The 72089-nt window shown below is 36.8% G+C and overlaps 3 protein-coding genes across 3 annotated transcripts in view; 1 reads left to right on the plus strand and 2 right to left on the minus strand.

Moving 5' to 3' along the window:
• Positions 1-793: 793 nt before the first annotated feature.
• LOC115967309 (probable LRR receptor-like serine/threonine-protein kinase At1g07650) lies at positions 794-16545 on the minus strand. Its single transcript, XM_031086385.1, has 24 exons — positions 16469-16545; positions 15062-15245; positions 12794-12865; positions 12636-12704; positions 12488-12559; positions 12328-12399; positions 12142-12213; positions 10759-10830; positions 10595-10666; positions 10351-10422; positions 10187-10258; positions 9323-9391; positions 8415-8480; positions 7993-8055; positions 7877-7912; positions 7729-7769; positions 7119-7495; positions 6855-7050; positions 6384-6524; positions 5678-5796; positions 5323-5533; positions 4983-5220; positions 4077-4227; positions 794-1231 (listed from the first exon to the last, which is right to left on the minus strand). Exons 1-24 carry the CDS (start codon positions 16509-16511, stop codon positions 857-859), a joined length of 2955 nt encoding a protein of 984 aa, XP_030942245.1. The 5' UTR covers positions 16512-16545; the 3' UTR covers positions 794-856.
• Positions 16546-48963: 32418 nt separating this feature from the next.
• LOC115967116 (elongation factor Ts-like) lies at positions 48964-51455 on the minus strand. Its single transcript, XM_031086196.1, has 4 exons — positions 51364-51455; positions 50456-50533; positions 49480-49560; positions 48964-49438 (listed from the first exon to the last, which is right to left on the minus strand). Exons 1-4 carry the CDS (start codon positions 51453-51455, stop codon positions 48964-48966), a joined length of 726 nt encoding a protein of 241 aa, XP_030942056.1.
• Positions 51456-60194: 8739 nt separating this feature from the next.
• Positions 60195-72089, plus strand: part of LOC115968072 (cullin-4-like) — a 14856-nt gene continuing 2961 nt past the window's right edge. Inside the window, exons 1-9 of the mRNA XM_031087270.1 lie at positions 60195-60693; positions 64605-64720; positions 64832-65178; positions 67839-68019; positions 68260-68382; positions 68499-68786; positions 71338-71463; positions 71594-71695; positions 71784-71837. Coding sequence (XP_030943130.1) covers positions 60321-60693; positions 64605-64720; positions 64832-65178; positions 67839-68019; positions 68260-68382; positions 68499-68786; positions 71338-71463; positions 71594-71695; positions 71784-71837 — 1710 coding nt within the window. The 5' untranslated portion in view covers positions 60195-60320. The remainder of the gene's footprint in view (positions 60694-64604; positions 64721-64831; positions 65179-67838; positions 68020-68259; positions 68383-68498; positions 68787-71337; positions 71464-71593; positions 71696-71783; positions 71838-72089) is intronic.

Consider the following 72089-nt stretch of genomic DNA (forward strand, 5'->3'; position numbering starts at 1 on the left):
CTAACACTCGATTTCCACGTGGCCAAACTGCCACCTCAAACCCGATCAAAACATAAAAACCAACTCTCAAAGACTCGATTTATAGTCCAAAATCGACCCTCTTAGTCTCGAGATGCTAGTAAAAAATATAGTTTGAAAACTTAGCCTACTAATTATAATGTTTGAAAATTAAGGTTAATTTCCTATTTTAGCCTGCGTGGTCCAAAAAGCACATGTTTGGATTTTGTCATTTTCTTCTCTTTCTTCCCTTTGTCTCTCTTTTTTCTTTGTCCTATTCTGATATCCATTTGTTTCATTTTTTTTTTCTTCGGTTTTCTTCTTTGGATTTTGTCATTTTCTGGTACTTTTCATTCGGATTTTATAATTTTTTATATTTTTTTTTTGGTTTTTTTGGTTCATCATTTTTTTCACTAATTTGTTATTTTTTTATATAATAAGGGCATGAGAGTAAATTTAAATCAACTATATTTTTCATCCTCTTATTTCTCTTCTCAACTAAATAAAAAAGTTTTTCATCCCTCCATTTTTCTACCCTCAACCAGACAGACAAAAGCTAATTAACATCTCTTCTATTTCCCACTTTTTCATCACTACTCCATTTTTTATCCTCCTACTTTTTAATATCCTCAATCAAGTGAACCTAATTGTAAGCAATTTTAGACTATATTGTCTAATGTAAAGTTTTCAATCATCAAAAGGGAACAATTTTAGAAAATACCTTTAGCTTCATCTTAAATAAAATATTTGTCCATTCAAAGTATTATCTTGGAAGTAAATCCACAAAGCTCATAGTTTCTTATCATTAAACTTGCACAATGCTTGTCACATAAGCTGGAGGCTTAGTTGCTTATATATATTACCTAGAGTCTAGATTGATGGAATAGAGATCCTGGGCTGATGAAGAAGAGCTATTCCGTGTTGTATTTGATAACTGAATTAGGCTATGAGTTTCCATTGAGCTTGGTCGTGGGTTCTGACCAAATTGGTCTCTGAAGGCTCCAAAACTCCATTCATGACCATAAATACTTGGATCCCAAGCCAATTCATCAACAACTCTTTTGCCTTCAAGCATGCTCACTACGGAAGTCATAGTTGGCCTAAGCGCTGGTGATGGATTAGTGCATAATAAAGCTACTTTAATCATTCTAAGTACCTCTTCCTTATCGAACTCTAAACCCAATTCTGCATCTACCAGCTCCATCAAATTTCCTTTCTGTTGTAAAACGAAGGCCTGAAGTGAAAAGAAGAGAGAATTAGGAAGGGAAAAGGTAATTCATATTAAAAAAGAAAACGTAAGCAAACAATAGAATACCAATTTAAATGATGAAAAAAAAAAAAAACAGTTAGTAAATTAATAAAAGAGTTTTTTTAATCTATATATACTATAAAATCAAAACTTTTGACTGTTTTTTGAACTACTCATGATTTTTCACATCAGTATTATTTTTAAAAAGATAAAAAAATAAAAAACCACTTTCTCCCCAAAAATAATACCCGATACCACTAAAAAGAAAAATTAAAATACGATTATAAAAAAAGAAGCTCTCAAACACTCTGCTCCATTGATTTCAATTTCCAACAGTAGCTTGATCTCATAAGGCCCATAAGGCTCCTTCAACACTGGGTCTTGATATTCCCCAGTTTCAGGTTGATGGCAATCAAAATTTTCAGGAATTGAAGAAGCAGCTACCTGCTTCATCAATCCAAGCAATGGATTCCTATAAGGTTGTTTGCAAGTCCACTCGAAACATATGCAGAAAATCAAGCATAAAGCATATGCAGAATATTGTGGCTCACGCAATCATGCTTAACAAATTTGGATCTTCATCAGCGAGAGAGAGAGAGAGAGAGAGAGAGAGAGAGAATAGAATGGAGGAGAGACTAAAGACTTGAGAGGAAACTGAGATAAGTTGCTGTGAGTAAAAAAATAAAAAGAAAGATGAAAAGTTAAGATTGTGTGTCAGCTAATGTGTGCATAAAGATGAGATGAAATTCAAAAGGAGGAAGACGTGTGTGGATGAGAAAAAAAATTAAAAATAAGAAGAAAGTAAAATATGGCTAGTGAGGAAAATAGTATAATAAAAAATAATAAAATGTTGTAAAAAGAGTTGGGTTGGGCAGCGAGCTTTAGCCAAATTATGAAGGCCCATTGAGTTCAAAAATTACTGTTTAAAAAGATGTGAAAATTATAGTTTAAAAAGTATTGTTGAAATACATGTTTTTAAGTGTTTATAAAACAAAAAAAATGTGTTTGGTATCATGGTTTAAATAACATATTTCAGTGTTCAAAAATATAAAATATGTGTTTGATATGTGTATTAGATTGTAAAAAAAGCAGAAGAAAGTACAAAATAAATATTTTTTAATCAGGACAGATGAAGATTTGGTACCGACTGTGTGGATTCGGCGTTAATCTTCAGAAGAGAGGAGACAAGATGGGAAAAAAAGCTGACCAGGTGGGCCCATTTCATTGTTCAGATAATTACTCAAATGCCACTCAAAACTAGTGTTTATTGTTTAAAAAGAGGTTGGAGGTGATTTCAAAACAGGCATTTCAAAACATGGGTTTTTGAAACACGTATTTCCAAATACTGAGAACAAAGATGGTCCACCAAACATTGTGTTTAAGCCACTATCTAGCCTTATTTTTGAATTTACCTTTGTTGAATTAAAAAAATTAATTAGTATTTTAATTAAAGTAATAGTAGTTTAAGTGAATTGGTTAGATTAATTTTAAAATAACAAATTTTATATAAATTTTATGTTTTTTTTTAATAAAAAAGTAATAGGATAAGAAATTATATATATTATTCTTTTAGGAACTCTGAAACAATATGTCAAAATTGGCCGGTACCGAAATATTCTGTTTCACTAAACAAACCGAAACAGTATTCCTAACATTTATATATATGCTCTGTTCTTGCCGTAACATATAGTCTATAGCCGGTCAAGCTTGAGGTCCTTAAATTTCTTTCTTCTATAATTTTAAGGATTCTTTTCTTCAAAAACAATAAAATATAAAATACCACAAAAATATTCTATTTTTTCAACCTTTTTCTCATAAACAAAACAAGAAAATAAATTAATAAATGTCAATACAATTAAATTCCAAATAAGTATCAAACACAAGTCTAAAATTTATTTCTTTTCCTCCACTTACCAAGCAAACAAATATGTATGGGATTTATATATGTTGTTAATGTGTTATCTAAGCTTCTGATGATAACTATTTTTATTTTTATTACCCATTTTTATTGGAAAACACAGTATTCTCGAATTTGTAACCTATTTACTTTTCTTTGTATTGTTGTGGTTGGTGACAGTGGGGTAAGAACTATATTTTATATCAATTATATTCTATTTTATATCAAGAAATACATGATAGTCACACTATCTCTATTTTTTTTTTTAATTTGATAACATTTAAACATTACTACTATTTTTAAATCTCTTTAAGTATTTTTAAATGTCTTTAATTTGATAACATGACAATAAAAAAATCTTTTGAAAATATTACTACTATATTTTTAAAACTCTTTAAATATTTTTTCGTGCATCGGTCGGGTTAGCGACTAGTTATAAATTTAATGCAATCAACTAAATCATTCTTTTTGTAAATTCATCCCTTTTATTTATTTTCCAAATAAAATAGACTTTTTCAATATTTTTAAAAAAATTTACACAATATTTTCTTTTTGTGCTTAAAACAAATGGAGGATGGGAGATTCGAACCCAAGTTCTTCTCGTGAAGAGAATCAAGCAATGTTACTCAACCACAAAATGTTAAGATTTCATTAACACATCATTTTGATTCCAATGAAAAAAAATTACTTATGCAGCTTGAACCATAAAGATGCAAGGAAAAAAAAAAAAAAAAAAACTGCATGTTGGCCAAACTCTGCCTCAATTACATGTTTATTTTCCTACTTGAGCCCAATGAAACATAAAATTGACATAGTCAAATGGAATAGTTCCAAAGAAGCTACTCAAGTTCATACTGTCTACTAAAAAAAAAAATGTTCATATAGAACTTTTAGTTGTAACTTTCAAAACAAAATGAGAAGGAAGTTTCTTACCCAATCTAGAAGGGATACAAAGTTCTCATTTGGTCGATATTTTATGTTGTTCTTCCTTGCAACAATTTCCAATGCAACAACACCAAAACTATAAACGTCAGCTTTGTAGGTTAAATAGCCCCATAATGCATATTCTGGCGCCATGTAGCCTCTGCAAGACATAAACTTACTATGATATTTGGTTCACTAGTATGATCTTATGAACTTTTAAATCTAACAAGGTCAACATCAATCCATTTCAAACTACCAAATTGTCCAATCAACTGTTACACATTTAATAATGTAATTAATACGACCACCATATAAGTGCATTTAGTCATATTGAACTAGAAGCGATTATGTTTTCTAAGTGGCAAAGTGGATCATTTCTTGAGTACTAGAGAGATAATGCATTTTAATGGGAGTTTTTCTACCTTGGGAAATTCTTTTGACCCATTTTTAGCCCATTGTGAATCCACTATGTGGGATATAAATACCGTTGCTTCATATTAGGGTTTGTTATGTTGTTTAGAGAGAAAAACTGTACAACAAAATCTTGTATATTTTCCCTAAATATAGTAAAATCACTACAATTCTATGGAAATAGACAAATTGTCGAATCATGTAATTTCTTATGTGTGCAATTTCCTTTGTGTTTGATATTTTTCTTTCTTTTTTTCGCTTCTCACAGATTTGCAAATTCGTGTATATTCCCAACATTCTATACTTGTTTTAGTGCAAATATTTTATTGCTACCATATTTTGGAATACTTTTAGGACAACAACCTAACACTATTGTCTTATAATATCAGAATCTATTCAAAATAACTCATAATCAAGATCTACAAATGTGATGAAATAGAAAAGAGGGGAAAATAGACTGCAAAAGGAAGCATAAAGGGGGCAAAATAAAGGAAGGTAGCTCACATTGTTCCAGCAATTCTGGTGCTAATGTGTGTGTTCTCCTCTTCGTCTAGCTTAGCTAAACCAAAGTCAGAGATCTCAGGGTTGAGATCTTGGTCAAGTAACACATTAGTAGATTTAATGTCTCTATGAACAATTTTAATTGTTGATTCCTCATGCAAGAAACTCAGACCTCTCGCTATGCCAACACATATTTTCTGCCTTGTAGGCCAATCCAATTTTAACCGGCCATCCGCAGGACCTAAAATTGATGTTTAGAAACCATTAGTGCTTCGCCCTAATTCTTCTATTATCAACATAAAATGCATGGACTAGCATGGTAAGGTATGAAAAACTAGCTTACCAAACAAAGCATGTGCAAGGCTATTGTTTTCCATGTACTCATATACCAACAATAGTTGTTTTCCTTCAATACAACATCCATACAATCTAACAAGATTAGGATGTTGTAAACCAGATATTATGCCTATTTCATTCACAAATTCACGGCTTCCTTGCTTTGATTTTGATGAAAGTTGCTTAACTGCAATTACAGTACCATCAAATAGAATACCCTGCATCAAGAATAGAAAAAAATGCATTCTTTAGCTTTGTATTTCATCTTATCTCTCTCGCCTAATGCCAGGGATCAATAAGGAGAATAAAAAGAAAGGATGGAAAAATAAATTTATTCTAGAATAGAAAAAGAGCTCGAATACCTTGTAAACTGATCCAAAACCACCTTCCCCAATCTTGTTGGCAGCATTGAAGTTATTAGTGGCAACTTTTATTTGTCTATATGTAAAAAAACCGGTTTGCAGATCTAATCCTTTTAACTCTGTCAAAGGCATCAGGCTAAGATGTCAGATTGCATCTCATAGTATAACAAGACCAATTTTTTACCAATTAAAAATGCATACCTATTGACTAGTTAGATGATTCTTAAAGAGGAGAAGAAAATTACATGCCTTTGGAAGGCACTACATTGTAGTTGAACACACAAGCTGTAAGGGGGGAGAAAAAAGAAAAATATATGAACGAGTACATAAACCCCCCCCCCCCCCCAACCCAAAATTTTTAGATTTTGTCTTTTGCTTCTTTCTCAATTACAAGTACTTTATTGGGAATAAAAAAAATAGATGAAAAGGCGAAATATTCCATTCATTTATCACAGAATGGGAATAAAATAACAGAAGCAATGATAATTTTTTTTTTTTCTAATGATTCCACAGGTTCATATGCTCTAAGCCCTAAAATCATGCAGTTTCTTTTGAAGGTGTAATTTGGAATGTTGATCATCTAGGGACAGATACAGGAAAAAAAAAAAAAAAACTCATTTTCTATACAATGTTCCAACTTCTGGCTAAATTTGGAGATAATGAATACAGTCCTTTCTAATATACACATAAGATTTGCACAGATTACCATTTTCTTGTGATATCCTCCCTCCCAAACAGCCTTTCCACCAAAAAATGCGCAAAATCATAAAAATGAGGAGTAGCACCACAACTACAGCTCCGACCACAATGGATATCTTTATCTTGCCATCATCAGGGAGACTGAAATCTATAGAAAATAAAAATAACTAAGGACAATAATTTGAAGACTGCATTCTGAAACATATTTATCACCATATAGAAAATCCAAAGCAGGATAGAAACATATGGCTCAAAGACAAATTGGCATAGCATGTTTATAAAATGATGAAGATGATGATAAATTTTTTTTGTTGTCACCCATCTAAATGCACTTTAACATGGTCTTTAGTCTTTTATCTAAATGCAGATACATATGGAGTCTTTTATCTAAATTCCTATGATTCCATAGTTCATCAATCTAATCTGAGTGTGGAAGAAATTGGACAACATCAAGATTCTTAATCTCTAATACAATTACCAGCTTCCACAGAGATAGCTGATATGAGAGGACCATATATTCCTCTCTTTGGGGCAGCTGTTGTTCCTTTCCCAGCCCAATAAAAGCGAATCATCAAAATTTTGGTCGTTACATTTGCTTCAAATTCTTTGACAACTTCTTTATCAACCCCTTGTGCAGAATTTTTAATATCAAAATTTTTCAACACCAAGTTTTCCTGCAGCAAATTAATTCATTTAACTCCTCTACTGTAATATAAAGATAAAAATAAATTTGGCAGAATACCTGAACATAAATATCAAATATCCGCCTGGCAACACTAGAAAAAGATCTATTGTCTCTGATTACTATCTCCGCAAAGTGAAGTTTCACTTTATAAGGTCCGTTTGCTAAGCAGCGGGCATAGTATGTGATTGAAAGGGGAGAAACGCGTGCACTTGTGTATAGTTCAGACTCATTCATTCTGAGTATGGATACATTATTTGCTATATAGTCATTTGCACTAGTGTTAATACCCCAAAATCTTCCAGAGCTACTGAACCCCCAATTCTCACTCACACGAACATATTTCGCTGCACCAGCTGGGTCAACATCCTCTTCATACTTAATGTTTCCAATTGTGGTTGCTTTCCCACCACAATTTATATGCACTGAATACCAATCTACATAGAAGCAACACTAAATCAAATACAAGCTGACATGATAGAACAGCAATGAAATTTCCATTTTATTGTTAACTAATTTATGTATTTGTCTTGTACAAGATGAAATTTTTAATTAAACTCTTTTTTTTTCATTTTTGAAGGAAATTACAAAAGAGGAATGCCTGACTAGACAATTGAAGCATGTACCTCACCATAATTTGATTTGAATAGATATATTCATATATGATTACCTTTTGAACATGGAGATTCATCCAGGCACTCATGAAGTGTTCTTAATTAGTGAAGTAGATAAAGAGTGTCAGTTATCCCAAATAAATTGAAAAAAAAAAAAAAAAAAAGTAGCGGTTCTTCGTAAAAGTTTACAAGTTTGAAGCTTACAACTTGTCCCTTCCAGAAAAGCTTTTGAAGAAATTTCTGATGCAAAGGAAAAATCAGTTAGTTTCTGAAAAGGTTATGAAGAGCAAAGTGTGTAAACCTTGAGAAGGCAGACTTACATGTTATCTGGACAGGTTGGTAGAGGGCGCTCTAACAAGTTATTGTAAGAAAGATCTATTTGGCTGTACAAAAAGCATGATTATTATATTGTACTTCGCTATAACTCCAAACAAGAACAACAAAGTACTTTTTAAGAGTATTTTGCTAAAATTGTTAATAGTTTAAACTATTCATGGTGAAAAGTGTTAATATATTTGTCCAAGAGACCAAAACCTATTGTAGGCGTATATTAGTTTAGAATTCTCTACTCTATAAACCATAAACCAGTTCAAGTCAACCACCTGAATTACCAAGTCTAAGAGCCTTGTCCAAGGTTATGTATATAGTATCATGGTAATAAACTAATAACTTTAAAAATATCTTTCTCTAGACTCACAAGTAAATGCAAAATTGAAGTAGAATTTAAGATGAAAACTCATACTATTTACTATCTCTGCTCATGATCCAGTCCGGAACAAACCCAGTGAGCAAGTTGCTTGTCAAACACCTATTTAGTAAAAAAAGAAAAAAACAATATCACCAACTAAACAAATATAGCATGACTATGTTTGGCATCCTATAAAATTCAGTAGCTTATTTGCTAAAAGGTGGGAAAAAAATATGTTAGCTATTTAGAAAGATCAACATTCACTGCTGAGCTACAAGGAGTTTTGTGTTGCGCTATGTAATAAGTAGTCTGAGCTACATGTCGTATTGTAATGTTGTTAGTAAGCAAAATGGCCTTCTCATGTGCTGAGCATGTACCACTTAAGTTAGTTATTAGTGGACTGATTTGTTAAGTCTGTTATAGCCGTTAGTTATCTTGATTCTGGGTTAATGACTCTATGTATATAAACATAACTTCTATTCAATGATAATCAAGCAGAGCATTTCATTTCATTGTGTTTCTCTCTTCCAAATTCAATGTTAGGTTATTACCAAAAAGAAAAAAGTTTATTTGGTAAAAGATGGGACAAAAAATGGATTTAAGCAAATATTTTGGCTAAACTAAGAGGATGCCAAACACACAGTGTATATAAGCTCATAGCTGCACTAACTAATAAAGAAAAAAAAAGTTATGTTTTCCAAAGACAATTGAACTAAAACAATATCGCTATGTGTTTTACCCTAATATAGTGCACCATTTAACCTTTTCTAAAAAGAAATGGAGAGTGTTCTCGTTTTGGGTTTATACTTTATACAGAGTGAAGTTCACTGCAAATTCACCCATGGATCTTGGCCAAAAGCCAAACCTTGCTACATATATGGTTATGCGATTTAGCTGCCTAATTGTTTATTTGAATTTACTCTACAATTGAACTAGGTTAAGGGTTTTGTTGTGAAGATTACAAATATGTCAAATCTGTAAGACCACCAAAGTATGGAATAATTCCATCCAATCTGTTGAAACTGAGATCTCTGCAAGAAAAAACAAAGGGTTTATAACTATAAATCTGAACTGAATAAAGAAAAAAGTTATGACACAAAATGTCAACTAACTAAAAGAATGCAAGTTAAAATTAAGAACACAATAAATTATAAAAACTAATGAACTAATTGATTTAGAAACTCATTAATCAGTCGAGATAATTATGAGCTCTGATACCACCATCTCCCTCAAATAGCACCCATTTTAGCTTAAGTTTCTATTCTAATTTTTATTGAAATAAATATGTGCTCTAGTTTCTAGAAAATAAAGTATGACCTAAAGTTTAAGTCCGTAAATTTCTATATATTAATATCTAGTTATTATATTTTAAGAGCATTGTAATTCAACTGACATCTCTTAACATTTTCATACGAAGCCATCTAGAGTTTAACTTCCCACTCTCCTATTATAATTATCAAATTGTTTAAAAAAAAAAATTTTGAGAAAAAAAAATCTGGTTATATTACCAAAAAAAAAAAATCAAACCTTCATATGTACATATCTACAATATATATGGAAATTCTTCTCCCACACTCCTTATACACTCATCATACACACTCTCTAGCTAGGTTAAGTGTTTAACTTGATTATTGGGTTTTTTTGGATTTTATTTTTGGTTTTGTCTTTTATATATATATTAATCACTGTTACTGATGTATGATTTGCTGGATTTCTCATTTTGGTTTCATTTATGATTGACCGTTGTCTGTCCAATCATCTGAGGGCTGCAATACACTCATTTTCCAGTTAGTGAAGAAAAAAAAAAAAAAAAAAAGGAGCACTACAAAGTTAAAAGTTGTGTCATGTCTGATATATATGTTGGAATTGGTCCAGAGATATTACAGCCCTTCAACATCCTACAACGTAAATAAACTTCTTGTTAGCAAAACTGCTGTAAATTTTGTTAGCATTCCAATCCATAGCAATTTTCAACAAACTAATGACTTACAATCTTTTCATGCCTTTCATGCTACTTAAGTTTGGAAATTTTGAACCCTCTCCCACTAAGTCACTGATCCTTCTACATAGAGTTGTACCATCAATAAGTGTTAGTGATCTTCAACAGAACTCGAAAAAAAAAAAATAATAATTTAAAAATCATATGGCATGAACGTATCCTAGATATTATGCATCTCATGAACTGTTAACTCTTTTTTCAAGAACTGTACGTTAACTTAAATGGCAGAACTCACAGCTCTGTTAAATTACTCAAGATAGAAATGCTAGAAGGAATTGGCCCCTCAAAACCAGTAGCTTGGAGCTCTCTGTTAACCGCACAATTCAAATGGATTTAGATCACACCTAAAAGCTTTACTTTAAAGAGATTTAGATCAAAAATGAAAGAGAAAGCACATACAATCTCTGAAGCTGATTCCAACTTTGAAAAAAGTCGGGCATTCTTCCAATGAAGTTGTTACTACTAATTCTACTGCATATGTGTCCCAAAATGGAAACAACATTGAACAAAATACAAACAGTAATAAGAATGCTGCAATCACCAGAAGGACTAAAATTATTTTTCAAGTAAAATCAAAAAATGCAAAAATATTTTTTTTATCCTCATATTTAGGGTCTATTTTCAATTTGGACCTCATATATATATATATATATATATATATAACGGTCATTTTGGTCTTTTAGATTTGAAACTCTTGAAGCCTAAGTGTGGGTTTGGATTCAGCGTTTCCGCTGAATCCTACGTCGTGTTTTCCTCTTTTTTTTTTTTTTGCTTTCACGCGTTTAAGGGAGGAGACAAAATTTACTGTTCATGAGACAAATGTCATTGTTCACGCACTATTCTGGTACTGTTCATGCACTGTTTACGGGTCCCACGATACTATTCACACATTTAAAAATTATTTTGCTACAGTGTTTTCAGTTTTTAGTTTTCAGTTTCAACAAAAATAAGTTCAATCCAAACACACCCTAAAGCTCTAGCTTTTTAGAGTAATTTGAAGCCTAAAACTTTAACCAAGTTTGTAGTCAAATTTTGTCCATGAAAATATACTTTCTAACATTGTATTACTACACGTAAAAAAGAAAACAATTAAGCGGTGGTGCTTTCTAGCAATTCAATGAGTTCAGTGGAGGCTTATCAATTTCTTTGGGTTTGTTGTTGTGTTTGGTTAGCAAGAAAGAAAGTGAAAGGAAATAAAAAGAAAACTTTAGTGTCTTTTCAAAATCATTTTTTTCTTTTCTTAAAAAATAATTATTTTTTTTTTTACTGATTTAGATTTTTTATTTATTGAGATGCTGACACAATTTTTTTAATAGCAATTAAGTAATTATTATTATTTTCTATTTGTCATGAGTGTGTTCAGTTAGGAATACAAAAATCCTATGTTCCACTTTATGTTTAACCAATCATTGTATGCTATATGTTTGATTTTTTCCCTCCATTTTAAACATAGGGTATTTTATAAGAAAAGAGAAAAGAGTATGTTTCAAATTGTAATTGGTGGAGGATAAACCCATAAAGTGGAACACAAAAATATCTTTTTCTGTTCTACTTTGTGCTCCACTAACCTTCAGTCAGTATTTCATTGGTTTCGTTAGTCTTCTATTATTACTAAACTAACGAGAATGTCCAAAGTGACAACAATTTCAAAATAGGATCAAAATAACTGCCAAAAATTAAAATGAGGACCAAATTGAAAATAACCCTTAAATATAAGGACCAAAAAGATATTTTTGCCGACTAAAAATAATTTCAACTACAAAAAGGGTTATAACCACTTACAGATCCGTTAATTTGATCAAATTAGTAAGAGTAACTGGCAACTTTCCTGTGAGATTGTTAGCATTAAGAATGCTGCGGTTGTCAAGAGGAAAGTTGAAATCATTTCATGTGTAAGGATTAAGCAAATTGATGAAAATTTAGAAATGAATAATCAAATTTTATTTGAAAAAGTAAAGAAATACTCACAGATTCTCCAAATTAACCAAATTTCCAAACTCATGGGGAACCATTCCAGAAAACATATTGTTTTGTAGGCTCCTGAGTATATAATATATTCTTAAATATTAAAGCCATATTTTTACTATCTATATGATAGGAGAGAAAGAAAGATACAATAAGAGCATACAGATGTTTTAGTGTGGTCATTTTTCCCAAGAAGCTTGGAATTGGTCCTGATAAATTGTTCACACTGATTGACCTGAAGCAAATTCAATTAATTCAATAAGAATGAGAATTTATAGCTAATCTTGGACACAAGCTGAGAAGTCACTTACAGAGATTCCAACTGTATAAAAGCCCATTCGCTAGGTATGTTACCACTAAGGTAGTTACGATCAAGATTACTACAATCAAGTGGAAATGGTGGAATTAGATGCTTAAATCAATTTCGGAAGCTATAGTTAGTAAAACAAATAATGGTTACTCTTCTTACAGGGACTTCAGGTAAGGTAGCTTCACCAGAGCTCGCGGAAGCACACCGGCAAGATCTTGTGCTTCAAAGAACCTGTGTGACAAGGATATTTATAGAAGAATATTTACATGTAATTTGAATTGTTGAGAGAGAGAGAGATACATAAAAAAAATAAAAATAAAATTATAAAACCTCCATGTATCTATACAGTTTGAAACCCTAAATGGGCTCAATTGAAAATGCCAAGAGTTGTTAATGCCAATTGAACTATATAAGACTCTTGACACCTAAAAATGAAGACTAATATTAAAGATATTGAAATGTGCTAAATAACATATGGAATATATTAATATCTCCCCTGAAACTTATAGAGGGTGGAGGAAGCTATCTTAAGTTGAAGGTGATAGCATTTCAGTTGAAGATGAAATGTCAAAGATGTCAGTGGATAAGACATAGCATCCTTGAAGAGTACAAGGAGTATGGAATTGTTGAAGGAGAAAGTACCCTATACATCCAAGGTTTATAACTTAATAAGTGAAACAAAAATATGCTCTCAAGAGTTCTTGTAAATGTTAAAAGCCTTATAGCTCAACCAGTTTTTCTCTTTTGATGTTCTCAATAAAAAATATAAAAAAATAATAATTAAAAAAAAAAAAATCAAGATTCAAATTCCTCCGCCCCATTAAGTTATAACTATCAAATCAAGGGAAAAATAAAGTCTTCATAGATGGTCTTAAACAATTGCGATTGTCAAATAAAAGTTCTTGCCTATATAACTTTCAAAATATCAATTAATAAATTATGTTTAATTTTTGAATGTCAAGTATATATACGCACTATGAAGTTTGCTTTGTTTGACTAACCAATCTAATTCATCTACCATGAAGTTAATGGTGTTACAGATGGTCTAGTAAGAGAGGAACGAAGTAAAGAAGCAGACTTCAAGAATGCATGCCATGGGCGGCTTTACATTAAGGCCAGGGGGTTCAAATGAACCCCCTGACCTGGCCCAAACAAAAATTTTATATATAAAATTTTTATTTTATTTTTTTCATTTTGACCCCTAAAATAAAATTTTGAACACCCTAATCCTAAATTTTGTTTGAACCCAATTGAAATGAGCTTGAAGCTTGAATATGATCATCTTAATTTTAATTTCACAATATTTTTACAATAATATGAGGCAAATTGTAACTACTTTTTATCTGGATCCACAACAAACAATATTTTTTTTTTAACTACCTTTAACAATTGACCACCTAGATTTTGTTGTGGAATTTTTTTGAAAGTATTGTGTCAGTTCCAAAAATTTTGCTTATTCTTAAAAAAAAAATTATATATATATATATATATGAATATTCTTTCCATGATTTTGGCTTACTTTACAGTTGACAACGAAGTGAAGTTGTTTTTCCTTGCACTTTTCTTCTTTATTAATAAAAAAAAATTACATCACTGTTACAACCAACACATCTGTACAAATTTGTATCTATATTTGTAATTTTTTCCTCGTTCTCTTTATCTCAGTTTCTCCTTTCTATTTTTTTCTTAGTTTTCTTTTTATCTCCAATTCAAAGAGAGTGACTATGTCTATGTGTATGTTTAAGAAGTCATCCACTTCAAAAGCAAAAACTTATATCAATTACTATTTTATTTTCTTAGTTTCACATTTACTCCTAGTCCTACTCTTAAGTGTATTACTAGTCTTCTCCTTCTTTATCATATTATTTTATATAATTTATATTACATATAAATATAATAAGTTATTATTAACTTAACAAAAATGTATGATTAGTAATTTAATTATATTAGTTTATGCATTCAATAGTTGTTGTCTTACCTATTTTATAACAGTTTTAGACTATTGTATAATATAGTTATATTGTATACTAAATTATATTTAGAATATTATTTTAAATTATTGTATATAATATGGAAGTTTATCTATACAAAAAAAGATTAATCATTTAATTTTTTACTCACTCCTCATGACAAATGACAAATTCCTAACTTTGCCATTGCTGAACCCCCTATAAAAAAATCCTGGAGCCGCCACATGCAATGTCCATCTTTTGTATCAAACCCTTATATAGGATCTTTTGCAAATAAGCACTCCCAGAGATCTAGTGCTCTCTAAAATCTTTTGAAACCAGGCATCCACTAATGGTGCCAATTTTGTAATTTGGTGACTAAATAAATAAAAATTCTTCTATTTTCACCCCAAAAAAAAAAACAAATTTAATTCATCCAAAATAAATAATTAATCTATCAAAATGAAAGTTTACGTACAATCCGACGACGTGGCATACACTATCTGGGTATGAGCAATTACAGATGAGAGAATTGTTGTACAGTGGCCTTGAATCCAACTTTGATAAAGGCGTTAACCAACTTGGCTCATTTATGCATGGGTCCACATTGACATTCCAATCTTTCTTTCCCAATTGTGAAGCTATTTCACCAAGGGCTTTCACTACATGATAAATCAAACTTAATTAAATTTTCTTTTTCTTTTTTTGGCCTTAGATTTATTTTTTCAAGCCTAGTTATAGAGTTAGTATAATTATTGCTATGCTTAAGCTATTCATTCATAATTTAAGCTGATTATAAACATATATTTCAAACAAGTAACCAATAAAAATAAAAATAATCAATATATAATCATTAATATATGAAGTTAAAAGGATTAATCTAAATATAAGACATTTAAATTTAAACAACTTATCCAAATACTTAAAATTAAAATTAAAAAATAAATTAACTTAAAAGTACTAGAAATATGATCATATACTTGAAAGTTTAAAAATGTTTTATGTAGGCCTTGTTTTTTAAAAAGATAATGTATTTTTACTTTTTATTTTTAATTAACTTAAAAAGTATCAATATTTATTCTCTCCCTCTTTTATATTTCATTTTGAATTATCAAAAGGTGAGTTAATTGCAAAAGACCTTAAAAATATATATAGCATTGTAAAAGAATTACTTTAGGTTTTTTTTTTTTCTTGGAAAGAAAAATCAACATATAAAATTTGACACATGTTAGGAGATACTGTGACAATATGTCACAACTCTAAGGTAATATATAAGATTTTCTTTTTCCCTTCGAGTTAAAAATTATTTTGTATATTTCTCCTTCAAGCACTTCAATACACTTCTGAATGTGTAGATGTCCATTCCCACCGGTTTGAATGAATTTGAAGTTATGAAGTAGAAATATACAAAATTTTATATATATATAGGATTGGGTTCAAGTTACACCTAGTGTAATTCTAAACAATATTACACTACTCAATATTTTTTAATTGGATGTGAATATCGACAAATCTACCGTTAGATTACATTATCTTCGTATATTCTTTATGCTTGCAAAATTTCGAAGTAATCAAAGATTAATAGCTATGTCATCAATCAATTGTTAAAATTCAATTTTTTATAATTTAAAATAATGCATAAAAAATGAGTTTATAGATCAAATGGTAAATAGCATCCAATTGATATGAAAATTGGCATGCAAGTTAAGAACATGTAATTCAACGATTGGATTTTCTAAATATTAATTAAATAACAAGTTATATATATATATATATATATATATATATATATATATATATATATCAGAGGAAATTAAAGAAGTCCTCACCTTCATCACGAAGATATATATATATATATATCGGAGGAAATTAAAGAAGTCCTCACCTTCATCACGAAGAGTATGCCCTGACCCTGCTTGTGCTGCCATGCACTTAACTAACAAGAGCACTATAAACCTAATAATGTAAGGAAGAAGCCTTGCCGTCATCATCTCTGCTCCGCTGACTTGTACTTCACGAACTCTTCTTGCAAAGTGCATATCTGATTTACCATACATAGAATATCATCATATTATTGATAAATGTTAAAGGGACCCTTCATTCTAAAGAGTAGGGCCATTAACATTCAATAATTTTTTTTTGTTTGTTTTGTTTGTGTTTTTCAACCTTCAACGGTGGACTACGTGTCTACGTCCCATCAGTAACACATGAAAGAGATTCCTTTAAATTAGAAAATCTACGAAAAGCTAACATATGTGAACTAGAAAAATCATGTCACTTTTTTTCGTTTAGCTTTCAACATTTCTTTTTTGTCCTATCCATTTGTCATGAGTTTTTTTTTTTTTTTTTTTTTTTTCATGAGTTTTTTCGTTTAGCATTTAATTCATTTTGTCTATATAACGCTGCTTCTTTAAAATCTTAATTTTTTAAGTATAAGTATATTTGAGCTCAATTTCAACAAAAATATATATTTATATAAAAAGCCAAATATGCATATGGAAACGGACATTTAATCTTAACATTTAACCCGGAAAAGTCTTTAAATTGATTTTTTTTTTCAAGGTTTTTCAATTTTTACAATATGTAGTTGATTTAGCTAGAATTATATGGTAACGTCGGCTACAACTAGCGGACTAGACTTGTCAATTATTGTTCCACTTTGTAATCCTATTTCTCACTCGGTTTCAGACTTTATTTTAGTTTGTCGGTGATGCAAGTCTGAAAACAAGCTGCAAACTAGAAGACTTTTTTTCTCTTGATTTTGACTGTGGGGCTTTCTCTTGCTGCGGGAAGTAGAATATAGAGCCTTAGTATTTCTAAATTATGAAATATATATGGTATGGTGTATTTAGGGTTTGTACGCACCACTATTGCATCCTCTCTCTATGTTATTTTGAAAATTTTATACTCATCACTAACCCTAAATATAGGAATATTATCACAACAACAACAAAATCTTAGTTTTAAAATTTTGGAATCAGTTATGAATTCTCAAAAAATTAATTAAAGTCGTTCACATATATTTGTTTTCTATATTTTATTCTTTTTAAAATCAAACAATCTATTACGTTTTTAATTGACACGTCTTTTTTATTACTTCTACCAATGTGGTTTTCGTTCTTCTCACATAAACTCATGTGGTTTTGTGTGTGTGCATGCTACTTGATATATTCTTTTTTTTCTTTTTTTGTGTTATTATTGGTTTGAATATTATGGTACTATTTGCACTGCACATGTGTTCGCTCATTGTTCTTATATAGGAATTTTCATGGATTTTCTTGAACTATTGTTGGAACATGCATGCATGAGAGATAAATGATTTAGAGCCAGTTCATTACAGTTGTGTTCATTAACTCTACTGCAAGAATGAATTCTATTATGCTCTGTTTGTTTCGTTGGAAAACCTTCTTTAAAGATAGTTTTTCACATTTTTCAATGTTTGGTAGTACAAAAAAAAAAAAAAAAAAAAAAAAAAACTAGTCAATGGAAAACTATCTTTAGTCAACAGAAAATCCTAATAAAAATTAGACTTATTTTCTATAGGTTGTTTTCCAAAAAATTATTTTGAAAAACAATCTCTCTCTCACGCATTGCATTTCCTATAAATATTATTTTCGTCTGTAACCATGGGAAACATAATTTTTTGGCGCCTTCTCTCTCTCATGGTTCTTATATAGGAATTTTCATGGATTTTCTTGAACTATTGTTGGAACATGCATGCATGAGAGATAAATGATTTAGAGCCAGTTCATTACAGTTGTGTTCATTAACTCTACTGCAAGAATGAATTCTATTATGCTCTGTTTGTTTCGTTGGAAAACCTTCTTTAAAGATAGTTTTTCACATTTTTCAATGTTTGGTAGTACAAAAAAAAAAAAAAAAAAAAAAAAAAACTAGTCAATGGAAAACTATCTTTAGTCAACAGAAAATCCTAATAAAAATAAGACTTATTTTCTATAGGTTGTTTTCCAAAAAATTATTTTGAAAAACAATCTCTCTCTCACGCATTGCATTTCCTATAAATATTATTTTCGTCTGTAACCATGGGAAACATAATTTTTTGGCGCCTTCTCTCTCTCATGGTAAGCTTTTTCACTCTTTCTCTCTTCCCTTTACTTTTTCTCTCCTCGCACCCTCACTGTCAAAATTTTAGCATGAAAACCAAATTCATTCTTAGTTTTTTATTTATAATGATTACATTAGTTGGTTTACAAAATACACATGCTTTAAATTATATAAGAAATATTTTTTTAAAAAAATTGCGTACCAAACACTAGAAAACATTCTCAAACTCATTTTCAAGGTCGTTAACAAACACTGGAAAATAAGACAATTTTCTAGAAAATGTTCTTTGAAAAATGAAATATTTTCTAGAAAATGTTAATGTTGAAACAAACAGAGCATGAAAGCATTCCAACAGAATGCATTTTCCAAAATGTATTACGATAGAAAACATTTGCTGAAAATAAAAATTTTTAAAAATTAAAAAAAAAAAAACAAAAAAACAAAAAACAAAAACGTGTTAGATATTATGCTTAATTTTTTTATTGAAAAGAAGTTATACTAAATGAAACTGCGTTTACTTTGAAAAAAAAAATTGTATAATGCACATGCACTTTATTAGGATGATTATAGTAACAAAAAGGTTATGATTTTTAATAAATAAATTGTACCCATAAAGGCCGACATACGTTGTAATTGACATCCATTACATAAAATTCCGAAAATAAAGGTTTGTAATACATCTATTTAAATACAATCACCACTAATTATAAGAATAATAAAAGTGAAATACATCGTGTCATCACTGAAATTACAAAGATGCAACCATAACAAAAACATATAAGAAATTAATATACTTTTTAAATAATAACCCTAACAAGGAACAAAAAAAAAAAAAAAAAAAAATCTATGCCCAAAAAAAGCATTAAGTTTTACTTTTAATCAAATAAAAATTAAGTGAAGAAAAAATAAATTAAAAAGAAAAACCATACCCCCTAGACCATTTCTCCAATCTCCCAAATAAATTCTACAATTTATTTACTACAATTTTCACGCTTCCATAATTCAACAAATTTCTACCACCTTTTTCACAAAATTCAAGAATTTTTCTCCTAATTCACAATTTCTATTATCCCTCTCCAAAATCTGTGAACCTCTCTCTCTCTCTCTCTCTCTCTCTCTCTCTCTCTAGATCTAAACAACAGTTTCCTTAACCATAATTCCCTGTCCATTACCCCCAATCCAACCATGATCCCCTCTCTATTTCCCTCCAATCCTCTTTCACTCTCTCTCTTCTAGGGCTTCAATAATCTTTCTCCATAAACTCAAATAACGATATGCACAATGTAAATGATCTTGAGTCTGTGATTTATGCAACAACAAGACCGAGGATACGCATATAGACTATTTTTGTGGTGGTGTCAGAACACACACACAGGAAAACATAGAAGAGGAAGAAAATTGAAAGAAAGGGGAAAGAAAAAATAAATAAATAAAAATAGACTTAATTTAGCTAAAGTAGAAACAAATTGCATAATTAGAATCCTCATTCTTTTTTATTACTATCTCTACTTTAGAAAATACAATTTGTAAAATGTATTCTACGTAAAATGCATTTATCTTATTTTAGAAGCTCGATCATAAATGATACATGTCGACTTCTTTTGCAAAATGCAGCTTTTGCTTGAAAGTTGGAAATGCGTTCTCAACAAAGATGTCATACATAGCCTAAGTTTTAAATTACCCATTCTTCTAAAAGTGTAAATTGTTAGAAAATTGTAAATTTAATAATTTAACTACATAATTTTAATATTCCTCTCACATGTGGGTTCAAACTATCTTTTAATAGAGGAAACCCAATACATGAAATTTAAAGGAGAGACAGAGTGAGAAGACAATAATTAAACTCAGGTCCTCCTGCTTTAAAACTCTTCAAGCCATTGTGATCAAGCAAACCAATTACCCACTCAAAGTCAAAATCCATTAGAAACCTAGCACACCTTCCTTAAATATCAACCAATATTGACCTGCACCCAAGCAGGCAAAAACGTCTAAAACAGATAAGAGCGTGTGTTGCAACTCCTTATTATCGATGAAGTCACTTTCGTCCTAGTCGGTGGTTTGAAAGCAAGCGATGATGTTCGAATTGATGCTCAATTGAAAAGCTGAGAGGGTAGGGGCTTCCGGTTGTGGAGGCATGCCTTAGCCATAGCGGGGTGGCTAAAATGTTTTACACCAAAAACATGCAACCTAAAATTTGCTTCCAAATATAGAAGTTTTATATTAATTTCAGTTCTATTTTCTTTTGAATTTTTTTTTTTTTTTTTTTTTATTGAAAATAAGATTTGGGTCTTTTCCAAGTCGATGATCTTATCTAGGTTGTCAACATTCTAAAATGAGTTTAAAATAAATTCTTAGTTTCGTACAAGGACACACTTTTTTTTTTTTTGGTACAAGGACACACTTGGAACTATGAATTGTATAATACATTAATACTATTATACTTTACTCTTTTTTTTTTTTTTGATAGACGTATAATAATTGAATATATACAACTATTACTTTTCATTATGATAAAGGGAGGCATTTTCTACATCAGAAGACACGATATACATATAGTTTAAGAAGCTGAACTTTAATCATATATGGCTTAAGTGTATTTGTTAATTAATTCATAAATTCATTGTTTCATAATGTATTTGCTCATATAATTAAGGTTTTTTTTTTGGGTGTGGTTAAAGTGTCTCTATAAGGTTTAATTGTATTTTTATATTATTACTAGTGTGTAACCCCATTCATATGTACGGGTATAATTAAAAACAATCACAATTATAAGTTCAAATTGTATATATATATATTTTTAGAAGAGATTGAAATTATACATGGTATGAACTTACACTTTTTTTAAATCATAAATTTTTTAAATATGTAATGGTTTCTCATTACACACACGCACACACACACACACACATATATATATATGATTTAAAATTTAATTAGATTTAAACTCTTCGGTTTTTGTACCCAATAATTCACTTGTCACAAAAATTAAAAAATTAGATGGACACGTAATACAAAATTAGACTTCAATTGAAATCCAATTTAAAATCTAATTGGATTTGGACTTTTTCGATTTTTACATTCAAAAATTCACTTTACACAAAAATTAAAAGCTAAACATAATACATAGCGCATAATTGGACTCCAATTGAAATTTAATTTAGATTCTAATTTAATTTTTTCTAAGTTTTGGCTTTTAATATATATATATATATATATATATATAGATTTATGAATTCAATTTATTCATAGCGTACGTAATGAGATTTTTTATATTGTTTTTTGAGTTCACTTCTTTAAAAACGACGATTTAAACAAGCAATTTTTCTTAACCTTGGGATCATTTTTATTTAGGAATTGAATTAAACCTCACGCAGTTAAAGTGTAACATTTTAAACTACAAATAATTAAAGTGTGATTACCTCTCATGATTATCTTTTTGTAAATTTTAAATTCAGTAATTGCCTTACTTCATTCAATGTGTTTTATACAATTATGCATTGTTTGGAATTCCATTTACTGTAGCACGTGCTTAATTTAATGCTACGATAATTTTTTTTTTTTTGAGAAATAATAATATATTTATATTTATATATACACAGTAAAATTCCCTCCTTGTTTCCATGTGTAGATCATCATTATTAATCGAATAATTTTTACAATATAATAAAATAATAACTTTAGTGAAAAAATTTATTAAAAAAAATCACCATTTTTTGGGTAACATGTTGTAATTGATGTATAATATATATATATATATATATATTAATAGTCAAAGCTTAGAGAAAATCCAATTAGATTTTAATTGGATTCTCAATTTTGTGTCACATGTCTCATTTAATTTTTAATTTTTGTGCCAAGTGAATTATTGAATGTAAAAATCGAAAAAATCCAAATCCAATTAGATTCTAAATTGGATTTCAATTGAAGTCCATTTTCTCCCCACATGTCCCATTTAGACATGTATGATTTAAAAAAAGAGTACGCTAATACCATATATAATTTGAACCTCTTCTAAGAAAAAGTATAATTTGAACAGTATATTTGTGATTTTTTTAAAATTATACCTGTGCATGTGCACGAGACTACACACTAGTTGGTATTAATTAATGGTGGAGCTATATGTAAGAAACATTGTACAAATTACAATTTGTCGATTCAACATTTTTTTCAATTTTCCGCTTATACAACAAGCTGGGCAGTGGAATTCAAATCCAAATTCTCTTAGAGCACTAGTATCGATGGTGCTAAAAAGTTATATTACTATTTTTGGCACCACCAAATACCAAATTGTGGCTACATTGGTGGAGCCAAAGCCATATTTTTGGCTCCACAGCTACAGTGCACCACTACTTTTGGCTATGTAGGGAATTAACACGAAATTTCCAAACCTGTGAGAGACAAAATAGAGAAAACACATGTCAAAGAAAAAAATAATCACACACACAAGACAACATTTACGTGGTTCGGCAATTTGCTTACGTCCACGGAATTGCAGGAATTTCACTATTATCAGAGAAAAATACAAAGTGCGATAGTACAATTTTCTCTCTCTCAAAAACTATATCAAAAAACCCTAATCACCAAAACAATGGTTTCTATATCCTACGCATAGGATTCACAATGGGCTACAAAACGGGTTACAGCTTAGGTCAATAGACCCAAGCCTCTGCTCCATGGACTAAGCCTCAGAAAATCTCCCATTAAAAACCACGCAACATCATTTCGAGTCGGGTCGTCATCCGAATCAAACATAATTAGGCTCCACAAAACCCAACAAGCTATGCACTGTAGCTCATATGTAAAAAATAAATATTATTAAATTGTTGTGTTCACACTACTTTTTGATAAAAATTCTCTTTTGGTATGTGATCACACTGCTTTTTAATGAATTTTTTTATATCATTTTAATCAAATAGTTAAAAATATAGATCATTGATATTGGGTGTATTGTAAAGTAAGAATGTAAAATAGATAAAATAGCTCTTTGTGGAGCCATATTGCTAAAGTTATGTCTCCATCAATTTAGATGCTTTTACATGGGAGAATTGGACAACAACACTGAATTGTAAGTCTCTTACCTTATCACATCAATCTGTCTTAAAAGTTTTTAACAAGTTTGTAACCAAATGGGTAGCCAAAAAAGTACTAGTACACCAATAATACGATGTTGAAAATAATAATAATAATTGTAAGGACTGGTTGTAGGATTCTGGCCCAACAAATGTATGGAATTAAGCCTAAAACAGCCTAAAACAATAAATTTGTAGAGAATGGGTTGGGAAATTGGGCTAGCGTAAACCAGGTGACAGAAAAAAAGATTTAAGTGCTAAAATGAGAAAGATAACAAAAACTTGTTAAGGAACAATGCTCTCGGATTGGGCCGAGGATGTTGATTCTTCTATACTTTCAGTTTAAAGCTCTATTACATATTTCCTTACAATTATTTTCCTCCCCATTTCACGGAGGGTCTTTCATGTTATATAGCCCCTCTGAGCCATCTTGATCCTACACTTGTCGTTCACCTGAGTCCTTACTTAAGTGTCCGTCCCATCAGACACCCTCTTTGGCTCTCTGTGAGTTGCATTCGCCAAGGTAACACTGTTCAGAGGTCTTCTCCATATAAATGCGGCCAGAAAAGTAGTTGTAATACATTTAATGCAGTGGTAGCAGCTTTTCCCTTAGATAATTTTGAGTTTACTTCCTTCTTGCACGTTTACGAGACACATTCTTATTGTGGGAGCTTCTTGGAGGGTTGCCTTGGTAGCTAGAGTATGTGTTTGAGCGGTCTTTTTCATATCCGAGTAAGAGCCCCTCCTCGGATTACATTCCATTCGTCCCTCACTTGAATGCCTCTCAGTGGGAAGTCCTGATAACGTCTTGCTTCTCTTCGGACGATTCAGCTATTCCAGACAAAATCCCAAGGCTCATCGTGTCATCCTAGGCCTTTATCCCTACAATAGCCCTTCAAAATTCCGGTTTTTCCCTCTCATCCGAGGAGAAAAGTGGGATTTTAATTCCCAAGAGATGAAGTTAACTCCCTCTTTGATTTACACCTGTGGGAGTGTGATTTAATGCGTCTTATAATTGTTGTTGTCGTTTCAAAGTTCATGGGGCGCCATTGAATGCTCCAGGCAGCACCTTGTTCCCCAGATCTAACGGTGAGGCGCATATCCAACGGTGGGCCCTTTTCTTCGAAGTTCGGGCGGAATAACTCCCATTTAACCTTTCCCTATAAAAGACGTCTGATGGACATCTCTTTCCTCATTCTGCAAAAGCTTTCAAATTTTCAAGAGCTCTTAACTTCTTCAGAACTCTCTGCAATACCGCTGATTAGTTTTTCATAAGTTTTAACCTCTTCCTTAGACTGTTTTCTCCTCGACCAGCCTCCTCGGCTCTCTTCTCTTTTGAAAGAATTTTTTTAGTGTCCCTTGCATTTGCTTAAATGGGTAGGTTTAAGTATTTAGTAGATTCCTCGGCCGCTATGGAGAGTTTTAGGGCCAAGTACCGTATCCCGCAGGGAGTAGCCCTGCAATATTGTGCCACAGACCGCATTCTTACCGATGGAGAAGTAGGCGAGGTCGTCATTCCGATGATTGCCTTCTTAGAGGGAGGAATGACGCTGCCCATGGGTAAGGTGACTAGGGATTACCTTATTAACCACAGGCTAACCCCCCACTAGTGTGCCCCTAACCTCTTTAGGGTCTTGGATCGCGTGGACGCTCTCAATGAGCAGATAGGCTTAGGGCTCACGTGGCTTGATATGGTTCACCTGTACGAGTGCCATAAGCTCGCCGATGCGAGGTATTACCTAAAGTCCCGGTCCGACATCGTTAGACTGATATCGTGCCTTCCCAAGTCAAACAAGGGCATGAAGGACGATTATCTCCTGGTCTCCGGGGAATGGCATGACGGCCTTCACTGCCCAACTCGAGCAGGGGATCCAGGTGGGGTGCATTAGGGTTAGGTTCCGTAGTTTAGTTTCCTTGATGTTCCGTCTTCTTGGATGATAGTTTTGTTGTCCTAACCGTCGTTTCTTCTTGGATGAATTTTGCAGAAAAAAACCACGTTGCTCTAAGGCTAAGTTTGGTGAATGTACCAGCCCTTAACAAATTGCTAAGGTCCAAGGTATTCGTAAGCGAGGACGGACAGTTACAGGCCACCCCTTTAATTTTGGATTACGAGCCTCTATCTCGTATATCCCAAGACGCAGGTCAAGCAATAAAGGATGGTGATCCTTGATTAAACTGGATAGACGTATCTAAGGCAAGATTCCTTGCTCGGAGAGATCTTTCACCCGTCCAGTTGCCTATCTAGCATGTTCCCCAGGAAGTAGCCGCTCCGAGAGCAGGGACAGATTCTGTACACTTGTCCCTTTCAGCCAAGATAGATCAGTTTCGCCTTGAGGACGAACATGAAGCTCCAGGTGGGCCGATAGTACTCTCGGAGTCCGAGGTTGATATCGACAGGCTTTCCGCAACCAACACTCTGAGCCTGGTGGTAGCTCAGATTGACTCTAAATCCGAGGAGGAAGAAATAGCTTTAAACTAGAGGAGAAGCCTGCAAGACCTCTTGTCCTCCAGGAACAAGGGGGAAACTTCTCAAGAAGTACTGAAATCCCAAGTTCCTACAACACTTCCCCCTCCTCCTGCTCCTCTTCCCGCTGACCCAGGCCTACACGCGTTAAGGGACTTAAAGAAGAAGAGGTCGCTGCAAGATATTGAGAAGGGAGAGTTGCCCCCTCAGAAGGGCAAAAAGTAGCAAAAGACTGTTAAAGATCTGAAGGATAAAAGGTCCTCGTCCGTGGACAGCCGAAAGGAGCAGAACCAGGCCAAGGTGCGCCTATCACCACATGTGTGGTCGCCTCGGCTAGAGGTTGACGGGGCTGCGATTCCGTGGAATGCCTCTATCAGGGAGTATCAAAGAGGCCATTCTGCACATGTGGCTGAGTCCTTGGAGCAGCCACTCCTCCTGCCCAAGGATATGGAGGCCTTGAGGAAGCTAAAGCAGCAGGACTCTTCCTGTCCCTAAAAAGGGACCTTACTTTGGTAAGTATAAATTTTAGTCCTTTGTATTTGCTTTAGCACTAGTATGTAGGTGTTGGTCTCGTCTGTTTGCAAGGGATGACATTATTGTTCTTATGTAGATTACCCAGGAGTTTTATGTGGCCGAGGAGTGGGTCAACAAAGCTAAGAACGATGCCAGGCATGAGACCAACCTCCGTTTTGATGCCTAGAAGGCTTTGGGGGCCGCGAAGGAGGAGAATAAAGACCTAGCCACCAAGCTGACCGCCTCGGAGAGGGAACAGAATAGCGCCCCAACCGGCCTGAAGAATGCTAAGACTTAAGCCGAGGATCAGCGCAAACTGCTTTATCAAATAGAGATAGAGCTAGCCACTTCTAAGCAACTTGCACTGGATCTGAAGTCGGAGCTGCAGAAGGCCAGAAAGGTAGCTCAGCTGGCAAATAAGGCATTGGAGGCCGAGAGGCAAGCGGCCTATGCCCTTGGCATAGAGGAGACATAAGCCAAGCTGACTGAGGAGCTGGCTGAGGCATGCAGGGACTACTGTGATGCCACCTGGGCTAAAGCCCTTAACATTGCAAGAGTTCCTGCAGACTCAGAGTGGAGGCCGTAGGGAAAAACTTTTTACCACCCTGATATCCTCGTAATCCCGAGCGGCCTTCCACTTCCCTCTACCCTTGCTTCTGAGCCCTCTGAGCAGCCTCTGACTACTCAAGCTGCAATCCTTCTTCTCGAGGTTCCACAGGGATCCAGCCTGGCTGGAGACCAACTACAAGGGGCCGAGAGGCCCAAGGATCAGGGCAAGGGTAAGGAGAAAAAATCCCCCTCTAAAGTCAAAGATGCTGCCAAGGGCAAGGATACTGCATCTAAGGCAAAAGAAGCAGAGGCTAGGGCTAAGGAAGCTAGCATCAAGGCTAAGGACGTTCCCCCCTCTCAGCCAGGCTAGCAAGATCCTCCTACTCCTAAGGCATAGGCTTAGAACTTAGGAGTTCTCTATAATTCTTGGAGATTTTTGGTGATACTTTTGTCCGAATGTAATGTTCTCATCTTATTTAATAGAAAAGCCTTCCTCATTTTTTTTTTTTTTATCTCAGAAATCTCTTGCACTTTTTATTTCATATGTTTTTTAGGATTATCGTCATCATGAATAGTGTTGTGTTGTTGCTTCCTTATACTTTGAAACAGGTAACAATGCGTTGGTAACTATTGGACCAATCTAATTGTAACAGTGCATTAATTTCCCCAAAGTATCTAGTCCGAGGACTCCAAGCATGACTAAGGTTCTGTTTAAACACTTAAAAAATATGTAACAGCGTATTAATTTCTCCAAAGCATCTGGTCCAAGGACTCCAAGCATGACTAAGGTTCTGTTTAAACACTTATAATATATGTAACAGTGTATTAATTTCCCCAAAATATCTGGTCAAGGACTCCAAGCATGACTAAGGTTCTGTTTAAACACTTATAAAATATGTAACAGTGTATTAATTTCTCCAAAGCATCTAGTCCAAGAACTCCAGGCATGACTAAGGTTCTGTTTAAACACTTATAATATATGTAACAGTGTATTAATTTTCCCAAAGCATCTGGTCCGAGGACTCCAGGCATGACTAAGGTTTTGTTTAAACACTTATAAAAAAAGAACAACACACTTATACAATGAATGGACGTAGTGGTAAAGAAATTTTTCATTAATAATAGTACCTTTTCAGGTTGTTTACATTTCAAGTGCATGGTACTACATGCTCATCTAAGTCTTCTAAAAAATACGCTTATATACCAGCCACAGAGGTGATGCAATACGGTCCTTCCCAATTAGGCCCTAGCTTTCCTTATGCTGGGTTCTTCGCAGTACCTAGGACCTTTCTTAATACTAATTCTCCTAGTGCTAATGGCCATAGTTTCACATTGGCGTTGTAACCCTGCTTCTTTGCAGTACCTAGGACCTTTCTTAATACTAATTCTCCTAGTGCTAATGGCCTTAGTTTCACATTGGCGTTGTAACCCTGCTTGAGCTTGTGTTGGTAGTATGCCAATTGGACCATTTTGTTCTCCCTTCTTTCTTCAATAAAGTCTAAACTCTTCTCTAGCAATTCACTATTATTGCTCATATTGAAAGAGCTAGTCCTTAGTGTAGGGAAGCCGTTTTCCAGAGGAATAACTGTCTCGGCGCCATATATCATTGAAAAAGGAGTCTCCCCGGTGGATCTTCAAGGTGTGGTCCGATATGTCTAGAGGACATGGGGCAATTCTTCTACCCATTTCCCCTTAGCATCGTCCAGTCTCTTCTTGAGTCCACACACTATGACCTTGTTAGTGGCCTTGGCTTGACCATTCCCTTAGGGATAGGTTGGGGTAGAGTATCGGTTTTTGATTCCCAAGTCACAGCAATATTTCCTGAAAGATTTGCTATCAAATTGGAGTCCGTTGTCCGAGGTGAGGGTGTGAGGGGCTCCAAATCGGGTGATAATATTTTTCCACACAAACTTCTTGGCGTCTACATCCTTGATGTTTGCCAAGGGCTCAGCTTCAACCCATTTGGTGAAGCAGTCCGTGCCGACTAGCAGGTATCTCTTGTTACCCTCTGCTTTGGGGAAAGGGCCTACGATATCTAAGCCCCATTGCGCAAATGGCCAAGGGCTGGACAGAAGGTTAAGGACTACTCCCGGTTGATGCATGTTCGGCGTGAACCTTTGACATTGATCGCATTTCTTTACGTACTCCTGTGCTTCTCTTTGCATTTTTGGCCACCATTAGTTTTGAGTAATAGCCCTGTGTGCCAGATATCTACCTCCGGTGTGGCTTCCATAGATCCTCTCATGTAACTCCTTCAACAGTAATTTTGTTGCTTCAGGGTGTATGCACAACAAGTAAGGCCCAGAAAATGAACGTTTGTACAACTTTTGGTATTCAGCCAACCAGAACCAAGAAGCATTCCTTCGCACCTTTACTGGTTCTAATTTTTCCTTAGGTAGGATGTCGTCTTTCAAGAATGATATTATGGGGTCCATCTAGCTAGACCCCACTCTGACCTGGTGAACATGGATCATCCCTTTCTCCACCCCTACGGGCTTGCATAAATATTCCACGAAGATGACCCGAGGAAGGCCTTATGCCGAGGAGGTAGCAAGTGTGGCTAAGGAATCAGCATGGGCGTTTCCACTTCTGGGGACGTGCAACAAGTCGAAAGATTTGAATCCTGACCGTAGGTGCCCCACCTGACTTAAGTACCTCTGCATTCTTTCATCCCTCGCCTCAAACTCTCCTTTTACTTGGCCAACGACTAACCTCGAGTCCGAGAACATGTCAATCGCCTTCCCGCCCATTTTCTGAACCATGGTCATTCCCATTAGTAGGGCCTCATATTCAGCCTCGTTATTTGTGGCCGAGAATCCCAGCCTTAGCGATTTTTCAATAGTGATCTTCTCGGAGGATATTAGTACTATTCCAACCCCAGACCCTTTTTGGTTTGTTATGCCATCAACATACACTTTCCAGGACGACGCGCCTTATTGGGAGATCATGCCAACCAATTTTCCATCTAGGTGTTGCGCTTCTGTCACTTCTTCTAATGGGGGTTCGGCGAACTCAGCCACCAGATCTGGGAGGACCTGGCCCTTAACAGAGGTACGAGGCATGTACTTGATATCAAAAGCCCCTAGGATTGTGCCTCATTTAGCAATCCTCCCTGTGTAATCAGCACTTCGAAGTATAGTTTTGAGGGGGAGTTAAGTCAGGACGACAACTGTATGCACCTGGAAATAATGGGGGAGCTTTCGTGTGCCAAGCACCACTGCCAAGAAAGTCTTTTCTAGTGATAGATAACGATCCTCGGCCTCATGTAATGATTTGCTTAGATAGTAAACTGGCCATTGTACGTCATTGTCAACTCGTAGCAAAACCAAACTCACAGCGTGAAGGGCCACAACGATGTATGCGAACAGGACCTCATCCACCACTGGACTAGACATGATAAGTGGTCGCGATAGATATTCTTTAAGTTGTTGGAAAGCCAACACACACTCTTCAGCCCATTCGAATCATTTCCATCTTTTCATCAAGAGGAAGAAAGGTCTGCATCTATTCGCCGACCGAGAAATAAACTGATTCAGGGCGGCAGCCATTCCGGTAAGCTTCTGGACCTCTTTGGGATTCTAGGGTGGTTGTAGGCTGCTAATGGCCTTGATTTGATCGAGGTTAACCTCGATACCCCGGTGAGTCACCATGTAACCCAGGAACTTGCCTGATCTGACATCAAATGAACATTTGGAGGCGTTTAAGTGCAGCCTATGTTTCCTCAAGATTTCAAAGATGCTTCCAAGGTCCGTAACGTGCTCAGATACCACTTTACTCTTCACCACCATGTCGTCTATGTATATAGACTTCGATGCTTTTGCCCAACTGGGATTCAAACATTCTGGTCATCATCCTTTGATAGGTTGAACTTGCATTCTTTAAGCCGAATGGCATCATCTTATAGTGGTAGTTTCCAGTGGGAGTGACAAATGCTGTTTTTTCTTGATCGTCCAAGGCAAGTGGTATATAATGATACCCTTAAAAGGCGTCTAAGAAGCTCATCCAAGGATGGCCGACCGTTGTGTCCACCAATTGGTCTATTCGAGGCATAGGGAAGAGGTCCTTTAGGCAGGCCTTATTCAAGTCCGTGAAGTCCACGCATACTTGCCACTTCCCGCTCTTCCTTTTTACTACGACGGTATTGGCTAACCATTCGAGGTAAAAGACTTCCTTGATAGCCCCTGCCCTTTTAAGCTTCGTCACTTCTTCCCTGACAACGTCTGCATGTTCTTTGGATGGGCGCCGAAGCGATTACTTCTTGGGAATGATGGATGGGTTAACGTTCAGATGATGGCAGATAAATTCTAGATCCACCCCCAAGGCTTCATAAACGTCCCACGCGAACACATCAACATTTCTCTTGAGGAACGCTAACAGCTCCTCCTTTTCTTGAGGGGGTAGTTGGGCCTCTATCTGAAAGAACTTCTCCAAGTCGCCACCTATGGTAAATTTTTCCAAATCCTCACATTTGGGCTCTTCGGCTGATTCATGGGATGGCGGATCCGGGGTTTTTGATTGCTATAAGTTCGACAGTGGCCGAGGAGTTTGCTTCGTGTTGCTGTGAGATGGCGGTCACAAGGCATTGCCGAGCTACAGGTTAATTCCCCACAATTTCTTTGACACAGCCCCTCGAGGGGTATTTTACTTTTTGGTGCAGGGTGGATGAAACAGCTTCTAGAGCATGGAACCAGGGTCTGGCCACAATAGCTGTGTAAGGAGAATTGGCATCCACCACGATGAAGTTTACCTCTACCACTTCCGACCCAGTCTGTATGGGTAGTCTGATCTAACCTTTTGGAGTAACGGTCTTCCCCTCGAAACTAATCAGAGGAGAGTTGTAGGTTGTCAGGTCCTCAGGCCTCAATCCCAGCCCCTTGTACAGGTTGGGGTACATGACCTGATAACGCTACCCTGGTCTACCAACACTCTCTTTACGTCGTACCCTCCTATTTTGAGTGTGACCACCAGAGCATCATTATGAGGTTGAATGGTACAGATTTTGTCCTCATCCGAAAATCCCAAAACTGGTCAGGTTTCCACTCTGGCTCTCTTAGGATTCGAGTCATTGCTCTTGGCAGGGAACCGAGCGACAGACATTACTCTAGAGGGGCAAGAACCAGTCCTGTCGGGAGTGGCGAAGATGACATTAATCGTTCCCAAGGGCGGTCTTGAAGAATCATCCCTCTTGGGTTCTGAATTTATTTGGCCCCTATGGCTACTGGTGTGGTACAACAAATGTTTCAGCTTCCCTTCTCAGACTAGCTAGTCCAAATGGTCCCACAAATTCCTGCAATCCTCTATAGTGTGCCCCTGGTCTTGATGGTACTCGCAATAAAGGTTCTGGTTTCGTCTCAGGGGGTTCCCAACCATCTTGTTTGGCCATTTGAAGAATGGTTCATTTTTTACCTTCTCCAAAACCTGGTGCACCGGTTCTTGGAACACTGCATTGATCGCCTAAGTGTTGGTAGGTCCTGGTTGCCTACTAAAATCTCTCCATGGCCAGCTATTATTGTATCAGTCCGACCTAAAATTCCTCATTTCCTGAGGGATAATTTTATCCTTTCCTTTACCCATTTGTTGGTCTTCTTCAACCCTCTTATACTTGTCAATACGGTCCATGAGTTGACGCAAGTTGGTGACAGGCTTTCCCGTTAGGGACTTCCTTAAGCCATGCTTGGTCGAGAGGCCACTTTTGAAGGTACTAATGGAGACATCTTCAAAGTTACCATCCATCTCATTGTACATCTCTCAATATCTATCCAAGTATGTTTTCAGGGTCTCTCCTTCTCTCATGCTCAAGGATAGTAGGGAAGATAGGGGCCGAGAGACTCTGCTGCAGGTAATGAAGCGAGACCCGAATGCCTGGGTGAGTTCCTTAAAGGAGTTTATAGAGTTGGCCTTCAAGCTATCAAATCATCTCATTGCTACGGGTCCTAGGCTGGATGGGAAGACCTTGCACATCAAGGCTTCGTCTCTGGAATGGACGGTCATTCTCTAATTGAAGTGGCTCACATGCTCTACGAGGTCTGTTTTACCATTATACATAGTGAACGTGGGCTAAGTGAATCGTCGAGGGAGTTCTGCTCACTCAATTCTCCATGCGAAAGGCGAACTGGAGATTTGATCCAACGCCTTACCCATAGCGTTGTTTCCCACACCTTTTCGAAAGGGGCTCTTATGCCTACGCTTGCGGTATTGCTTCTTTTCGTAGGAGAAAGACTTGCTGGGTGGGGTCTTTGACCTTCGCCTGTAGCTACCATCCTCTTTGCCATCAGCGGAGGCGTCCGGGCTGGAGAAGGTTTGCTTCCGCTGTGCATGGCGCAACTTTCTCTTCAACTGGTCGACTTCCAGTTGCAGCGCTTTGGTATTCTCCTCTTGAGAAAGATGACCCTTTCCCCGTGACTGGCTTCTCCCGATCCGGACACTAGGCACACTCCCCTCCCTATCCCTTCTTCGCTCGAGGTTAACGAAAGGATTTTGACATTGGGATCCTATGGATTTTGCTTATCGTAGGTCTAAACCTACCATGTTTGAACGTTGAGCTTGCTAACACCCAAGTATTCCTTCCCCACCGACGACGCCAATTATGAGGACCGGTTTTAGGATTTTGTCCCAATAGATGTATGGACTTAAGCCCAAAACAATAAATTTGTAGAGAATGGGTTGGGAAATTGGGCTAGCGTAAACTAGGTGACAGAAGAAAAGATTTAGGTGCTAAAATGAGAAAGATAACAAAAACTTATTAAGGAACAATGCTCTCTGATTGGGCCGAGGACGTTGATTCTTCTATACTTTCAGTTTAAAGCTCTATTACAGATTTCCTTACAATTATTTTCCTCCCCATTCCATGGAGGATCTTTCACATTATATAGCCCTTCTGAGCCATCTTGATCATACACTTGTCGTTAACCTGAGTCCTTACTTGAGTGCCCGTCCCATCAAACACTTGTCGCTGAAGTAATACTGTTTAGATGTCTTCTCCACATAAATGCGACCAGAAAAGTAGCTGTAATACATTTAATGTGGTGGTAGCAACTCTTCCCTTAGATATTTTTGAGTTTACTTCCTTCTTGCACGTTTACGAGACACGTTCTTATTGTGGGAGCTTCTTGGAGGGTTGCCTTGGTAGCTGGAGTATGTGCTTGAGCAGTCTTTTTCGTATCCGAGTAGGAGCCCCTCCTCGGATTACATTCCATTCATCCCTCACTTGAATGCCTCTCAGTGGGAAGTCCTGATAACGTCTTGCTTCTCTTTGGACGATTCAGCTATTTCGGACAAAGGCCCAAGGTCCATCATGTCATCCTGGGCCTTTATCCTTACAATAATAATAACGACGACGAACCTCAATATCTATATTAAGAAAGAAAAAAATTCCTATGACTATTATGTTTTAAAATTATAGGATTTAAGCCTGCGTTGTAGGTTCCAATCCTATTATATTTATTGTGTAAAAGAATTATATGATTTAATTTAAATTCATCCTTTAAAGTGTAGTTCAGCCATTCTTCTTTTTTACAGTTTGAAGACTATCAAATCCGGTGAGCTTGGGACACAGAAAGTGCAATGTCACACAAACAAAACTCAAAAGCACTATTCTCTCCACACATTTTGAAATAATTCGAAATAGTCATAAATTTTCAATACAAATTGAAGCAAGAACCAATCACTCAATAGTTGGATTTTTTAATTAGTAACTAAACAAAATAAAACGATTCGATAAACCACCTATTGGGATTGAACATAAAAAATAATAAAATAAAAAGAGGAAAAAAATGAATTCATAAAAATAGTTGAAAAAGAGAGGGGGTATTGGGTAGTATTGAAAACTTTTTCGTTATCAAAATCTAATTCTCGTTTACTGAAAATATATTTTTTTAAAAAAATAAATAAATAAAAATAAAAGAGTCTGTGAACCAATATCTTCCATATAAAAAGGCCGGGACATAATATATAAAAATAAATAGATAAATTATATAAATCCATTAATTTTTCTGATATACAAGTATACAACTAGGTTGTAATGTCTAGAAATTGAGTTATTCCAAATACTAGCTTGTATCATTTTTGCTGAGACAATGGTCTAATTCTTGTGTACAAATGAGATATCCAACAACAAGATGTAAAATAATTTAATAGAGGACACACACACACCAACAAACCCTCAAAACTCAAAAGCACTAAAAGTTTAGACGTGGCAAAATTGGACCCAACTCAAACCCGAAATTTTTTACCTGGAGTAAAACGGGTTGACATGTTACCAAACCCATTTTCCCCAGGTTGAGTCAAATTTGTTTGTATTGGCTTTTCAGTAGCACAATGCACAAATAGAGAGAATATAATTTTGCTAGGTCTTTTTTTGTTTTTTTTTTGTTTTTATAAGATAATTTTGCTAGGTCTAGTTAACTAGAAACCAATGCATAAAAGGACAGCCTCATTGACCATACTTATAGTTTTCATTCCATGGAAAAAAATTAGAAGAAAGAAAGAGACAATGTGTTAAGAAAGTATCATATTTCCTATTACAAAAATATGTCGTCTTGTTTACATTATACAATCCTAAAAGCTCTACCAGGAACCAGATTATAAGATTTATTGATAAAGTAAACATAAAGCACCTCATAATCAAGGCGTTGCATCTAATCAAGATATGAGCAATCATACAAACAATAAAACTGGACCACTTTTCTTATTTCAATAGTATGAACACAACTGTAATTGTATAACTTCATTAATCAGGATTTTCACCTACGTTCTTTTATAAAATGCACTTATGTACAATTATCATAATGCCTCACACCCACTTTTAAAATAATGTTCACTTAAGCATAAGAATTTTTAGTTTCTACCCACACTTCAAATCATTCAATTTATCAGTCACGAAATAATAACAATAATTTTTTTTTAATTGGTAAGTTATTCATGCACTTAATACTTTTTTTTATACTAAGTAATTTGTTGCAAAACTTACCAAATTTTAAATATAAAAAATATGGGTTTTAATCCTAATCCAACTCGACCCAACTCATTTTTAACCCGTTTAAAATAACCTATTATTTTACCCAAATTTGATTAATCTGACTTGACTCGAACTTTTTCCCATGTCTAGCAGGAAACGAGTCCCACCCCCACCACTTGCGTCCAATTACGCAATCCTTTAATATTATCAAATTGTCTTCATTACCTTCTGGGAAAAAGCGCGTGAGAATGGTAGGAGATTTGTACGCTTGCTTTCTTCTTCTCTTTTCCTCACTCACTTTTTTGTCACATCACATCATTTTCTCTTCTCTTCTTCTTCTTCTTCTTCTTCCCCCCCTCTTTTCTTTCATTGACTCTCTTTTTTGAGTCTATCTTCTCCCTCTTTCTTTATTTTTCTCTCTTCCTATCTCATTACTCATGTCACTTTCTAATACCTAAATTATAAACTATTATTGGTGAAGATGATAAAATATAGAGCCTATTGGGCCTACCTTAATGGGCCTGACGGATTGGGACTGTTGGACCTATGTAAAGATGGTCTCATGCGCTGTGAAAGCCCATCGCTGACAGACGCAGTATGGGCCCGTGATCCAAAATCTCTATCGCCTAGAAAAACACTAAGATCCAAAAAGGGAAATCGTTGCTCACCACATTTTGGAGAATTGGTATCAGAGTCCCACATTGGAAAGATCTGGAGGTCAAGAAGAAAAGCCACCTCTCCACCACTATAAAAGAACTGACATTCTCGGAAATCGAGGTAAGATTAATTTGACCCTCTCTTGCGCTCTAAAAGTGAAACGACGAATTCTGACTTGACCTTCGGAGAGTGTTAGGCCGGCACCACACCGGTGCTCTCTAAAGGTTTTCTTCGATTGTTCTTGTCGTGCAGGTTCGCTTTGAGTCGCGAGTACGGTGTGATCTATTGGTGACAATTTTCAACGTCATCAGTTGGCGCCGTCTGTGGGAAATCGATCACTTCCTAGACAAAAGAGTTACATGGTACTCACTCGCTCAATGGCAACCATGAACGACGTTCAAGAAGAAGAAGCCCCTACGACTGCCCTTGAGAAACAGGTCAGGACGCTCGCCACAGCAGTGGAGCGCCTCACCAAAAAAAACCACGACCTAGAAGAGCAGCCGAACCAAAAGAATGCGGCGGTCAATAACCAAGGAGAGGATCAAGAAGGGACCAGCGCTGAGAGGAGAAATCAGGACGGACAACAGGAGAGTAACGCCCCGAGCAGACCAGTGCGACGGGACATTAACATCCCTTCCCCGACGGAGACGGTTCCACAATCCTTCATCGCGGAGATGCAGGCGATGAAGGAACAGATGGATGTAATGATGAACGCTCTCAAGGGTCGAGTGTCAAGTGATCTTGACGACCTCATCAACCGGACTGACTCGCCATTCACGACATCCGTCAACTCCTTCCCCCTGCCGAATAAATTCCGAATGCCAAATATGGATAGTTATGACGGAGTAAAGGACCCTCTAGATCACCTAGAGACCTTCAAGACCCTGATGCACCTTCAGGGAGTGGCAGACGCGATTATGTGCAGGGCCTTTCCTACAACCCTAAAGGGCGCAGCAAGGATTTGGTTCAGTCGGCTAGCACCCAACTCCATCAGCACCTTCAAGGAACTGAGTGCTCAATTTACTACGCACTTCATTGGAGGACATCGGTATAGAAAGTCCACGACTTGTCTAATGAATATCAAGCAGCGAGAGGAGGAGACGTTGCGAGCCTACATATCACGCTTCAATAAGGAAGCGCTCTCGATCGACGAGGAAGACGACAAAATATTGGTAGCAGCATTCACGAATGGGCTGAAGGGGGGTAAGTTTTTGTTCTCCTTGTACAAAAACGATCCTAAGACCATGTCGGAGGTGCTTTACAGGGCCACCAAATATATGAACGCCGAAGACGTGCTACTAGCCCGAGAAGATAGACCCAAGAAAAGAGACAGACAAGAGGATCCCCGGCAGGACCAAGGGCGGAAAAAGGGAAGGATGGGAGACCGAAGGGAGGACAGAAGTCCAAAACCCACGGGCGGAAGGTTCACAAGTTTCACCCCGTTAACCACGCCGATAGACCAAGTCCTAATGCAGATTAAGGACGAAGGGTCCCTGACGTTCCCAGGAAAGCTGAAGAGTGATCCCAGCAAAAGGTCCAGAGACAAATATTGCCGCTTCCATCGTGACCACGGCCACGACACGGCCGATTGCTACGACTTGAAGCAACAAATCGAAGCCCTTATCCGACAAGGGAAGCTGCAGAAGTTCGTCAACAAGGGAAGAACGGATCAACCCCCACAAGAACAACACCCCCGCCGAGAAGACGGGCGGCCAAGACCCCCATTAGGGGACATAAGAATGATAATCGGAGGAACGGCTGCGGCCGGATCGTCAAAAAAGGCTCGCAAAACATACCTTCGGATGGTGCAGAATGTCCAGCTGACGGGCATAGTGCCCAAGATAGCAAAAAGAGAAGGCCCTGTTTTTTGGTTCTCGGAAGAGGATGCACGACGCCTACACCATCCACACGACGATGCCCTCGTCGTCAGCCTGCGAACAGGAGACTACAACATGCACCGAATGTTGATCGACAATGGTAGCTCGGCCGATATCATGTACTATCCGGCATTCCAGCAAATGAGGATTGACAGGGAGCAGCTGATACCGACAAATGCTCCGCTCGTTGGTTTCGGAGGGAGTAGGGTATTCCCTTTGGGCTCGGTAACGTTACCGGTGACGGTAGGAGATTACCCCCAACAAATCACCAGGAACGTGACATTCTTGGTGGTCGATTGTTCGTCCGCCTACAATGCTATTCTTGGACGACCTACGCTCAACTCGTGGAAGGCGGTAACATCAACTTACCACCTAATGATCAAGTTCCCAACGGAGTATGGGATAGGAAAGCTACGCGGAAGTCAAGTTGCCGCACGAGAATGCTACGTAGCTATGATGGAAATGCAAGACCAAATCCAGGCCTTGAGCATAGAAGAGCACCGAACGATGGCAGAACCCACAGAGAGACTGGAGGAGATAACTCTCGACAGTTCCAATCCGGAAAGAACCACCAAGATCGGAACGCTTGCCAAACCCGCAATCCGTCAAGAGCTCGTAGCTTTCTTGAGGAGCAATAAGGATGTGTTCGCCTGGAGCCATGACGATATGCCGGGAATAGATCCCTCGGTCATGGTACACAAATTGAATGTATTGCCCTCATTTCCACCCGTCCGACAAAAGAAGAGAGTGTTCGCACCGGAACGAGACCAAGCAATAGCGGAAGAGGTCCGCAAACTCCAAGAGGCAAGTTTCATCAGGGAAGTCTACTATCCCGATTGGCTGGCGAATGTGGTAATGGTAAAGAAACCGAGCGGCAAGTGGCGGATGTGCGTGGATTTCACCGATCTTAACAAAGCGTGCCCTAAAGATAGCTACCCCCTCCCAAGGGTCGACGTCCTAGTAGACTCGACGGCTCAACACCAATTATTAAGCTTCATGGACGCCTTCTCGGGTTATAACCAGATCCGCATGCACGAGGCCGATCAGGAGAAGACTTCGTTCGTAACCAGGCAAGGACTATTCTGTTACAAAGTAATGCCATTCGGCCTGAAGAATGCGGGGGCTTCTCCTCGTTGACGGGTGGGGCATGCATTAAGCCCTTACCGGTTCCATGTTTGGCTGGGGTGACGGTCTTAACACCCTCAGCCATCAAGCCCACAACGGGTTCCAATGAAACCTTCGGCTGCTTGTATGGACGGTCAGACTTTGGCGGCTGCTTCCTCTTAACCGACGACCCCGGCATCTTAGGAACGACAACTTCACCCGTCTTCTTTTGCTCGACGGCTAGTGATTTTATCATCGCCCTTCTCTTTGCGTCGTCCATTTCTGCAAATACAGGACGGATTAAGATTTTTACTCAAATTAAAAGCTAAATTCAATAGTAAAAGTTGACGGACTCACGTTTGTGTATTCTTTCGTCGTATGCAATGGCCTCGCGAGTAGGTTCTGGACCGTCACAATACCAGTGTATTGTTTTTGGGTTCACTAACTTGGCCCAGGTCCTTTCTTCCGGCTTAGTTTTTCTGCAAATTTCTTCAAGGAAACTGAATTCCTCAAGGCTAACTTGCGGGCGCCGTCTACCTACAGAGAAAGACGATCAGAATATACACATAAAAATGGACGGATATGAAAAGCAGAACAAAACTAAGACGGGTGCATACGCAATTGATTTATCACTGCCCAGGTTGTGTCAACGGGCAGGTACTCCGTCTCCCCTGGATGGTTCATCCATCTGTTACCCTCCAGGAAGAAGTAACGACTCTTCCAGTCTCTATTTGAGTCTGGGGTCTCAAAGATCACCTTCAACAAGGGGTTCCGATTAGCAAAACTATACATCCCCCTTGACCCAGAAATCTCGTCTGGACGGTAGCAGTGAAGAAATTCACGGACCGTCAGTCTCCTCTCTCCGTTCGACCATGCACCATAGAGAATCTCCATGGCTATGAAGACTCTCCAGGCGTTAGGAGATATCTGTGTGACGGACAACCCTAGGTAGTGCAAAAGTTCCCTATGAAGTGTAAAGAGCGGGAACCGAAGTCCTGCCTTCAACGCCTGCTCGTATATTCCGACACCTTCTACCCCTTCATAGTAACACTTCTCCGACACATGGGGCAGACGAATGGAAACGTAGTCCGGGATTTGGAAGTTAGTTCTAAAAGTGCTGAAATGTTTCTCCCTGATGACGGATGTGAACTTATGCACTGTCCACTCTGGCAACATGATGAACTTCCTCAGTCCATCAGCACCTACAACGGACTCCAGTGCTTGATTCCTGTCGTCATCAGAACCCTCTATTTCAACTATCTCCACATCCTCATCTGTAGAGGACGAAGAGGAGGCGGACGGACTCCTATCTTCGCCGGGGCTCTCTTGGTTTTTATGACCGGACGGGTATACATTCTCGTATTCCGCCCCGTCACGAACCACCGACTGGTTACTTGACGCACTAGACATTTCCTACAATTGACGATAAAACCTAAGACTGACGGGTTTGAAATCATTGACGGGTATAGTAAGCCTAACAACAATGCATGGACGGAAATGTAACTTGATTATGTATTTAAGTAAATACTTACCACACTTGGCGGATTAGGGGTGACGGTTGTTATAATCGGTAGATTCTCGTCCACGACGGAGTGCTCTGACAAGGTTGACGGCTTCGCTCTAACAGTCGATTTCTTGTTAAAAATTGTGAAAATGGGAGTAAGGCGCCTTATATATATATAGGAGATGCACGGAAGACGAAGCGACGCTTCGATCCTATACAACGGCCACTCAGAGATTGACACGTGGCATGCTCAATAAATGTTGACAACCTGTCAGGGCACATCAACAAATTGTACCCTTCATGTAACCGTCAACTTGATGAATCTTCTTTTGACGGGTTGATCCGCCTGGAACCGTCATCCTATATTGCATGAATCCGTCAATCAGTCTAATCTTTCTTAGTCTCACGGATACCTTTCCGTCATAAAAATACCCGTCATGCCCCTACGTTAGGATCGTCACCCCATTGATCCTTTGACCCAAAAAACAGACGGATCATTGGGGTGAAGGGGCAACTGAAGATGATAAAATATAGCCTGTTGGGCCTACCTTAATGGGCCTGACGGATTGGGACTGTTGGACCTGTGTAAAGATGGTCCCATGCGCTGTGAAAGCCCATCACTGACAGACGCAGTATGGGCCCATGATCCGAAATCTCTATCGCCTAGAAAAATACTAAGATCCAAAAAGGGAAATCGTTGCTCACCACATTTTGGAGAATTGGTATCAGAGTCCCACATTGGAAAGATCTGGAGGTCAAGAAGAAAAGCCTACTCTCCACCACTATAGTCCCACATTGGAAAGATCTGGAGGTCAAGAAGAAAAGCCACCTCTCCACCACTATAAAAGGACTGACATTCTCGAAAATCGAGGTAAGATTAATTGACCCTCTCTTGCACTCTAAAAGTGAAACGACGAATTCTGACTTGACCTTCGGAGAGTGTTAGGCCGGCACCACACCGGTGCTCTCTAAAGGTTTTCTTCGATTGTTCTTGTCGTGCAGGTTCGCTTTGAGTCGCGAGTACGGTGTGATCTATTGGTGACAATTTTCAACGTCATCATACGTGATCGTCCTAACTAATACTCCAATACAGAGGCTCTAGGCTAGCAAAATTTTTGTAAATCGTTGACAACTTTTTATTTTATTTGAGAAGGAAAATCGTCGACACTTGTAAATGTTCCTTACATATATAGTGAATTTCCTATGGACTGTTTTCGTTTGTTCCCATAGTGATTTTCGTTTGGAGAGATTTCCCATCTTTAGTTTTTCACTTTGTGATCAATCTTTGTGTTTTTATGTTTATAACTTTTGATTTGATATATATATATATATATATGTGTGTGTGTGTGTGTGTGTGTGTGGGGGGGGGGGGTGTTGGGAAAAATTCCTAATCTCTTCAATATAATGTCTATGTGTGAATTAAAATATATAACTACCAAGCAATAGCAATATTATGAAGACAAAAAAAATTCCGGCAAACACCACATAAACACATCCACAAAATAACATAAAATCTTACATGGAAAACCCTCCAGTGTATAGAGGGAAAAACCATGGGGCAGTTCCAAAAAATATCCACTATAAAATAAAAATTACAACTATCAAGTTTAAACTTGAGTCCACAATAAATTGGATACACAACAAATTAAATCTCAAAGAATAAGATACAATCTCACCACAAAGCCATCTTCCTCTAAATACTCTAACTTTTCATAGTTGTAGCACTCATGAACTCCAAGTGTTGGGTCCCAAATAATATTATCACAAAAACTATCAATTCAAAATAGCAATTACACATAAGAACACAAATATTTACGTGGAAAACTCTTTCTCTTTGAAGGGAAAAACTACTGGAAAAATTTCGAATAATTTTACTATTATCAAATCAATTACAATAATTCTTGTGTATGTCTCATGGCTAAAGAAAAAATCTCTCTTAATTTTCTTTACTCTCACACACAAATTATCTTTCTCAAAGGCGGCAACACTTTGCTCTCATCTTTTTATTTTCTTCTCCACGCATAGCTCTCTTTCTTGGCTATCTTCTTTCTCTAAGTGGCTTCCTCTTGGCTGCTCTCTTTTTCCTTGTGCAGTAGTCCTTGTTGCTACTCTCACCATTGGTTTTTGTGTGACTAAGCCTGTCCTCGGGTTTATGCCCAACTCGAAACCAATCCAATCACTTCTAGTCTCCTAAACCTGGACTCGTCATCGACCTACCGAAGGCAGCAATTCAGGTGGTCGGATGTCATCGGTTTCCGGTCGAGTCTCAGTCGGTTTCAGACTGTGCGAATTGTCACTGGATTTTGCAAAAATCGTCGATGAATTTTGCCGAAATCTGCTGATTTTTGTTGGATCTGACCGAATCTCGAAGAGACCTTGGTGGATCTCAATGAGATTAGGCTAGATCTTGAAGAGATCTCGGCAGATCTCAACGAGATCAGGCCGAATCTCGAAGAGATCAAGCTGCTAGATCTCTTTAAGATCCGACAAGATCTCGACGAGGTCTCGGCGAATCTCGAAGAGATTAGGCCAGATCTTGACGAGATCTCGCCGGATCTTGATAGATCGGACAAAATCAGATTGGCTAACACTCCAATCTGCGAAGAACAGCAATTTCGGTGTGTTTTCTGGTCGGGTCGGTTGAAAATTGATTTTCCGTGCTCAAACCCGTCAACCGACCAGCCGATCTCAGGTTTTAGGGGTGCAAACCCGCTGCCAACTGTCGTCGGCGTCAAGTTGGCTAGTTCTCAGGCCGGGCTGGGCAAGTTGGTCAGGTACTAGGTCTAGTTGGATACCCCTATATGCAACAATCCTTTTTCTCTATTCTTCAATCTACGACACACCCAAAAACTTAATATATATTGTCTTTATATATTACCCAACCGACTTACACTCCTAGTAGCGCACAGATCCTAATTCACTTGAATTTGGAGACTATACTACTACCTGCTAGCCACAGAATAATAATACAAGCCCATACGTGGGCTTTTACTTCGTGGGATGGACCACGTGATTTATGCACCCAACAATCTCGCCCTCCAACCCACTGATGGGAGGAGATCTTCATTCTATCTCTTCAATTCAATTCTTTGTCAGTCAAGCCAACACAAGGCTTGACCTTCTTCATTATCTTCACCAATACTGAGAACACCTCATCAACGTTAATCTCTTTCATTCTCAACTAATTAATCTCATTTTGGATTTCTTTAATTCAATCCCTTGGCTCCCCCTCATCAGAAGCCCAATTATTCTTAAAGCTAACAATTCGATGTTCTCCAGCAATCCTCTTCTCATAAGGTTCAACAATCTCTAGTGGAGGATATTGCTCCCCCTGCTCAAGACCTCTAAGATCTTTCACTTCATCATCATCCCTTATAGCCTTAGTATCTTCATATTCTTTATCACCTACCACTTCCTCTTCTGAAGCACTATTAGACAATGAGAATTTCACCCTCTTGGTTTCAAAACCATTAATCCCAACACTCATCTTTGGAGTCTTCTTAAAATTTTTAATTTCATTGAACTTCTTCTTACAGGTATTCATATGAGTCATGTACAAACCGCAACATAATGTCCTCTTGCAACAACCAATGGCCCCTTAGTAAGTTTCCATCTTCCATTACCAAGGTAGTTACAATAACCTGCTTGATCCATAGCCAATGTAGAAAACACATTCATCCTTAAATCTGGAACATGTCGCACATCCTTCAACTTCATAGTGCTACTAACATTGGTTTCAATGCATACATCACCAATTCCACAATTTTTGAGTAACTAAAATCACCCATCTTCACTATACCAAAGTCTCCTACTTTGTACGTGGTAAACAACCCCTTCGTAGAGATAATATGGTGAGGGGTTGCAGAGTCAACAATCCACTCAACATCATTATTAGCAATATGCTCACACTTTTGCTCTTCAATAGAGAGCACCATAGCACCCTCAACAATCACAGTAGTTATAGGGTCCGTTTGGATTGAGTTTATTTTTGCTGAAACTGAAAACACTGTAGCAAAATAATTTTTAAATGTGTGAATAGTGTCCTAGGACCCATTTTTAATGAAAAAGTTGCTGAAAAGTGGAATTTGTGGGTTTGTGAACAGTGCACGAGTGCACTGTTCACTGTTGACTTGGTCAAATAGTGCGGCTCGGAAAAAAAAAAATCAGAAAACGCAGCTCAGGATTCAGCGGAAAACACTGAATCCAAATAGGCACATAGTATTTTTCTCACTATCATTCTTTTCATATTTTCCTTTATTTTGCTTCTTATTCCAATGCCAACAATCTCTTTTTAAGTGACCATTTCTCCCACAATGGAAGCATTTTCTAGTTTCCTTGAACTGAGATCTATCTCTTAATTGTGACCTACCATTGAATTTTCGATCATTAGGTCATCTGCTTCTACCTTTGCTCTTATTTTCCGTGACAAAAACTTGATATTGTGCATTGTCTATATTCGCATCCCTCCTGCGAACCTCTTCATTTAAAATCAAATCTCGAATATCATCATATTTGAGTTTGCTTTTTCCTACAAAATTACTCACTACCATTCTCATGGCTTCCTAACTAATTGGTAAAGAAGCCAAAAGAATCAATGCACGAACTTGATTATCAAATTCAATTTCCACTATGGATAATTGATTTGTGATTTTATTGAACTTATTCAAATGTTGTGCTACAAAAGTGCCTTCTGCCTTCTTCAAATTAAATAACTTCTTCATCAAATACACCTAGTTGTTAGCTGACGGCTTTTCATACATGCTAGAAAAAAGCCTTCATCAAATCCACTGTGGTCTTTTCTTTCACAACATTGTGTGCAACTGATCTTGACAGAGTTAATCAAATAACTCTCAATACCTATCTATCAAGAAGGTTCCAGTCTTCATCCTTCATAGTTTCAAGTTTCGTCCCCAAAAGAGGCAGATGCAATTTCTTTCCATAGAGATAATTTTCAATTTGCATCCTCCAATACTCGAAGTCTGTTCCATCAAACTTCTCAATTCCTAAAGCCTTACCTTCTTCTCCGACCATCGCTTCCACTTTAACCTTGGCTCTAATACCACTTGTTAGGTCCCAAATAATATTATTAGAAAAACTATCAATTCAAAATAGTGAGCACAAATATTTACGTAGAAAACCCTTTCTCTTTAAAGGGAAAAACTACGGGACAAATTTCGAATAATTTCACCATTATCAAATCAATTACAATAATTCTTGTATATACTTTACGGCTAAAGAAAAAATCTCTCTTATTTTTCTTTACTCTCACACACAAATTATCTTTCTCAAAGGCGACAACATTTTGCTCTTTTTTTTTTTTTTTCTTCTCCACACACAGCTTTCTTTTCTGGCTGTCTTTTTTCTCTAAGCGGCTTCCTCTTGGTTGCTCTCTTTTTCCTTGAACGAAAATCCTTGTTACTACTCTCACCTTTGCTCTTTGTGCGACAATCATTTTGCTCTATTCTTCAATCTGCTGCACACCTAAAAACTTAATATATATATATATATATATATATATATTGTCTTTATATATTACCTGTACGAGGAATTGCCCCAGGGTCATTGGGCCTTAGACTCTAGCCTTGTAGCATTATGCGGGGCAAGGCCCCAAGCCCATTCGGCATAGGGCCCGGACCTCTAGATACAACACCTGGTTCTCTCCCCGTCGGACATATCACCTGGATCCAGACATCCCTTGAGACCCAATGTGAGCCCAATAGACATAACAGGACCATTTTGCCTTGAACATCAAAAGCGAACCACTCCCAATCAATCTCAACTTGGTCAGGTGAGTGGTTGCTTGGCAGAACGATGCCTCGGCTTCCCGGTATTGCCTTTGGTGATGTCGTTGCCAAGCAGGCTTTTGGAGGTAGGAATCAATTCCAATACCACTACCACCTCACCCACCTAAACGCCCACCTAAAGACGATGAAATTGGACCCCCATTCGCACTATCAATGGGGAGTAATCATAGCACCTCCACTAATCCTAGCCTATAAATAGGAGAAGAGAATGAGGAAAAGGGGGTTGGCAATTCTGGGAAAAACGCTGAGAGAAAAGAACAAGTACACAAAGACAGTAAGGGAGTGACTTAGTGAGGAGAAAAACCTGAGGAAACAGGAGTGTAATTAGGTTGCTGAGTATAGGATCACCCATAGTAGGAAACCCAAAGCCCACTATATAAATAGATTGTGAGCCCAAATAGTGATTAAGCCCAAATAGTGATTAAGCCCAACAACCACATTTTGGGTACGTATAGAGCTCAAGTAAAGGTTGAGCCCAATATCCATATTTTAGGTATGCACATTACCCAACTGACTTACACTCCTAGTAGCACATGAATCCTAATTCACTTGAATTTGGAGACTATACTACTACCTGCTAGCCACGGAATAATAATAATACAAGCCCATATGTGGGCTTTTACTTCTTGAGTTGGACGACATGCTTTATGCACCCAACACCAAGAAAATTTTATCCATTTATTTTCTTTGTGTGTGCAGCTTGAGCAAAGAAAAATGATGCTTTTTTTTTTTTTCACTCCCTCACATTCTCAGTGTGTGTTTGGATAGAACTTATTTTACTGAAACTGAAAACTGAAAACATTGTAGCAAAATAATTTTTAAATGTGTGAATAATATCGTGGGACCCATTTTTAATGAAAAAATTGATAAAAAATGAAATTTGTGGATCCGTGAACAGTGCACGAATGCACTGTTCACATAAAACTGGTCAAATGTTGTGGCTACTGTTCATGTACAGTACATGAACAGTAGCCACTTGTGGGGGAGAAAACGCGTGAACAAAAAAAAAAAAAAAAAAACAACATAGAAAGTAAAACGCAACGCAACAAACGCGAATACAAACACACCCTCAATGTGTATTTTTCTATCTCTTCATTCGGACTGCACCTCTCAAAACTCTCTGTGTCTTGCTCTCAATATTTTGGTTTCCACTCACTGAAGGCCTTGGTCTCTCTCTGTGTCTCCATTTCTCACACGCTAACCAAAATGGCTGAATGGCCTTTGTTTGCCTCAGCCAAAAACCAGCGTGTCCAACACGCCTCAAGTCATGTCTCATTTAATGAAGGCTGACTTTTCTACCAGCTTGCAAGACAAGCTCATTTAGAGCTTTGATAAGGTGTGAGCTGGACTTATGATGCACCCAACATATGGGACTGTCTTTGTTTGTTCTTATGGTAATTTTTTTTTTTTTTTTTTTGAGAGATTAATCTTATAACTATTTTGTTTTAAGGACTATTTAGTAAGACATTTCAAATAATCATTTTTAGTTTTTAAATAATATTACATATTTTTTACATATTTTTTATCCACATTTATGTATTTCAAAAAACTACAAACAACGTTACTTAAATTCTTCTACCAAACATGTGCTTAATCTTTTAGATATAATACACCGAACAATTCAAAACTTCAAACACTGATCGCCAAGCTAAAATATGTTCCTTTTGCAAATGTCTAATTGTCATCTCCTTTTCAATAAAGTGCACGCATAAGAACATGGAAAAAAAATATGAATACTTTGGTTTCTTCTCCTTTAATGTGTAAAAATCCACCATCCCAAAACTGCTTCACGCTGAAAATGATGTGCTTTTATTCATCTCATGCTTCAATTCCTGTTTTTGTATTTTCAATTGTTTCCCCAAGAGTGAACCGAACAAACCTTTTTACTTCTATATTCTCCCCAATTGTAGCTATAGTTTGTTTCAACAAGTCCTTAACCAGAATATTGTCATTCTTATTGAAAGGTTGCTCTAGAATAGCAAGCTCTCTAAGCATCTTTGAGACCCTTCCCTCAACAATTTTCTCTCTAATGTTCTCAGGTTTTGATAGGAGGTCATCATCTCGTTGCATTTCAAGCTCTCTTTCCTTGTTCACAAAGCTCTCCGGAATGTTCTCAATGGATACAAACTGCACTTTCGGGCAGACCGCGACCTGCATTGCCAGATCATCAACCAAGTCCTTAAAATTTTCACTTCTACAAACAAAGTCAGTCTCGCAGTTCACTTCAATTAAAACCCCTATATGAGAATCATGAATGTAGGACCCAATTCTACCGTTAGCTGCAATTTGGCTGGATTTTTGTCAGCATTGTCAGCAATTGAAAGACCAAGAGACTTCTTGCAATCCATCATCTCTGCTACAGGTTCTTCTTGTGGTTGTTTAAGTAATGCGGCAGAGATTGATACTGTTGGTTGGCTGCAATAGGGAGTTTGAATAAACATAACATTTGTAAGATATCGAAAGAAAATGTTTGCCTTGTTTCAACTATTTGTGTGAAAAGAAATAATATATACTTGTTGGTATGTTAAGCTACTTCAACAATAAGATAAAGATCCATTTAAGAAAATCATGTATGAATATAGCTAGGTTTACTAATTTTGTTCGTAAAGTTCAATTTAGTCATTCAACTATTTATTGTGATTTGTGATAATTTAGTCTGTCAACTTTCAGAATCAAGTTAATTTAATGCTTAGGCATAATTGACCAATGGTAATGCTATTCTTAGGTGCACATAAAAAAGGCTCCTATTTCATGCTCAGAGTAATATTAAAGGGAAGAGTTTGATAATGGGTTCCATTAAAGGTGCCACATGAACTTCTTCATAAGATGTAGCCTCTTAGTATCTCCTAAGTTCTTAGGATCTTGTGGAGAACTAAAAATATATGTATATTTATGCTAAACTTACAAATCAAGTCGTTTTGGGTCCAAGTAAGTTGGAATATTTGGACGCAAGATCATCAAATTTTATCACCATAATGAGGCAACTAGGAGAAGTATAACAGGGGTTTTGCAGAAGCTGCCACATTTAAGAAGGAAACCACACTCTCTACAACATTATAAAAGCTGCTAGAAATCATCAACATGTCTACTTATGCTTTGTAAGATTAAATATATATGTTTTTGTTTTTGGTTTTATGGTTTTTGGTTTTTGGTTTTTGGTTTTTTTTAAATTATATAATTTTTGTTGTTAATGCTAGCCAAATATAGAAACATTTGTCCCCACTATCTATTTGTTCACTAAAAAAAACAATAGTAATAGACAAAATTATTTGGCAAGAGAAAAGGGATACGGAGAATGAAGGGAACTTACAGCAACAACGCATCCAAGATTTCTATGTCATGATCCATGGGATATTTCTGGATGGATACAACGGAAATATCTAACTCCCTGAATATTGGAGAAACGTCAAGTACTAGAAAATTTAGGTAAATAATATCCGGTCCAAGTGGCCGGCTTTCGATTCTTACTCCTATTAGGGATGATCGACTGCAAGAGTGAATAATACTTGGGATAAATCTATCATCATTGAGATATTCCCTCTTCCCAAAAATTTCTTCATGAACGATTAGACGACCCTCAAGCCACTCGCGCTTATCTAGATCATAAGAGTAGATAATCAAATCATGCATCCCTAACCGGACTATCGAACAAAACAAAACCCAGTAGAGAGTATTATCAACCATGGCAGCTCTATAAGAACACCTTTTAGTATCCCAACGACGTAGCAAGTACATGGGAGGCTCAAGAGCTGTCCAACAACGAATGGTTATATCGAATGTGTAGAATGTACTAGATTGATAAAAACCTATACGATTGTTGCCAAGATTCAATGGAAGGAATGGAACAACAAGAATATGTTTTTTGGACTCAAGAAGAGCCGCAAATATCTGATCATAAGTACTTGTGGTAATCTCAGATGGAGGATTGGGTAATGATTCCCGCGTCCCTAAACTCGGGTCGAAAACCTCCATCCAATGTTGTTCTTGTGGAAGAGTAGATTTTAAACTACCTAAAACATACAACCATCACTAGGATGGTTAAGGTCTAAGGTACAGACTTGGTTTGTACACTTGCTAAAACAATAGAGTCGTGAGCCTAAATCTGCAATATTGTGATTGCGTTTGTGAAGCTCCACTGTTGAAAACGGATTGAGCTTTTGCTTTTTTTTTGAAGAAGAAAAGGTTTCTGCGTTTGGGTCTGGGGCCTTAATTGCATACCACTCCATCTCCATTGTTTTGCTTCTATGTGAAGCTGGTTTGCGACAGTCATACCCACCAAAAACTATCACTGGTCTATCATCGTTTTCCATAGTAATAAGAGCTAACGGTTGAGCTTAGGGTTAGGGTTAGGGTTAGGGTTGAGAATTGAGAGTTGAGAGGAGACAGAGAACAAGAGAGCTAAAACGGATACGTGTAGTTAGTAGTTACATGCTCGATCTCAAAATCTATAGGCCTTTTTGTGGGCTGACATTGCTAAGGCCCTCAAGGTGCTACTATATTGGACAATGGGCTACTTTCTTATTTATGCTCTTTTTTTTTTTTTTGAAAAGTAGATAGGAGTATAATATAAAAAAATACTGTCATTATTTTGGGCTCACATCCACCTGAAATTATTTACAGTCATTCATATCTTAAAAAAAAAACCAAATTATTTAAGATTGTAATAATATAAGAATATAAATAATCTAGAATACATACATACATGTACATAACATATATAATATTAATGTGATTATATTAATTTTATATTGAATTTATTAAAATTGTCCTACATCTGGTATCAGAACAAAATTTCAATCTATTTGAAGCATAGTCATGGGTCAAGCGAGGACCATAATTAAAAAAAAAAAAAAACCTGCAATCGCCAAACCACTATATCCCTCCAATAGCTATCGTTTGAATCCATCCACCTCATGTTCAATCATTCATATCTAGCCACCAAATGTTACATCTATCACAATAGCCCAATACTAAAAGAAGAGGGAGAGAAGATAAATACTCATTGTTACTTTTTATTTTTTTGGGTAAAAAAAAAAAAAAAAAACTTATAGTGTCTGCTCATGATAATAGTTCTTTATTGTTAGACTAAAACACTACTCGGTTTTGTAAACAGGGTTTAAACCACAAATCTCTTATTCAACCATCAGATACTTTAATAGTTAAACTATCTAAAACCCACTTGTAATCCTTGGAATTCAATTCTTGCAGCAAAGTTTTTCCCTTTTTATTTATTTATTTGACAATCTATTGTATGCCCATGCTATTAAGACTTTTTATTTGATATTTGTCGGGTTGATTGTGGAAAGGGTAAATAAAATGGGAAATGGCCCAATCACCCCTTGGATTTGAGAAAAAATGAATGTAAAGGGAAAAGTAAAGTTCAAAATTTACACTACTTATCAAGTAGGCTCTGCATCAATTTACACTACTTAAGTACGCTAGAGAGAGAGAGAGAGAGAGAGAGAGAGAGCATTACTGTGTTGCCACATATACAAAAATCATTAATAAGCCACAATTATAGGGTTATTTGATTACTAAACTAAGAAACTTGCTAAATGTTCAAAACCTCATTAGAGAACTTCCAATGAAATCAAAAGTATTTTCTTAGCTAAAAATGGTGATATTGAAATTTCAGATACAAAGAGCAGAGCAACTATTGTTACTAATGCATGATAGTGCCCAAACACATGAGCTTTTTCATGGACTCTCATATTTTGAAAATGGTGCCAACTAGCAAAATCTATGTTTTGGGAAAATGAAAACCACCAAAATAAAGCCTGATCATGACCGTCCAAAATCACACTCCGTTAATTCCTTGCTATTTTGTATATGTTTGGGCCCTGCATTGGAAAATAAAAATATTTGTGTTGGACTTGTTGAAGTTTAGCAAAAACAGCAATCAACAACTGTCTATTGCATGCCTACAAAACACTACTGAAAAAAAAAATTATACTTTTTAAAAAAAAAAATTGTCATTTTGGTCCTATATAAGTTTCATTTTTATCAATATTTTTTTTTTTTTTTGAGAATGAACGTAGGGATTTTATTGAACTTGATTTGCCAAAGTGGTCAAATCATTTTGAGCTACAGAAAATAAAGACTGGGGAACTTCCTCCATCCATACAACATAGTCAGAAACATTAATCGAATATCTAGCTAGACTATGTGCCAACTTATGGCCGTCTCTTCTACAGTGAGAGTATAGCAATTTTGTGTAAGAATTTGAAAAAATAATAGCATCCTGAACTAGCAGTTGCACCGAAGCAATTGTACCACCTCCTGACTTCAAAGAATTCATGATTAGCTCGGAATCTCCTTCCAATATAGCTTCAGCCAAACCTGTTTCCAGTCCAAATTCCAATGCCCGTGCTGCAGCAACAGCTTCAATTTCCACTAGTGTGAGTGCTGGGGAGAAGCTTTGAGCCATGGACGCTAGGACAGCACCTGTGTGATCTCGTACTACAACACCGATCCCGCTTCTGTTTTCAGTCTTGAATATTGCTCCGTCAAAGTTTATTTTGACCATCCTTCCATCTGGGGGCTTCCATACTGCCTATGGTTTCGGTTCTGCTGCAGGTACAGGTGGTAACACGGCCAAAAATTCATCTAGCCTTCCTTTTGCCTGCGGTACAAGTTGGTCTGAAGTGCAGCAAGGTTGGTGGTTGCGAACTTGATTTCGCTGATTCCAAATCCCCCAAGTTATCATCCTAAATAGCTCTGGGTTGCTTTGATTGTTGAGGATCCATGACAGCAGCTCCTTGAAATTTGTCACACCTGAGATTTGCCTTGAACTCCATTGAGAAAGAGACCATACCGAACTAAGTTCGCTGCATGACCACAGCGCATGTAGAGTTGTTTCTTCTTCCTTCCAACACCGTTCACACAGTGAGTCAATTTGCATGTGTCTCTGCTTTAGGTTTGATTTTGTGGGAATGGCATCACGACAGACACGCCACAAGAAATTCTTAACTTTGTTCGAAACCCGCAAACCCCATATGCTTCTCCACAGATTCTTTTCACCATTTTGTGCTACCTCATGTCTAAACTCTTCTTCTTCCATCTTCAAAAACCGGTATCCAGACTTGCAAGAATATTGGCCATTTTGGGTCCACGGCCAGTACAGCTTATCTTCTGTTGGGTGTTTTGAGAAAGGAATTCTCTTTATGAGCTCAGCTTCTTCAGGTGCAAATAAACCAGCTATTACTTCATCATTCCAGGTCCGGTTCTCTTCATTTATGAGGACATCTACTGTGGTCTCTTCCCAACCCTCTAGAGTAGGTGATAGGGCACGGGTAGGAGGTTTAGATAGCAGCCAAGTGTGTTGCCAGATCTGAACTTTCTGCCCTGTACCAATTCTCCAACAAGCACCCCGTTTGATCACATCACAGCCATATAATATGCTCCTCCAAGCATATGAACCACGACTAGATTCCTTCGCCTCCATGATAGAGCAATTAGGAAAAAAACGTGGTTTAAAGACCTTGTAAAATAAAGAGGATTGATCTTGCAATAAACGCCATGCTTGCTTGGCCAAGAGAGAGTCATTGTGTAGAGCTAAGTCACGAAAGCCCATGCCGCCCTCACTTTTGGACTTGGTCATCTCACTCCATTTTAACCAATGAATTTTTCTTTTGTCTCCCCTTTGTCCCCACCAAAACTTTCTTGTCATCACCTCAATTTCATTACACAGCCCCATGGGTAATTTAAAACAACCCATAGCATAGGTTGGAATGGCTTGGATCACCGCTTTGATGAGAACCTCTCTACCAACTTGGGAAAGGAGTTTTCCTTCCCATCCTTGCAATTTCCTCCACACTCTCTCTTTGATATAATAAAAACTTGGCTTTTTTCCTTTTCCCGTCAAAGATGGCAACCCCAAATATTTTTCGTAATGTTGAATCTCACGAACCCCAAGGACTCCTTTTATGATCTGTCTATCAGCTACAATTACGGATTTGCTGAAGAAAAGAGCTGTTTTGTCTCTGTTTATTTTTTGGCCTGAGACATCTTCGTACATCGATAACAAGTCCATCACCTTGCTGCATTCTCTAGAGTTTGCCCTACAAAACAGAAGGCTATCATCTGCAAAAATCAAATGGGTTAGCTTGGGTCCATTTCTACACAACCTGAACCCGTTGATATCACCTTTGCTAGCTGCGTTTTTAATAAGGTCATGTAGACCCTCAGTGCACAAGAGGAAAAGGAAAGGAGATAAGGGATCCCCTTGCCTAAGGCCCCTTGAAGGATGAATCAAGCCTTTCGGTTCTCCATTCACTAATATAGAATAAGTGACTGTTTTCACACACACCATGATTAGGCCTATCCATTGTTCACAAAACCCCATTTTTCTCATCAAAATTTCCAAGTACACCCATTCAACCCTATCATAAACTTTACTCATGTCAAGCTTCAAAGCCATGAACCCTTTTGTGCCAGAATTATAATTTTTCATACAGTGCAATGTTTCAAAGGCAATAAGGATATTATCAGTAATGAGGCGCCCTTTGGCAAAAGCTGATTGGTGCTCAGTAATAATAGAATTGAGAAGTTTTTTTAGCCTATTTGCAAGAACTTTAGAAAATATCTTGTAAAGAACATTGCATAAACTAATGGGTCGGTATTCTGACACAAAAGAAGGGTTTTTCTTTTTTGGAAGTAGAGTGATAAAGGTATGATTTACTAGGTGTGGAAGTGTACCTGAGTTCAACCAATATAAAACTGAGTGTGTGACATCCCCTTCAATCATAGGCCAGAAATGTTGGAAGAACAAAGGAGGCATCCCATCAGGACCGGGAGCCTTCATAGGTGCCATCTGTTTCAAAGCTTGAACTACTTCCCACTCCTCAAAATTACACACTAGCTCCTTATTCATCTCCTCTGAAATTACATGTGGAATTTGGTCTAGGACAGCATCATGTAGGGTCGGATTGGAGGAGGTGAAAAGGTCCTGGTAAAAATTGATGAGAACCTCCCCAATATCATTTGGCTTCACCTTCCAATCACCAAGTGGATCGTTTATACCCAAGATTACATTTTTCCTAAACCGGTGTGATGCCCGGGTGTGGAAAAATTTTGTGTTACCATCTCCATTTTTTAACCAAAGAATACGAAAGCGTTGATTCCACATTCTAGCTTCTCTATCCAACAATACAATAATCTCTTCCTTCAATTGTTTTAATCGGAAATTGCTACCCGTTCTCACAGCCACGGCTTCCTCCTCAATAAGCTGTTCTCTCTTCCTTCTCAATTCCCTACGGATATTACCAAACACATTATAGTTCCACCATGCTAAGTCAATGCCGCACTTATCAATTTTTCCGAGAATTCCTCTATTCGGATCCCTTGTAACACAAGACCTCCAAGCTGCTTCAACTACCTCTCCGCAACTATTATCTGATAGCCACATCTCTTTGAACCGAAAAGGTTTCTTGTAGGAAGGAAATTCAATACCTGTTGGATTGATTAGCAAGGGACAATGATCCAAGGAAAGGCAAGGAAGATGATGTACCCGAGTACCAGGAAACTCCATGAACCACTGATTAGTAGCTAGTCCGCGGTCAAGTCTCTCCCATATTGAGTGCCCATCTGTATAATGCTTACTCCATGTGAAATTCGGTCCAATGAAACCTAAATCCATAAATCTGCAGTCATCAATAACATCCTGGAAGGCTTGCATTTGACTATGTGCACGAATGGCTCCGCCCACCTTTTCTTCTTGTCTTGTAATTTCGTTGAAATCCCCCGGACACAACCATGGGATATGTGGCCTATCATTCAGTGTTCGAAGCTTTGCCCAAGCCTCATGTCTTCTAGCTGTAACCGGTTCACCATAGAAGCCTGTGAATCGCCATTTCTGTGGGGTGTTTTTTTCAACTAGCACATCAATGCAGTACTTCGATGAGTCTTCCACTGTGATTCTAATTTCTTCCTTCCATAGCAAAGCCAAACCCCCTCCTTTATTTCCACTTTCCACTGACCACTTATTTCTAAAATCAAAATTACGCAATACTTGATCTAGCCTTGCATCATCTGTCCATGTCTCGGCTAAAAACACGACAGTAGGATCTTGTGCCCGGATGTAATCTCCAAGCTCCCGCACTGTACGTGGGTTCCCAAGCCCACGACAGTTCCAAACTAAGAGACTCATTGTGAAGGGCGGGGCTGTTCATCAACCTCCACCAGTATTGAAGGGTTAATCTCAACAGAAACCACACGTTTTTTGCTTGGTAAACCATTAGGATTTGAGAGCTGTTCATGACTTCTCTTTGTTGGTAGCACCAATTCTTCTTTGCTTACATTACACTTGGTGATTCGTGTTGCAACAAGGTTGGTCTTGCGTTTCCATGTTCCTTGATTCTGCACTTGTTTTTTTTTTTTTTTTTTTTTTTTTTTTTGTTGCTTCTTCACTGTTTGGTGCATGATTTTCTAACCCCTGTCCTTGACAAACCCTAGCCATTACCTTGACTTCCTCATTAATTACATGGCTTGAATGTTCTTTCCCTGTACCCTCATAATTAGGAGCCGACACGACACTTAATTTAGATAAGCCTTCATCAATCTCGGCAAGCTTAGAAAGGAAACAATCTTGCTGCACCGAATTAATAGGGGAATTAATAGGATCGGTTTCCTTTAGGGTGGGAATTAAACTCGGGGTTAGAAAGGAAAGGTTATCATTCCGTGCCTCATTTAAGTCTTTGTTTTTTCCTTTATCAGTGATTCCATTCTCCAACGGCTCAACATAATCATATGGCTACTGAAAATTAGGTGAGCATTTATTCTGTCCCTCTGTAACCGACTCCATTGATTGCACCGTTGGTGAGTCCGTTTGAATTTTTTCCACAGCCATCGATGCCTATGATGTGGCTGAACCACCGTGCTGTGTACCTAAGTTTTCCTGGTATGTATCGGACTCTTAGGAATGGAAGAAGCACCCTTCATCTTCTTGTAAAAACCTGGTATAGTGACCACTGTTTTTTGTGCTCTACTAACTGGGGCTGCCCTCAACCAAGGCCCAAATTGCTTGTCTTCATCTTTAAGGGTACCTTCACTCTCTACCTAAGCTTTGCAGTCCCTATCGTCGTGGTTGAGACAGCCACACTAGTAGCAGATGTTTGGTAGGCGCTCGTATTTAAACGACAACCATAGTTCCTTCCCCTGCCCCATTGACACCTTTCTTCCACGACTTAAAGGGATAGTTATGTCCAGCCTAACCCGAACTCGTATGAAACTGCCACCCTCCCCCTCTATTTCAGACTTCTTGATGACCGTTCCAACGTTACTTCCGCCACCTTTTGGTTCATGAACCTCACAGGAATGTCATGTACTTGCACCCATAAAGTAGTGCAATTGAACTATAATTCTTCAATTGGCGTGTCCTTGTCATAGCGTTGCAACACCATGAGGTGTTTGTCAAAACTCCAAGGCTCATTGTTGAGAATAGTATCAACTTCAAGTTTACTATCAAAAATAAAAAGAAAAATGTGATTACCCATATTCTTAACTTTGAAACCATTATTTGATTGTATAAGTTCACAGTTATTTTCAATGTTTGTACTTTCGCCCGTTACTCTTGTTAAGTATTAAAAAAAAAAAAAAAAACTAAAAAGCAATTAAAATTTATTTTTAAGAAAAGACAAAAAGACAAAATATACTTATTAAGTTTGGTCATAAGTTTATTTTTGTCAAACACAAAACTTATTAAAGAATGGATCAATTAATTTTTTTTTTGGGATAATAAAAAATATATATGTATAATATTTTTTTAAAATTAAAAAATAATATATATATATATATATATATATAGTAAAATAAAAAACAACCTTAAAGATGTAATTTGTATTCTTTTGAAAAAACAAAATAAATATGTTGAAAGCCCTGTTGTCCATACCATAGTCACCACCATAAACCCAACCACCACCGGCCACTACAAACCCAACCACCAACAACCACCATCAACCATCACATAACCAATTAACCTGAAAAAATCATAATCAAAATCAAAACCTATTAATCTCAAAATTAATATCAAAACCCATCTACCAAAACCCACAACCCACCATCGTTGAATCCCACAAACCACCCTAGTCATCGATCCACCACCCCCAATTGGCCACCATCAAAACCCACAAACTCATGAATCAACCCACCACCGATCCTCCAAAACCCAAGAACAATCGTTATTTTAAAAAAAAAAAAAAAAAAAAAAAAAAAAAAAAAAAAAAAAAAAAAAAAAAAAGCAAAGAGGGCAGTGATGACGTGGGTGGGGGATGGGTTGAGGCGATGAGATTGATGTGTGGAGGATTTGGGCTTGGGTTTGATAGAGATGGAGGAGTAAAGGTTGAAAATGGAATAGAAGAAGAGATGGGGAAGAAGAGAGAAAAGAGAGGAAGCTTAGCTAGTTTGGTGAGGCGACGTGATTTCGACTGGTCCAAAGTTTGATTGGGTTCCTAACTCTCTCTCTCTCTCTCTCAGTTTTTAGTCTGTAAAAATGGGTTTGAAGGTAAATTGAGGGTGTAAATAATTTTACAGGTGAAGGGGCAAAATTTTACATTCAAAGTAAATGGTTTTCAGTTTATCCGAGTTTTATATGTGAACCCAAACACACATCAGGGTGTAAAATATTTTCTCAATTTCATATATACTCGAAACAAACACAGCCTAAATGAAAATTATAATAGGAATAGTAATTTTGGACTTTTAGAAAATGGTTTCCACGTGTACTTATAATTATTTGCCACGTGTTTGTATTTTTTTAAATAAAATAATTTTAGTCCAATTTAGATATCGCATTAGCACTCTGTGAGGCCATATAAGGTATAAGCTAATGAAAATAGACTGATGGATGAAAATTAGTCCATTTGAAAATGTTTAGAGACAAAAATAGAATTTTTGCGACATTAGGAAGACAAACTTTTGTAATGGTTTAAATATGAAAATGATATTTTATCCAAAAATGTCTAGTTATGTATTTATTTATAATAGGGACATATTCGACATTTCCACTTAAATATATCACACGCAAACAGAATAGCATCCGCTATCCTGTAGTTTCTCGGCCCGGACAATGCTACGCTTGTAGAGAAGAGAATAGAGAGCGCAATAAACAGAGGTAAATAAATATATCATACAATGCCCTCCTCTTCTTCTTGATCACACCTTCTCATTTCTTCTATTTCATGTCTCTCCCCACCAAACGCTCAGCCACATCCACCACCTCCAACAACAACAACTCTTCTTCTTCTTCTAATCCCAACCCCAACCCCACATCTCCTCCTCCCTTCTCCGCCATGAAAAAGGCCAAATCCCAAGCCGCAGCTCTCGACCCCAAAAACGGTCTCCACCACCAAGACTTCAACAACAGCAACAACAACAACAGCGATGTCGTTTTCGACCCCTCTTCCATGTCCGTGGACGACGATTTCAAGCCCCACGACTCCTCCGCCCCTTCCCCTTCGCCAGCTCCGCCTCGCGCCGTCGCCGCCAATTTGTCCAGAAAGAAAGCCCAGCCGCCTCAGCCCCCTAAGAAGCTTGTCATCAAGCTCCTCAAAGGTTTCTATCAATTCCATCAATTTTTTTTTTTAGGGTTTCAAGGTTTTTCATTTTTTTTTTTTGGCTGAAAATTCATTGATTTTGATTTCGATTTTTATGCAATTTTACTTACTTTTTTGGATCTGGATGCTGATTCAACAACCTTATTTCTAATGCAATTTGGTTAACATTGGTGCATTCAATTTTAGCTGAATTTAGGGCACTCTATTTTCTTAATAGTTCAAACATGAAATTACTAGCTTCTCGACCATCTCAACTGTGGTTGCCTATTGTCTTACTGAGTCTTCTTGTAGTTCACCACATAAGTTCACTATACATGGACTTTGGCCTAGTGACACAAATAATAATAATCGGAAAAACCAAACTGCACTGAGCCCTACCTCAACGATTGGCCCAATTTGGAGTCGGCGCCTGACAGGTTTTGGAAACATCAATGGAACAAAAACACCGCCGGTGTACTTATTCCAATGTCTCCACGTATTTCAACACTACGTTGGCACTGAAGAGAGTGGGTCTGTTCATTGCTGACATTAGAAAAATTATCTGGGGGGAAGATTGGGTTTCTTAGGCAGTGGATATTTCCAAAATTGGGTTGTAGATAGACGATTCGTCCTCATAGGAGTGGGAATGTGGCCATTGCTAATAAATGCACAGGATCTTTGCCCTAACACTAGACATCAAGGAAATGGAGTTTACCTCATAAATACTAAGGCTCTAAGCTATCGCTACAAATTAAACAATATCGTTGCAGTGAGATCGTAAAGCCATTGAACCACAAACTGGATTTAGACCACACTTGTGGTGCATAAAGGTACAGTTGGAGTGCTGCAAGCGTTGGACCATGCTTCTCGAGATTAGCTTCTGCTTTAACTTTCAGGTGGAGCTAATACACTATCCAGATGTGCTACAGAATGTAACAAAGCATCTTCAATGTCACAATGATGTGATTTTTCCAAGTTAGATCTGGTCTTGGCATATTATTATTATTATTATTTTTAACTTAGTGGAAGGAACTATTTAATTCTCTTGAACCCCCAGGTTTTTTAAACTCCAAGTGGAGGTACTGCTGAGTGTAATTCTCCTAATTGAATATATATATATTTAGCGCTCTTAAGCTCAAAGCACGAAGCCCCAAGGCTCCAGCACTTTTTGCCTTGGACCATGCTTTTGGAGATTAGCTTCTGCTTTGACTTTCAGGAGCAGCTCAGACACTGTCCAAATGTGCCACAGAATGTTACAAAGAATCGTCAATGTTACAATTCTGTGATTTTTCCAAGTCAGATCTGGTCTTGGCATATTCATTTTTGTCCCTATTCTGCAATTTTGTGCAGTGGCGTGTAACTTGTTGTTGTTTTCAACCCCTCTTCCATGTCTGTCGACGATGATTTCAAACCCCACGACTCCTCTGCCCCTTCCCCTTCTCCAGCTCCGCCTTGCTCCGTTGCTGCCAATTTGTCTAGAAAGAAAGCCTTGCTGCCTCAGCCGGCCAAGAAGCTCGTCAGAGGTTTCTATCTATTCCATCAATTTTTAGGGTTTCTGATTTTTCATTTTTGGCTGAAAGAAACTCTTGGTTATAGGTTTAGTTCAGCTTCAATTCTTTGATTTTGCTTCGGATTTTTATGCAATTTAGTTACTGGATGGAATTTGTTGGGTCTGGATGCTGATTCAACAACCTTATTTCTAATGCAATTTGGTTAACATTGGTGCTTTCAATTGTGGAACTTATTAGCTGAATTTAGGGTTTTTGGCTCTCTATTTCCTGAATAGTTGAAAGTTGAAACATGAATAACTACTCATGGTAATAGTATGCTTCTTGGTCATCTCAACTCTGGTTGCCGACAGTTATTATCAGCTAGTACTTCAGTGGCCGCCAACCTATTGTGTTACCGTCAACTACTGTTCCTCTTGTAGTTCACCACATAAGTTCACTATACATGGAAGTTGGCCTAGTGACACAAATACTAATTGAAAACCAAACTGCACTGTGCCCTTCCTCAACTCGCTGATTGGTGATCAACCAGGAATGAACCAACTGCTCCCAATGTTGCTTAAGGAATGGCCCGATTTGAAAGATTTGGAGTCACCTGACAGCTTTTGGAAATATCAATGGAACAAACACGGCTGGTGTAATTATTCCAACGTCTCCACATATTTCAACACTACGTTGGCACTGAAGAGAGAATTGGATGCCAAGTTCCAAAGTTGGGGGGAAAGTGTGGGTTTGTTCATTGCTGACATTTTCCAAAATTATTTGGGGGGGAAGATTGGGTCTGTTAGGCAATGGATATTTCCAAAATCGGGTTGCGGGAAGAGTGGGTCTGGTAGGCAATCTCCAACTTTGGGAAATTTTGCCATTGCTTGTAGATAGACGATTTGTCCTCATGGGAATGGGAATGGGAATGTGGCCATTGCTAATAAATACACAGGATCTTTGTCCTCACACCACCAGAGGTCAAGGAAATGGAGTTGACTGCATAAATACTAAGCTATCACTACAAATTAAACAATATTGTTGCAGTGAGATCATAAAAGCCATTAAATCACAAACAGGATTTAGACTACACCAGTGGTGCATAGAGGTACAATGGGACTGCTTCAAGCATTGGACCATGCTTCTCGAGATTAGCTTCTGCTTTAACTTTCAGGTGGGGCTAAGACACTATCCAGATGTGCTACAGAATGTTACAAAGCATCGTCAATGTCACGATCATGTGATTTTTCCAAGTTAGATCTGGTCTTGGCATATTCATTTTTGTCCCTGTTCTGCAATTTTGTGTATTGGCGTGTAACTTGTCCTTGTTGTTGTTGTTTTTTTTTTTTTCAAACTTAGTGGATGGAACTATGTAATTCTCTTTAACCCCAAGTGGAGGTACCACTGGTTGTAATTCTCCTAATTCAATATATATTATATTGTCCAAAAAAATTTTCACCTTTCAAAAAAAAAAAAAAATTGTCTTAAAACTTGGATCTTGTTAATGGGAAGCGCAGCATTTAGATGCATGATGTTTGACATGATCTGATATAAGCAATAAGTTTCTTATGAGGATAATGTCAGGATACAGTTAAATTTATCTGTATTGAAGTAGTGGGTTTAATATTGTGGCCCCAAATTTAAAGCTATTGTTTGGAAAGACTTACCTATAATGCAGAAAGGGTTCTCATTCTGCTCTGTTGGCAAATTCAAACAGCTAATTTTGAGGATTTGAAATAACAGCTTGAAGGTGTTATTTAAAATCCATAAAATTTGATGTTGAAATTCTAAATTTATCTCAAGTGTTCTAAAAAGTATACCAATAGAGTGAAATGACTTGTAAGCTTCTAACATTTGCTGTTTTTGGACAATACTTGTGTTATCTACACATAAATTACTCTGTGTTTGATACGCTTGATTTTGCTGGGTTTAATAAATATGTAAGATATTCTTATTAGGTATTGTTATTATTGTCATTGGTTTTTTAATCAAGTATTGTTTGTGATTAGCCGAGAAATGTGCAACCTCTTCTTTTTCATTTGTCTTTTATAACCTAGCTTTAATTTGACATTGGTTTCCATGGTTTGTGATGGAACTATTTTGATAAGTATTAATTTGTTTTGGCCATGGCAAGTTAATTGGTGTTGTTTTAATAGTTCTTTTGTTGTGTGCTTTCCATGTCATGTTATACCTAGAAAAAGTAAAGCTTTAAAAAGTTGTATGTAAGCTAAATAAGAAGGAAAAAAGCTATGGCGAACAAGCACATATATGTTTCACTCGCTAATAAAATTGTGAGAGACCAACAAAAGTCATGTTGAAGTAGAAAAAATCTAGTAGCCGTGGAGCTTGGAATCCAAAAATGTTCTTTACTTTCACTATTATATGGAAGAAGAGGGACTGATGTATTTCCTTCTTCATTTCCCTTTTTGTTTCTCTGAAGCGAAACCAACACTGCCTGCAAATTTTGAAGAGGATACGTGGGCAAAGCTGAAATCTGCTATATCTGCTATATTTTTAAAGCAACCCGATCCTATTGACTCAGAGATACTTTATCAGGTGGAGTCTGCTAAATCTTTCTTGCTCTTTGTTTGGGATTCAGATACCTTTTCCAATGTGAAATTTCTCATGCATTCTGATTGCTTAGCTAACGCATTATGTTGTGTTTAGGCTGTTAATGACCTTTGTCTACACAAATTGGGGGGAAATCTTTATCAACGGATTGAGAAGGAGTGTGAAGCGCACATCTCTGAAGCATTGCAATCCTTGTTTGGCCAAAGCCCAGATTTGGTGGTTTTTCTGTCACTTGTTGAGAGATGCTGGCAGGATCTTTGTGACCAAATGTTGTTGATTCGTGGTATAGCCTTGTATCTAGATAGAACATATGTAAAGCAAACACCTAATGTGCGATCATTGTGGGACATGGGATTGCAGCTTTTCCGCAAACATCTTTCATTATCTCCAGAAGTTGAGCACAAAACTGTCACAGGCCTTTTAAGAATGATTCAGAGCGAAAGGTAAATATTTATTCTTCTGAAGATATGCAAGCCATCATACATCTCCTCCAAAAGGTTTTTGATATTCTTTTTCCTTGGTTCTTGATGCTGTTTGTAGTTGCATTAATAAGTGTTTTAGGTGTTTACATGGAGGTTCTACAGAAGTTACACATTTGGTTTCATAGGTGCTAGCATTCTCTTTTGAGCCTTTATGGTCCTTTACTTTCCTCCAGTTATTAATGATGCTTATTTTTTGCATCTCATATATTTTATTAATCTTAATGTAGTGCTTGTGTGTTAGCAATCACTTATTGTAACTTAAAAATGATTTTTTCTATTTAGAAGTGCCTAAATTTTAAATTACAGCAGGGCTGTGAGATAAGGTTTGGTTATATGAACTACTTATATTCATTTTTTGGAAGTGGCAAAAATGACATTTCTCCTACCGTCTTGGGGATTTGACAGAAATTCACACAGGCCCCTGAGACTAGTTATGGGAAGGATGTTGTTCTTAAAATTGTCTTCACTGAAAGTTAGATATAAATTCTTGTTGGCAATGGTTTAGAAGCTTGTAAACCTCAAGGAAGATGCCAAAAAAGAAAAAGGTCCTCCAAAGGCGATTACACAGTTATGGAATGGGTCATAAGAAGATTAGTTGCTATTGAATTTACTCTGTCAATGCATGTAGTATATATGTTTCTATTTCCGTCATCAAAATAAATAGGAAACAATTTTGTGGGTGTATTTATGAATATAATTTCAGCTATCTTTTTGCGTATGTATCTCTTGTGATTTGTTGATGGTATATGAATCACAAAATGAAATGATTTCCTGTATCCAGCTTGATGCATGTAGGGATGTGTTATCAAGAAAAATAGGATTTTCTTTGTAAATATAAGCCACATTTATAAACATCAAATGTTATAAGCATCTAGCCAAAGAAGTTAATTCCCTAAATTAAAAATACAAAGTTGAAACTTAGGGGGTGTTTGGTTTAGCCATTTTCATCACTCAATTCTCAATTTTCACCACTCAATTCTCAAATTTCGTGGGCCCCACCTCAGGTTCTCTTGTTTGGTCTCTTTTTTCTTTTCAATTCTCATATCTCATTACTCAAAAAATTGAGTTATAGTGATGGAAATTGAAAACAAGTTTTGTTAGTTTTCAAGTTAGAAGAAATGAGTTAAGCGACAAACCTGTAAAAAATTTCAAGTCAGTGGGATCCACACAACTGACCGGTCACTATCAAGTCAGACACAGCACTAAACTCATTTCATCTCTATCAGTAGAGGAAAACAAACACACTATTCACCTCACACAATTTTTTTGCTCATCTCATCTATGATCTCTTCTGATCTCAGTCCAACGGTTGTTTTGTTGATCTCAGCTCAGGTGAACATGAATCTTTCTCTCTCTCTCTCTCTCTCTCTCTAATTTCACTTTCTCTCTCTTGTTCTCTCATCTCTCTCAATCCAACAAACCTCTCCAACTCAGCTCAGGTGAATCTGCTTTGTTTCGGAGCTTGGTGGGTTCTTGATGTTGTGTTCTTTGGGTTTTATGGTTAAAGTTTTTGTGGGATTTTACGGGTTCTTAAGGTATTTTTCTGGGGTAACAGCTGCACAACCATGTGGAGAAACTGGGTTTTGATTCAGATATTTATGTTCAGAAATTGGGCTTTGATTTAGATGAACAACCATGTGGGAATATGAGTGATGCACGTAAGTTTTTTGATAAAAGTCCTCTTTTGGAATTGGTTTCGTGGAATTTGATTTTTGGCAGGTTATGTACAGGTAGGGAATGTGGAGAATGCCAAGTCTATATATGAGCTTGGTAAGAAAATCAAATTGAAAAAAATACAAATAAAAAAAACTTGCAGTGAGTATTGAAACTTGGCGGAAAAATCAAATTGACAATATGATTTGCTTCTAAAATCCCATGCCTGATGGATGGCTGTGGCTTTCACTTCTTCCCTTTTGTTACTCTTCGTTGGGTTCTGAGATGTAATGGAGTATAGGACCAGTCACATGGGTGAGTTAAAGTAGAGGACAACATTACCGTTCTGACTGAACAGTAGAGGACAGCAAGTTAACTTAGCTTTTTTAAGAGAGAAAGCCAACTGGATTTGGGATGCCAAACTTGGTGAGAATGAGTTATGAGTTATAAGATGTGAGTTATGAATTGTGGGTTATGAGTTATGAGATATGAGTTTTGAGGGAACCCAACACCCCCTCATCATCTGATTTTTGGAATTCCCTATTTGGTGAATTCCTGATTTTGGTGCTAGGAATGTAATGTCTGCATAATATCAGTCCAAGATAAAAAAGATTCTTTTAGCGTCAAGAACTTATGTTTGATTTGTATAGAGCCAACTCCTAGTTGTCATGGAATTCTTCTTGTTGAAGGCCTGGCACTTCAAATTTCTCTATGGCATCATTTGATTGTTTAATCATCTTAGAAGAAGTCGACCCCTTAGAAGTCTGATTGAAAAATTCCATGACAAGGTAATGTTTTTATGCTGGCAATTTTCTAGCATGTTCTTTTCCCTTTATGCTTGTAATGGTCATCTTTATGGTCAATGACTTTCTATTTTTCCTGTTTATTTTATTGATGGTTGGATTCATTACTGTATGAAGAAGCTTGACATTTCAACTTGTGATTTGCTGTTCTGTTTGGTATTTCAGATTAGGCGAAGCAGTGGATAGGACTCTCCTTAACCATCTCTTGAAGATGTTTACTGCACTAGGAATTTATGCAGAAAGCTTTGAAAAGCCATTTCTTGAGTGCACGTCTGAGTTTTATGCTGCTGAAGGCATGAAATTCATGCAGCAATCAGATGTTCCAGATTATCTGAAGCATGTAGAGGTGCATATTCCCCCCATCCCCCACCCCCCCTCTCCCAGTTTTCCTTATCTATCTTCCAACTATAAGTAATTCTCTCTTCTGTATAATCCTTTTTGCTGTATTGTATTGTTAGTTGACTATATGTGTAAGTCACTTGAAAATGGGTTACTGAATGACAATTTTGATCTAGTTTGCCATCTGATTCTACATTACATGATTTCTGTTAACTTTTGAAGATATGTAATTATTAAATTGCTGCAGACAAGGTTGCATGAGGAACATGAAAGATGTGTACTCTACCTGGATGCTTGTACAAGAAAACCACTAATAGCAACTGCAGAAAAGCAACTCCTTGAACGCCACATATCTGCCATTCTTGATAAGGTGTGAACAAGGACATGACTCTCTCATTCTATGCGTCGTTAATTCTTGCCTTCTCTATATAATTGGCCAAGGTTTTCATCCTTTCTAAACCACTAGACTTTTTATGCTCTTTCCAGGGTTTCATGATGCTAATGGATGGGCACCGTATTGAGGACCTTCAGAGGATGTATTCACTGTTTTCAAGGGTCAATGCGCTTGAATCACTAAGGCAAGCGCTTAGCTCATACATCCGCAGAACTGGGCAGGGCATTGTCATGGATGAAGAGAAAGACAAAGATATGGTTTCATCCCTTTTAGAATTTAAGGCTTCGCTTGATACAATATGGGAAGAAAGCTATTCCAAGAATGATGCATTTTGCAACACCATTAAGGATGCATTTGAGCATCTCATCAATCTTCGTCAGGTAATAAGTTTCCCATCGGTCTTTCATGTTTCTCTTGTTGGCTATGTTAGTGATAAATTGAACAAAATGGATTATCTATTGCATAGTTGTGGATAGAGAAGTAAAATCAAAGGAATAAAAAACTATAGAGGTGAAAGTATGAATTTTTTTAATTAGTGAGTATTAAGTTCTAGTTAAATTTAGAGTTACTAGAAAGCACATAACTTCATTTTGGGTGCCATACCTATGTCATACTTGTGTTGGATACTTGATACTCTTGGGACACTTCTGCATGTGTGTTCTAGCCATGTCCTATGTAGGACATGGCCGGGACACAAGAACAAGAGGAATCGAATACCCTTTCTCAAAACAAAGATAGTATTCATGCTCTGAAAGTAATATTTCATTTGAAAATTAACAAATATCTTTATTCTTGGTTTGTATTCTAATTTCTAAACATCCTTTAATAGTCATGGACTTGCTTTATTATTCATTATTACTCTTAGATTGATATATATTTAACATTATATGAAAAATAAATGCTTAATACTATATAGAAAATATAAATAAAAATATTTAATAATTATTTAATAGACATGTCCTGCCATACTTTTGTCCCATTTTTTCAAAAATTGTCGTGTCGCCGTGTTGTACCCATAACTGTCAATGCTTCTTAGTTAATAACACTATTATCATTATTCTTTATTACCAACCTTGGGATGAGATTTAAATTGATAAAGTGCTATTTATGTGCTGTTAACTCTTCCCCTCCTCTCAACTTCACTTAAGAATTAGAAACCCAAGGGGTTGGTCTAGTGATTCCCAAGGCCTTATGAGATCTATGAGTTCTTGGGTTCAAAACTCCTAGCCATCATCTTGGGGCCACGCCCAAGGGATTCTTTGTAATTATCTGGTGTGTGTTAGATGGGGGATTACACATACTCGGGGAAATAGTCAGATGCTTGAAGAGTTTTGGACACCCCTATTAGGAAAAAAAAAAAAAAAAAACCCTTTATAGGAGAATTATATATATAGCAATGTTGTTAAAAGCGTTGAGCGCACTTAAGCGCAAAGGCCTCCTGGAGCCTAGGTGCAAAGCGCAAGTGCGTGCTTGATCGATGTGAAGCAAACATTTAAAAAAAAAATATTAATGGTCAATACTACTACAATTAAATGATCAATTAATCATATAAATTACATTAAAACATTTTATATAATTTATATAGCATTTTTATAATTCTCTTGTGCTTTACAAAATATATGCAATCATGATATTTGATGGCCATGATTAAAAAACATGGTTGAATCAAAATAGAAGTATAGAACCAAAAAAGAAAAGGCTAAAAAGTACTAGAATGTTAAGTAATGTTATCTTTGCCTAACAAAATCAATGCAAATATGCAATGCAATCTTAATCTACATAATCATCATCCTCATTAAGCAAGATCCTCATTTAGCAAGGGACATTATTGTCATTAAGCAAGATTTGAAGTTGAAGCACCAAAAAAAAAGAATGTTGATTAGATGATGTATTTATATGGTGAATTGGTTGACCATATTTTCCTTCATTGTCTAGTTGCTATGGATTTGTGGTCTATGGTTTTGAGTTTATTTTGAGTAAGTTGGGTTATGCTGAAGTCAGTTATGGGGCTCCTAGCTTGTTGGCAAGGTTGGTTTGGTCATTTGAAGATAATGAGAGATCCATATCAGACCTCAAGTTATTTTTCTTTAGAACCTTAATGGATTGGTTGTCTGCTTTACAAAACCAATATTTCTCTTCTTTTCTTGAAGTTCTTGATTTATGTAATTTTTGTACTTGGTTTGTTTGGCCCCTGTACACTTCCTATGTATTAGGGTGTCCCTTTTTGATATCAATAAATCTTATTACTTATAAAAAATGATGCATTTATACGGGATTTATAAACATAGGAACCAGAATAGCCAAAGTGTGGGAGACTAGCAATTCCGGATTAGCTAAGTTCAAGTCTTTTCTGGATTAAGGACAACTATTTGTGATCAGTGTCTATCCATACCAATTTTATATGTACATTTCACTATCTATCTATCCACTCACACTCACATTTCACTAACAATACAAATCTGTCCTACAAGAATTCATAATTTTTATATTAGAAATTGTTAATACCTATCAAAAATATTAGAAATTGTTATTAACAAGATTTTGACGTGCATCCTGCATGCAAACTGTCAGACCAATTAATTCAGTCACTACTTGCCAGGAAAGATACCTAATCTGACTCCAGTAATAAGCCCACCCTACTGGTGCAGTGACCGGCATTATTTGCTTTTTCATAGTTGTATAGCGTTCTGCCCAACCCACATCAATCATGCTGCTTTAGTTGTCAAAATATTTGAGTATCCTAAAACAAAACTAGAGTTCTTGAAATCCCATGGAAGTTTCTGTCTTTCATGGTGGGAGTTGTTCTCGGAAAGATTAATGATTCAGGAAATCCTTTACTTGTTAAAATCTGCATCAATCTTATGTTTGTTTTGTTTTTCTTTTTTATCTATCAAGTCATTATTTCTGATATATTTGTGCTTCTTTCAATAGAACCGACCTGCTGAGCTGATTGCAAAATTTCTGGATGAAAAGCTTCGTGCTGGGAATAAGGGTACTTCCGAGGAAGAATTGGAGGGTACTCTTGATAAAGTTTTGGTTTTATTCAGGTTTATTCAGGTTAGTTTGACTATTGGATTAACTAACAGTTCTATTGTCTGGTAATGGTTGTTTTTAAAATTATTTACGTCTCGTGTTTTTCATCAAAATGACACTGAGAAACATGTTGTATTCTTGCTTATTAATGAAGGGCAAGGATGTGTTTGAAGCATTTTATAAGAAGGATCTTGCAAAAAGGCTGCTTTTGGGAAAGAGTGCTTCCATTGATGCGGAGAAATCGATGATCTCTAAGGTTAAGGATTGATTTTTGGGACTTAAATGTATTTGCTGCATGTTTTTCATCTGTTCATTATGCTAACAAGTTTTTGTTGCTAGTGCAGCTAAAGACAGAGTGTGGCAGCCAATTTACAAACAAACTTGAAGGAATGTTCAAAGTATGCACATTTGTTAATCTGTATAAATTTCGGGTTTGAAAATTATCAATTATCAATATTGCTATTAAAGATGATTTCAAAATGTGGGGCAACCTTTATGGGAAAGGCTCCCTTCCAATTCAAATCCTTCAATTTTAATCCAGATGTAAGACACATTTAGGAAATCCAATGGTCCTAAAAAAACACATGTAAATCACACAAAATCAAATAAATACAACATTTCTCACATCTGGCTAAAAATTGAAGGGAATT

This window comes from Quercus lobata, chromosome 11, assembly GCF_001633185.2.
Source record: "Quercus lobata isolate SW786 chromosome 11, ValleyOak3.0 Primary Assembly, whole genome shotgun sequence".
NCBI lineage: Eukaryota > Viridiplantae > Streptophyta > Magnoliopsida > Fagales > Fagaceae > Quercus > Quercus lobata.

Excerpts from the sequence above, each read along its gene's own strand:
- LOC115967309 (XM_031086385.1), bottom strand. The coding sequence starts at position 16,511 with ATGGCAGCACAAGCAGGGTCAGGGCATACTCTTCGTGATGAAG. Across the intron at positions 12,560-12,635 it reads TTTATACAGTTGGAATCTCT|GTCAATCAGTGTGAACAATT; the intron begins GTAAGTGACTTC and ends AATTTGCTTCAG. Across the intron at positions 7,913-7,992 it reads CCAACCTGTCCAGATAACAT|AAATTTCTTCAAAAGCTTTT; the intron begins GTAAGTCTGCCT and ends CCTTTGCATCAG.
- LOC115967116 (XM_031086196.1), bottom strand. The coding sequence starts at position 51,455 with ATGGAAAACGATGATAGACCAGTGATAGTTTTTGGTGGGTATGACTGT. Across the intron at positions 49,561-50,455 it reads ATCTTGGATGCGTTGTTGCT|CCAACCAACAGTATCAATCT; the intron begins GTAAGTTCCCTT and ends TCCCTATTGCAG. Across the intron at positions 49,439-49,479 it reads GAGATGATGGATTGCAAGAA|CAGCCAAATTGCAGCTAACG; the intron begins GTCTCTTGGTCT and ends CTGACAAAAATC.